A 72,089-nucleotide genomic window follows, 5' to 3' on the forward strand; every position below is an offset into this window, starting at 1 on the left:
CTAGTCAGATGCCTGTGGGTGATCGTAAGTTAAGGCAATGAACTAGTCCTGCGATTTCCCCAACCCAGCTCAGAGAGACTCCTATCACTCCCTATCACAGCAAACTCAGGTGGTGAGTGCCACTGGTATTAGATCCAAAAGGTCGCTGTGGGAGGAGGGGGGGTATCCAAATGTAACTTCAGGGTTAGTAGATGCCAATAGGCAGGTTGTCTGCACGTATTATGGAGCTGTTTGGTAGTTCAGACATACTGGTCTACTATTCGAAACATTAATCTAGAAATGATTGGATATTTATGATTCAAAGATATGAGTATGAAATTACTTACAAGGGATATTTCCAAGGCTAGATTTTGGAATTGGTTTCGAATTTACTGATAGCTGCAAAAAATAGCAATTGCTAAAGAACTGAAGAGAGGTCCAGTACCATCAATTCTGGATTGGCTTGAAAGGGTCTGAAATAAAATAAGGTTAAATGAAACTTGCATATTCTATCAGCGAGAGAAAGGTTCTTGGTTTTTAGAATAGTGGTCAATTTCTATTATGTTTTGGAATGATAAGGTACAGGATGATGAATAGCCATATGATTTATTTAGATTGTTGCAATATTGCAATAGGAGTTTGTTTCTCGTTACTTCTGTATATTTATTGATTGATTGGTTGGTTTACTTACTTTATGTATTATTTATTATCTTTATGTTTTATCTGTTGTTGCTATTGTTATAGTTATAAATTAAAATATAAAAGGGGGGAAGCATTGGGGTGTCAAAATATTGTACCATCCAAACCAACTCCCAAAAATTCTAGTGCCATAAGGACTGAGTATGCTCAGTGGCCACATAACGTCGAGTGTCTGTTGGAAAAGGAAATTGGTCTGGAGAGGGGAAATGGAGTGTCCTGAAGGAGGGCATGGCTGGCTCAAACCATGGACAGGAGCACTACTGTTAAGGGGCAAAGGTGTGGTTCAACATTTTGTCACAAGTCTCACCTGTCATCACGATTAAAGCTAAGATTGCCACATCAGAAGCATCCCAGACACTGAGATTTCAGGGCCCAAGTCTAGGGGCAGCATTGGTGATGCCATTAAGCATGACATGTTAAGCATAACAGGAAGGTGCTGCCCTCCACAGCTGCCATTCCATCACTAACCCCACCACCACCACCACCAGCAAAACCTTGCTTACCAGGGTTATGTGGCTGTGGCTTCTGGGTTCCAGTGAGAGCTTGTGAGAGGTCTGTGAGATCTCGCAAGAAGCCAGAAGCAGTCAGTCTTCTCCTCACTTGGATGGCAGCAGCAGGAGCAGGCAGAGTGCCTGTGGGGGTGCCACCCCTTGGGATTGTGCTGCTCGAGGCGGCTGCCTCAGTCTACCTAATGGGCAGGCAGGGGTTAAGGATTACTCATAGGGCAACCAGAGTTTTCTCTACTGAGGCTACCCACAGAAGAACTAGATTCCCAGAAGGCACACTGGACTGGCTTGTAATATCAGATTATTATTATTTTTTTAAAAAAGCAGCACAGATATTCACTGGGCGAAACAACAATAAGGTTATGAATATGTTTTTCTAAATATAGTCACAAACATGAACATTCAGGGTTGTATTCAACTAATGAAACATTCACACCATGCATTGAAAGCACTATGATACCCCTTTGAACAGACACGGCTTCCCCCAAAGAATTGTGGGAAGTGTAGTTTGTTAAAAAGTACTGAGAGTCATTAGGAGCCTCCCTATTCCCTACCAAAGCTACAGATGTTAAGAGTTCACAATTCAAGAGGAATTGATTGTGAAACCACTCAGAGAATTATAGCTCAAGGGGAATTGAGGGGGAGACTGAAAACTCACAGCATCCTTAACAAACTACAGCTCCCAGAATTCTTTAGGTGAAGCCATGGCTGTTTAAAGGGGCAAGAGTCCCTATTTCCCAGAGACGCCCCTGATTTAGAGAAGCCATCCCAGTTTCTTATTTGATCCCGGAATGTCTCGCTTTCCCTTTGAATGTCCCTATTTTCAGTGGAGACATGTTGGACGGTATGGAGGTTTCCAACCCCTGAGCTGTCTGAAGACAATCCTGTATAGGGAAGTGTTTTTTTAAAAAATGTTTAATGTTTTATTATTTTTTTATATATGTTAGCCAAAAGTGGCTGGGGCAACCCAGTAAGATGTGTGGGGTATAAATAGTAAAATTATCGTTATGGAATGGGACGTCCCTATTTTCATCGGAGAAATGTTGGAGGGTATGTGGCCATTGATTTCTTTTTTTTATAATCATATTTATTAAAATTTTCAATAATAACAGAATAGAAAAAATAGAAAAGATAAAGAAAAGAAAGAAAAAGAAAGACCAATTTTAAACCCTTGTTTTCGTAACCTTCTTTCTGGGACTCCCTCCTTCCCCTCCCGACTGTATTCCCCTTTCCCTACGTTGGTTCCACAAGTTCTCGTTCCCAATTTAAACCTAATATGTTGTACCTATTAGCCAGTTTAAATTACAATCTTAACATCACTCCTCATCTTTAACAAAATAGAACAAAGATTTTTCCCCCAAGATCTACCCCGTTTCCTTCCACGAATTCCCCCTTTTTTTCCAAAACATGTCAAATCAAAATACCAAAGTTATATAGAAAGATAAAAGATAGAAGATAGAAGAAGATTCCAAAAGTTGGTTACATAGCCTTTGGATTCTAGAATTCCCCCTCCCTTCCCCGGTTTGGATTCCCCATGTCCATCAGTCTGTATGTTGTCGGCCTGGAGGTCTCAAGTCCACAGCCAAATTTTTCTCAATCCATCTTGCCGGTTTTCTTTAAATTTGCTTGTTTTGATAATGTTTAATTTCAAAAATCCAGTCTAATAGAGGCCTTTAATTTCCCTTGGTCATTTTTGCTCCTCCCATTGTTCTTTCCGTGGCGTAGTTGGTCCTTTGTTCTTTTGTTTCTCACTTTCTCAGGTTTCTATCTTGTTCAGCTGCAAAACCATTCTTATTCTGAAATCTAGTATCTCTACAGAGGTTTGTTATTCAGGAACAGAAACTTACGTCCAGTTCCTACCTTGCTTCAATAGAAAGATTCTATTGTGTTGTCACCTCTGTAGACAAAATAATATTTCAGTTTTGCTACTTTCCCAGAAGCTAAGACCAGTACACATCCCAGAGTAGTTTTCCACATACGCCACTTGTAATGTCCCAAAGCCCCTCTAGGGGGGTTGCAGTAACTTTGTGTCCTCTAATCCAAAAGTCAAGTTGTTGTTTCTTTTTCCCCCCGACATTTTGTATCCATATTTATGTCCAATTGTATCAAAATTAACCAGCAAAATACTTGTAACAAAGTCCTCTTTGTATTCTCAAGATTTGACAGCTACTTTGACAGCTGTCAAACTCTCCATCTCTCTCCGCCAGGTTCTCCGAATCGCCCCGGTTCCCAGGGGGGGGGTTGCCTTTTCCCTCTCACCCTCGACTTTTCTCCTCCAGCACAATTCTTGTAGTATCCCATCGTGGAGTTGATATTTTTATCAGCAATAAACTTCTGAATCGATCTTGGTTTCTCAGTCCTTGTTTTAGCATGTTTACAATCAGGGAGGGGACTGACTTCCTTTTTAGATCCCCCCCGCTCGTGCCGAATCCGAAAAAAAATTCCTTTTTTTCCTCCTTTTATACCCGGTTACCCAATTACTCACGGGTTGTTGTTAAATGTCCGAATTTCAAATGGAAGAAGCCAGCGCTCTCCGACGAATGGCATGCGGCTGCGCTCGGCAGGGGAAGCGATAGACTCACAGTACCACGCCGCTCCCCGGCACCCGATCCGTAGCCTTTAAAAAGGCTCCTTCACGAGTCGGGAGGGCGCTGACGGTACCAGCCGAGTCCCCATGTCCACGGGCTCCGTGCCCGTGGTTTTTAAGGGTCCCCGCGTCGCCGGCGCGGTAGGACCCAGCCCCTGCCGAGCAGACTCCCTCCGGAGCTCGGAGGGAGTCCGCCATTCGGCGATGGCGCCAACCCGGAAGTCTGTGGCCATTGATTTCAATGGGTCTGCTCTGAGTAAGAATAGCATTGGCTACAGAAACCTATTGGCTAGGATTCCTTGCTACTGAGATGTCATGCAAAAATAGGAACGGACATTTAAGTGGGTTAGGCAAACAACAACAACAACATTACATTAAAGCTCTCTTACACACCCTCTGCTTTTCAATAGCTTTATTTATTTCTTTTTCTGTTTGTTTGTTTGTTTGTTTGTTTCCCCCCTCTCCCAGGACAGCTGTTATCTCCCCCCACCAAACTCTTGTCAATGCCATTCAGCCAACATGTAAGTGATATGATTAAAGAGCATGCCATCTTGCATAATTGGCCATAATCATTATCTAAGGAGCCAGGGTGGGGAGGAGGTTACACTAACCCAAGACACAGGGAGACACAAACACCGCAAGAGCAGCATCTGCTTTGGGCCGATGCATCCAAGGATGGGACTGTGCTGGGAGTGGGGCTGAAGGTGGGGTGAGGATGAGGAGGATGGATTTGTAAACTCCTCTTGGCTAATGCCTCTATCCTGATGTGAACTCTGTGTCCCTGTGCTGCTTTAAAGGCCAAAAGATTAAAAGTGCCTTGTAAAGTTCACTCTGTCCTCCTGTGGCTCTAATATGAGATCTGCCAGCCTTAACAGACCATTGCCACTTTCACTGACCCCTTGGGAAACAGGTTTAAAATATCCCCTAAGCCAACCCAAAGAAAGGATAATCAACTTAGCTCTTATGCGAACCGGCCCTTCCAAAAACTGAACTGTGATTATTTTTTCCTGTAAGGATGTGGAGGCATGAGATGTTCCGAGAGGAGCTGTGAGCCCATGGGGATCAGTGGGATGGTAGGGCAGAAGGCAGGAAGGCCAACAGTAGGGGGATCCAGAGCCAACGAAAGCAGGGCCACCTCCTGATGGACTGTAAGGAAAAAGGCAGGCAGGTTAGGGTTGGCTGAGGGTAGACTGAGATTGGTGAGGCAATGCCCCATTTGCTCTGACAGACAAGTCTTGCACTGGGTGTGAGGTGTTCACTCAAGCCTTATCCTTTATCAGCTTCGGTTTTGAGTGGCACTTGCATACCCTCCAACATTTCTCCGATGAAAATGGAGCTGTGGGTTAAACCACAGAGCCTAGGACTTGCCGATCAGAAGGTTGGCAGTTCTAATCGTTTCCGTGCACTGCTCTGGTTCACCAGAAGTGGCTTAGTCATGCTGGCCACATGACCCGGAAGCTGTACGCCGGCTCCCTCAGCCAATAAAGCAAGATGAGTGCCGCAACCCCAGAGTCGGCCATGACTGGACCTAATGGTCAGGGGTCCCTTTACCTTTTAAGGAAAAGCGGAACATTCCAGGATCAAATCAGAAACCAGAACAGCTTCTGTAAATCTGGGACTGTTCCTGGAAAATTGGGACACTTGGAGGGTCTGTGATTGGAGCCAAGTGGCATGATATATATTATATCAGGGTTTCCCAAACTCCCCCCCCCAAAAAAAAATAAAAAATTCTGGGAACTGTAGCTTTTACCACCACCCCCTAGTGTGACAGTTCCCAGCACCATTCACCACCTATAGTTCCCCGGATTCTTTGGAGGAATCCAAGTGCTTTAAAAGTGTGGTGTGAATGTGACCTGAGACTAGGGTTTCCAGACCCCCAGGGCTGACCTGAAGTCTCCATGTTTGCTTGGCCCCCTCCAGGTGGCAGGGAAAAGGCATGAATTTCCAGGTGTGTGCCTTTAAAAGTGCCTTTTTAAAAAATGTGAAGAAGAAGAAGAAGAAGAAGAAGAAGAAGAAGAAGAAGAAGAAGACGACGAAGAAGAAGTTGTCTATGCATGCAGCTTGTAAATTTCATCCCAACAGGAGACAGCTGTAAATTATTGCATCATCTCAAGGGGACGGTCTGCCCTCCTCTGATCCCTCCTCCACCCTCCCAATTAACCTCCATCTCCAGGCTCAGTGGTGTGCGGGAGTGCAGAAGAAGAATCAGCAGGGAATGCCCCAGTGTCATCACTTGGCCCTGAAACCTCCAAGTCTGGGATGTTCCTGAGCTGGGATGCTCCTAAGTCTGAACAAAAGTGATAGGAATGAGAATTTGGGGTAGCCTGGGAAGGAAAGGCAGGCAATAAGATCAGGAAGCTGGCTGGCAGGTTAAAGCAGGGAATGGGAACCTTAGGCCTAGGGGTCAGGTGCAACCCTCTAGGCCTCACTATCTGACCCTCTGGACTCTCCTCAGGCCACTATCCTTCACCAGCCACACTCCTCTCCCCAGGCCACACCTCTCACTGGTCTTGCTTTCCACCTTCCTTGGATATAGTTGCCTGGCTGGAATGCGCCGTCGAACTCTGAGGATGTGTTTTGCTTGCCTAGATGGAGCATACAGGCTGTGTTGTGTGTGAGTAGAAAATAGGCTACTGTACAAAATCTAACATTCGTTGAGCTGTCTGCTTTTCCTCTGGCCCCTGGCTTCCATGTTGCACCAAGAAAGCTGTGCAGAAGAGAAAGCAGCTCTCTGTGTGAAAATGATTCCCCATCCCTGGGCTAGAGGATGTACAGGCAAAAGACCCTGGCAAAACACAGGTAACGACACAGACTTGCCTGGGAAATATTTCTAGCCTGACCAGGTCAGGTGGATGAACCAGTTTGTGAGGCAGAGATGGGCTTGGGCTTGGGATGGCCATATAGCCTTCCCCTCTCCTTCCATGCTGCAGCCTTGATTTGCTACAGGGGGCATCATTGCACAAACTAGGGCTCTCCCACTTTGAGTCCTGGCACACCCTGGCATTTGGTACACTAGCAGTGCCCATTAAAAAAAAAAAAACTATTTGAGCCAGCTAAAATGAACAAAGCAAAGGAAGTCTCAGCATCCTACTTGAAAAATCAACGTATTGCATCAAGCCAAGTTATGCTGAAAGCCCCCTCTTTCTCCTTAGGCAGCCTGCCCTGTCCTTTGCTCGGGAGCCTCGAATTAGCTACCTGCTCCTGGTCCCTCCCAGAAGGAGATTAGCAGGTGATATTTTCATTGGATTCTGCAATAACAAGAAGCCTCCTCTAATCTCATTTGGCACATTACCCCATTGGATTTATGGAAATCCCTGAAGAACTTTGACCTCAAGGTGTAGTCATCACATCAACCATGCATGCCCAGAGTGTGTCAGGGTGGTCACGAGGAATGCCCTCTGCTTCAGACCCTCTGCTAAATCTTCAGCCAGGTCTGCAAGTAACTGTTAAATCCAAAGGAAGGTGGAAGGAGAAAGAGAGGCAGAGAGGACAAAACAAGCAAAAAATATTCACGCTCTCAAATCTCTGGCTGATTAGGAAGGAGGGGATGAAAAAAGAATTAATAATGAGCAAGGGGGAAACAAAAAAAAATAGCCAGAAACTAGAAACACCAGGGAGCCTATTTTGAAACTCAAGTAACAATGGGAAGACTAGCCATCTCATTAAATAATAATTTTGTTATTTTCCCTTTTTAATGGCTGAGGTTTCTTAAACCAGCCTGACAATAATTCCGGTGTGTGTAGCCAAAGGTAAGTTGTAAAACTTTTAATGAGTCCTTGAACTGACCACCTGTGAGCATGAAATACCCAGCAAGCTTTGCTTCTTTAAAAGGCAGCAAGGAGGGAACCTGAGAAACAGAAGGAGGCTGTTTTGAATTTTAAAAGTGTGTGTGCTGGAGCAGCTGAAGGGACGTTGTGCTGTTCCTGACAGCTAGGGGGCTTCAGACATCCTGTAGTGTTTTGTCTCCCGCATTCTCTGGACAATATAATGTACATAATTAACTCCCTTTGTTTCCACACAAATCCAATGAACTAACTAGGACAGGGCTAGCCACCTTTTTCAGTCACAGAGCAACATGCCAGTGGTGGGCAGGGTCAGAGACAAAAATAGGTGGAGCAATGAATGCAAATTTTACTTTTGTACAGTAGACTAGTTTCCACACACACACACACATCCAGGCAAGCAACAGGCATTATCATAGTTCAATGCAAGATCCAGTCAGGCAAAGCACTCTAAAAGGTAAAGGTAAAGGACCCCTGACAGTTAAGCCCAGTCGCGAACGACTCTGGGGTTGCAGTGCTCATCTCGCTGTACTGGCTGAGGGAGCCGGTGTTTGTCTGCAGACAGTTTTTCTGGGTCATGTGGCCAGCATGACTAAGTCGTTTATGGTGAAACCAGAGCAGCACACGGAAACGCCATTTACCTTCCTGTCGGAGCGGTACCTATTTATCTACTTGCACTTTGACGTGCTTTCGAACTGTTAGGTTGGCAGGAGCTGGGACCGAACAATGGGAGCTCACCCCGTCATGGGGATTTGAACCGCTGACCTTCCAATTGGCAAGCCCTAGGCTAAATAGTGAAGCGTGGAGGGCTGCATTTGTGTCCGAGGCCTGAAATTCTCCACCTCTAAAGTGGACTCATACTAGGCTGATTTTTGCACTTCTTTGACCATTGATAGATAAGCTAGCCTTAAATTCAGCATAGGTTCAAAGACTGTAAGCTTCAGGCTGCAATCCTAAAAGGGGAAATAACTGAAGGTGGTTGAACCACCCCATCCACCTGGGTCCAGCCCTTCCATTGGGCAAATTGAGGTGACTGCCTCAGGTGGCAGTTACAGTGGTGCCTCGCAAGACGAAAAGAATTCGTTCTGCGAGTCTTTTCGTCTTGCGATGTTTTTCGTCTTGCGAAGCACGGTCCGTCGCAACTGCGCCTCTTCAAGCGGCTTTTTAAAAAAAGCGCAAGACGTTTTCGTCTTGCGAAGCAAGCCCATAGGAGAATTTGTCTAGCGAAGCAACGCAAAACCAACAAACCCTTTCATCTAGCGAGTTTTTCGTCTTGCGAGGCATTCGTCTTTCGGGGCACCACTGTACTGGGTGGCAGTGGCAGTAGCCCTTGGCTGTCCCCTTCTAATGGAGGACATAGGGCTGTGTGGTTAACAGGCCATGTCCTTCCTCACCTGTCTAACATAGCCTGCTGTGCCCCATGTGGTGAAGGACACTATCCTGTAATGAGGGTCAAAGTAACATTCAACCATTGGCCCAAACCTTGGCCTTTCTATGGGGAATGGAGAAGGGGTGCCAACTTACCATCTTTCTCATGCAGAAAAATACCTTGGGCTAGTCCTTCATCCAGTGCACTGCTGGGATTATGCGTGCAGGACAGAAATAAGGAGGGAGCACTTCTCTTGCTTCCTCAGCCCTTTGCAGGCATCCTTCTTCTTGAACTAAGCATTTTCCTCCCATTATCAGCAAGATTAACTCTCCTCATTTCCTCAGGCTAGCTCAGTTTTAGCCAGATACATGTTTCTGCAGATATAACCAATACATTAATAGGCAACATCTGATTCATCGACTAACGTTTCTTGATTCGATTAAAAGTAAATGATGCTCCATTTCCCTTTGAAATCAAAAGATCAAAATAGCTTTCTCTGGAATGTGAGTACTTGCGGTAGCAGCTACCTCTGATATGCACCAAATAGCTATTCAAAGGGACAGCAATATGCTACGGCCAGATGAGAGAGAGAGAGAGAGAGAGAGAGAGAGAGAGAGAGAGAAAGAAAGAAAGAAAGAAAGAAAGAAAGAAAGAAAGAAAGAAAGAAAGATGATATCTGAGTTAAATTTGCCCCTGAAACCAGCTGGCAATTACATGGCAGATAACTCAAAAAAACTGAGCTGCTTTTGGCAGCATTATAGAGATAACCTTTGCATAATGAGCAGGATTGGAGCAATTCATTCAGTGCTCTGGTCAGGAGTGGGTTCTCCTTGAATGCAGCACATGAATATCCTATTGTTACACTTGTTTTCATCTGGGACTTTTGAACTGGCTGTGGACAGTGGAAGGAAAATGAGGCAACTTCCTTTGAACAGTTGCCTTTCTCAAAGGATTGCTCACTGCAGGTACCAAGATTTGGGGTGTCTCTTTTTAATGTATAGTGGTTGCACCCCAAATAACATGGTGGGCACTTTCTAGATAATGGGATGCCACCTCTTAACTTTGCATTAATATTGAATGAAACTCTCATACCTAAAGAAATCCATTCCAAATCAGCATCCTTTCCAAATCACCATTCTCTTTCTCTCTCACTCTAATGCAGTCTCCTGTTTTGAAAGTGGCTTGGAGTGAATAGGAGGAAAATGGCTTTGAGCAGTATTGTGACATCACCAACTCACCTCCCTAACAGTAATATTTAAGGGGGGATGAAGTAAAGAATGAACACACACACACATACTTTATTTATTTATTTAAATAATTTATATACTGCTTAACTCTAAGTGGTTTACAAAGGTACAATGCAAAAAATAAAAACCAGTTAAAACTATAACGTAAAATAAAAAATATTAGGTGCTGGAAGTTCAGTAGAGACAGGGCCTGTCTGAAAGGAAGTTCCATAAAACTGGCCCACAATACTGGTGGATATAAGCTGTGTGTGTATCCCAACCACCAGAGGACGAAGAACAGTGACCACTGAAGTCCTCAGTGGTTGTGCTGGAGTTTAAGGGATTGGGCAGCCCTTGAAGCACTGCTTTTTTCAGGGGGTACTCACTGGCACCTCTCTCTTTTTGTTGTTGAAAAGTGTGACACTTACTGTAACAACTTCATGGTGAGTACTATACCAGAGCCTATCTTGATGGGGGGAGCACTGCCTTGCAGTATCCTGGAACCAAGTTGTGAAGGGCCTTGTAAATTAATACAAGAATTTGAACCTCACCTGGTAGCATATAGGTAGCCAATGCAGACCTTGATTACTGGGGTTATGTGCTGGCAGTAGTTTGTCCCCACCAGGAGGGCAATCAGGATGATGAAGGCTCTGGAAACTAAGCCTTACAATGAACAATTGACGGAGATAGGTATGTTTAGGCTGGAAAAGAGGAGACTGAGAGGAGATATGATAGCCATCTTCAAATATCTTAAGGGCTGTCAAATGGAAGAGGGAATAAGCTTGTTTTCTCCTGTTTTTGAGGCTAGGGCTCAAACCAATGGCTTCAAGTTACAAGAAAGGAGATTCTGACTAAACATTTGGAAAAACTTTCTGGCAGCAAGAGCTGTTCGGCAGTGGAACAGACTCCCACCAGTGGTAGTGGACTCTCCTCCCTTTGAGGATTTTAAGCAGAGTTTGGATGGCCATCTGCCATGGATGCTTTGGCTGAGATTCCTGTAATGCAGGGGGTTGGACTAGATGATCCTCATGGTTCCTTTCCAACTCTAAGATTCTATGTTCAACAGTCTAGCGGCAACATTTTGCACCAGCTGGAACCTCCAGGCCAGCCTAAGATATCCCCACATGCAGTGTGTGTGTGTGTGTGTGTGTGTATCTTTTTAAAGTATAGAAAATGTGAACAGTTCACATAGTATATAACAGGAGGTTTAAGAAAGAAGGCTGTAATGTAAGCTATTACCATGATAGATCCACAGGAAGATTGGACAACCAGCTGTGACTGATCTTTAAGCCCAACATCTGTCTTTACCTTTTTGCTCTCTTTCCTCTATATCTCTTGACTTGGAGACATTCTTCAGTGTTCAGATTCAAGGCCTCTAATAGACATGCCCTAACTTGATTGCTAATACATGACACTCAGAGGCGTTTATTTACCAAGAGGCTCACTTCATGTGTAGATCAGATGTGGCATTTTCAGCTAAACTTAATGTGATGTATCAAAAAGGGCAAATGGTGCTGCATGACTAAATAATCTCCTTGTAACAAGACAGAAGCACAGTAGCTACGTTCAGTGAATATTCTGTTATGAGCCTGACCAACCAAGAGCTTCCCTTCCCATCTTAGAAGTAACTTAATTGGTGCCACACTCAGGGAGGATTCGAATCCATAATGTTTCCACATCTGAAAAAGGCTGTTTCGTTGTGTCAGACACAAAACTCAATAGCATACTTCTTTTCTCTGAATTATGGCTGGGGAAACACTTCGCTCTTACCCTTCACGAGGCCAAGGCAGGCTCCACCTACCGTTAGGCAGAATGAGGCAGCTGCCTCAGGGAGACTACAACTCCCCAAACATCTGGAATCCAAAACATCTGGAAGGAGCCCGGTTGTAAAAGGCTCGTATAGAACAATGTAATGTTGACTTCATTTTTTTCTTTCCTCAAAGAAAAGAAACCAGAGGGGGCAGGGGGCCGTTTTTGGCAGGGGAGGGGGGAGAGACATTCATTTTAACAAGCAGACTGGTGTGACAGACAAGGGCTATGCAACAAGAATTGCTTCAAACTCAACTTGTCTGTCTTCAGGCAATGCAACTCCACAGCTTGTTTCTCTTAATCCCTTGGCATCTCTCCATGCCCTGACCTGAAGACAGTGAGCTGAGATGAAGAAGCCAATTAGGTTATAACCTGAGGTTGGTTCAAATGGAGGCTCTGTAGGTGAACTCCACTTGCCTTCTCGAGGAAGCTCAGCTGGCACACTATACATCTAGAATGTGTATGAGGTGCTACCAGCAACAACCCAAGTCATTATCTGGCTGGGACAAACTAGTTTTCCCTCTGTGGATGTGTATGAAAGGAATATTTTTAAAATAATAATAATAATATTGCATTTATATCCCTTCTGTGGAACACATGCTCCCCTCTCCATGCCTTGACCTTCACAACACCCTTGCAAGATAGATTAGGCATGGAAATACTAATTAAGAGCACAGGAAGTTGCCTTATCCTGAATCGGACCATTGGCCCATCTAGTTCATTATTGCCTACACTGACTGGCAGCAGCCCTCCAGGGTTTCAGACATGTGTCTCTCCCCATGCATGCAGAGCAGGTATTCTCCCACTGGGCAACATGTCGGATGGATTTAGATGAGTAGGAAAGGATATTTTATTTATTAATTATCCTCCCTTTCCTTACTTGTGTAAGAATACAAATACCTATTTCAGCCAGTGGCGTAGTGTGGGGGGTGCAGGGGGGCCAGCCGCACTGGGCACAACATCTGGGGGGGGCACGCTCGCACTCTCAGCTCTCTGGCCCTTCCTGGCTCACTCACTCTCTCTCACTGCAGTGCTGGCTGTGCGAATCCGAGCCGAGCCGCCGGGCCGCCACCCACTGTGGAGGGGGGGTGCCAGGCGTGCGGTGCAGAGAGAGAGCAAGGGACTATCTGGGGGAGGGACAGTGCAGCGGCCGCCCAGCGCAGCGCTGAGCGCGGGAGAGAACCACACCAGACCAGACCAGGCAGCAGCAAGAAGAAGCTGGCAGCGGCGGCAGGTTAGGGGTTAGGGGGCGCAAATTACTTGCCTTGCCCCAGGTTAGGGGGCGCAAATTACTTGCCTTGCCCCGGGTTAGGGGGCGCAAATTACTTGCCTTGCCCACGCTACGCCACTGATTTCAGCAGGGTAAATTCACCATCTGTGTGTAGCTTATCTCTAGAAGCTTTCAGAGACAACGTTGTATAACCTTCTGCTCAAACTTTTATGAAATCCAAGGATGCTCAAGGAGACTTGGACCATCTCCCTTCTACATTTCCCCCTTAACAAAGAAAACACTCTCAGACTGTTGAAGTAAACAAGAAAAAATATAAAGTTTACTCACATCAGAAGATTTGCCAGGACTGAACAGCCACAGCGATGAAAATCAGGCAGACGATAACCCTTAAAAGTTACAAAAGTCCATAGTCCAGTTCAAAATGGAGTGTGCTTTCTAAAAGAATTTACAGAATTTATCCCATTGTAGATAAAAAGAAGAGTATGCAGTGATAGGAAGAAGATTAAACCTCTATTGTTTCCCTTGCCACCACAAAAGTTTAGAGGATATGACATCGTACCCCCTGTTTGTGACTCTCTGGCAATCATACATTTGTGATTTGGCTGCAGATGAATCCTCCCACACTACGGACATTCCCTGGATAGTCTTGCCATATTATATGACATAAGCCTTGCCCAGCCTGGCACCCTCCAGATGTTTTGAAGTGCAGCCAATCAGCACAAAGGTTGAGAAGTCTTCTCAATGGCTAAAAAAAGCTTCTCTCTAGGATGGTGGAGACCATGATCCTGCTGGGACCCAACTGCAAAAACAGGAAGGGGTCTCTGATCTCCCATGACCCCAGACTACCACATCTGTGAACACTATTGAACAGGCCCAAACCGTGATAACTGCCTGCCTTGCTTTATTGTATGTAAGCTAAAATATGTTTATTTATGCCTATAAGCCACCCTGAGAACTTTGGTTAAGGAAGGGAATATAAATACCTAGAATAAAGATAAATGTTAAATAGATGAGATGATAGAGATGATGATGATGATGATGATGATGATGATGATGATGATAGATAGATAGATAGATAGATAGATGATAGATAGATAGATAGATGATAGATAGATAGATAGATAGATAGATAGATAGATAGATAGATGAGAGAGAGAGAGAGAGAGAGAGAGAGAGAGAGAGAGAGAGAGAGATGATAGATGATAGATGATAGATAGATAGATAGATAGATAGATAGATAGATAGATAGATAGATAGACAGATATAGATAGACAGATATAGACTATAAAGGCAGGGCACTGTTCCTCTTGAGTGTTTACCCATTTAACTTAGCACCTGTTGAACTTAGGTACCCAAGTCTCTACCTATGTTGTTCATTAACCTGGTCCCACCTTGATTTGGCGATTATAGCAAATCACTCCTCCTTGAGGTTTAGCAATTTTTATGGAAGTACAACCAAAAAGCTCTCATTTATAACAAGTGTAAAAAAGGAGCGAAATCTCTTCCTGCCCCCCACCCCGCTTGGAACGTCGTCTTCATTTGGAAGAACAGCATGAGATGAGAAACGGAATCGGTCCTTTGCCTTACATGGGCAGAAGGCCCTTCCAGCAAGCAAAATCAGAGCACACAAATGACATGGGACACCGTCTAAACAAAAAGTCAGGCGCTCCTAATGAGGCTTGTTAGTGATGCTAATCTATGTAAATGTTATTAATTGAGAACATCTATCTTTTATCTCCAACATTTGGTAATCAGGCAATTAAAAAACAATGACATTCCCGGCGGTTGTTCTCCTGATTTTTTTATATATTTTTTTTGCCTGTTGTTGTTATGGGGGGGGGGGAGTGATCAAAGAGTCCAGCAGAAGGGAAGGGAAAGTCCCTTATCTAAAGCTAGGCCCTTGCCTTAGGCTACCAGGCCTCATTAAAAGCAGAAAAGCTCTGTTGATCACCAATTAACCTGATTTGTAAGAACTCTGATAAAGACCTCAAACGACAGAGTTTTCTTCACTAGAATAAATGACACAGTTTATTGACAAAAATAAAAGCGTTAGATTTGGGGAAGGGGGGAGGGGGAAAAAGAGGAGGACGGACATAAAAGGACTTGTTCACATTCAGCTGCTGTGCCAAAGAGGGCAGCCTTGAAATGTTTGTGTGCTGTGAGCCATGGGTTAGCCACACTGGTGGCATCCTAGCCTGGCCAGAAAAACAGCAAACCTTTACTGAGAACCATACAGACGACTAGCAAATGTCTACATATTTAGGAGCTGTCATCTCCATGCTGTCAGGCCTAGTCATAATAGTCGACAGATTGCATTAATTATGGATGTGCTCAGCTCCCGGATGGCAACGCCATGCTCCGGGTTGGGTAGGACATCTCGGAACAAGAAGAAAGAGTCTGGGTTTCTCGATTTGTTATTTGTTCTGTTGTTGTTTTTCTTGTTTTTGTTAGCAACTCTCTCTTTTTAAAAAAAAAGAAAAAAGAAAAGCCCAGATCTTAATTGGGGGATGTTTTGTAAGACATTTTTCTAAGATCTTACCAATTGCTTCAAATTAGCTGTAGCATAAATGGCCATATGCTTCTTTAACCCATTCTCTCCTCTCTTTAGAAATATGCCTTTTTCTTCTTCTATGGTGGATAGACAGATATTAAATGAAATAGATAAGATAAATTGATTGGATAGATAAGGCATGTAAGATATGATAGGTAAATTAGATTGATATCATTGATACAATTGATAAGACAGATAATATTAGATGATAGATAGATAGATAGATGATAGATGAAAGATAGATGATAGATGATAGATAGATAGATGAGAGAGAGAGATATGATAGATGATAGATAGATAGATGATAGATAGATAGATGATAGATAGATAGATAGAGATGATAGATGATAGATGATAGATGATAGATAGATGATAGATGATAGATTAGATAGATGATAGATAGATAGATAGATAGATAGATAGATAGATAGATAGATATAGATAGATAGATAGATATAGAGATGAGAGAGAGAGAGAGAAGATAGATTAGATAGATAGATAGATAGATAGAGAGAGAGAGAGAGAGAGAGAGATAGAGAGAGATAGAAGAGAAAGAGTAGTTGCTGTTGTTGTTGCTGTTGTTGTTGCTGCTGCTGCTGCTGGCAACTGTCTGCTGTGGCTGCAGAGACTGGTAACTTTTAACTGCTACCTCCCATGTTGTTTTTGCTGCATTAGCAGCATCTAAGTAACCATCACATGGCACAAGCCATGTGGTCTAAAGGAAAGCAGAACAATATAACTGACACCTGTTTGGTTGCAGGAGTTGCTGGAAGGAAGCGTACAAGGCACCATCCAACCATCTTAGGGACTGCACTCCAGATTTACATAGGGTTAATCAGGGCTTTATTTTCAGCCAGAACTCAGTTCCAGCATCTCTCAGGTAGGCGCCATTGCCATTCTAAGAGAATCAGGGAGGCATTCCTGGTTTGTTCTGGCACCACTTTTTCTAGAAAAATAGCACTGTGTAGTGGTTTATTTCCGCAGCAAGGTCTCAGGACAATCCCTGTCTCCCGTATCCTACTGCTACACAATCAGCATGAAAGGGGAGGGTTTCAGCCACTGAAAATAAGTCTTCCCCCTCTTTGTGCTGATCAGAGTCAAAAAGAGTGAGAGGAGGTGAGTCAGGCACTGAGGATTGGTTCCTAGGGTCATTCTAGAGAAGGTATATGGGAAGAAGCCAGAAGAGGAATTGTTCTCTATGCTCCAAAGTTCAGCATTTAGGAACATTGAAAACACAGGGCCCTTCGGTTTCAAGAGAGCTTCAATGGAACTTCAAGGAAAACACAACCTAAGTTACACCAAAAAAATGTATTGAAGAAATCCAATTCATTTGCTTTTGTACATGCATGGAAAATAGTAGACCTGGCTGAATGGCAACACATTAAGATCTGCATTAATCATTGCAATGCATCTCTGGTTATGTATAATTATAGATTGCTGGATAATCTTAGATTGTATAATCTTAGAAAGGGGCATGGACTGTGACTCTCATGAAGGGACCCTGCACTTCTGAATTTGCCACTACACTACTGGTAAACACAAGTACAAACACACACTGAGCATAGTAAATCAAGCAATATCCTCTACCACTCCACTGATCTGTTGGTTATTACAGGATAATTCATCTGTTCTGAGAAAGCCAAATATAATTGCATATTCCTGTTGGCCCATCTCTATTTATGAACTATTTTAAGTGACTCAATTGACCGGGCCAGATGGGAATAGATTGGAAGTTGATGCTTACATGTATTACACAACAGAATGCAGCACAGCCAAACCATAAGAGCTGCTAGGCAGAGTCTAGAGGGGTGAAGGGTCCATTGAAAATCAGAGAGATTAGCAACTCATCACATTATTTGTGGGTTATCAAGAGACAGAGGCAACGAAAGTGAGACCTATATCCTTGATCAATAAGAGTTTGACTGCATTTTCAGTTCATTTTCCCCTGCAGAGAGAGAGACAGCAAGCCGGCTATTGATCACAGTGTTAATCCATAACTGGTCTGGGCCCAAGCCTAGTAAAACAAGCAGGGGGGGGGGATAAGATAATAAGCAGGAACTCTTGATCCTTTATTATGGTGTGCTAGATAAAGAAAACTGGGGCTTTGGGGAGGGGGGGTACAACGTGGAATGCTATGAAGTTAACCCTTGTTTGGCTGCTGAACTTGAAGAGCAGGATATGAGTGAAAGATTTTAAATGTGTTTATACACACACACACACATATGTAAACACGCACATATACGCTGTTTTCATTCCACACAATTGGCAACTACAGTGGTACCTCGGTACCTTAAGAACGTAATTTGTTACAGAGGTCCGTTCTTAACCTGAAACTGTTCTTAATCTGAAGCACCACTTTAGCTAATGGGGCCTCCCTCTGCCGCCGCACAATTTCTGTTCTCATCCTGAAGCAAAGTTCTTAACCCGAGGTACTATTTCTGGGTTAGCGGAGGCTGTAACCTGAAGCGTCTGTAACCCGAGGTACCACTGTATCGTATGATCCAGAATAAAATCAATAGTTCCTGCAACAAGATATGTAATAAATTTCTTTCTTACTAAAACAGGTTAGAAAATTACTGAGGATTAGTTTATCAATGGCTACCAGTCAACTGAGGTAAATGGAGCTTCTGGGGTTGTAGTGTAGTCTAGCCCTGAATACAAAGCTTTGAGGCCAAACTGCAAGAGGTGCATGTGAACAGCTTGTCAGCTTCCTGGGGGCGTCTTAAACATAAGAGGCAAAAAGTGGGTGGAGCAACAAGTGTGACTGTCAGGGGTTCAGGAGCAGAGGCGAGGGCAAGGGAGGAAACAGAGAGCGAGGGGGAGGAGTCCGAAGGAAAGATGAGCGATGACGACGACCCGAGATCTCCGAGTCTTTCCAGTGAATCGGAAGATTCACAGAAAGGAGCGCCAGTGACCAGAGCAAGGGGGGAGCTTAGGGGGACACCCCAGGAGGAAGGGACAAAAGGGGGTTCAGAGAGCAGCAGTTGGAAATCGGGGCCAACGTCCCCAACAGAGCGCAGTGGGGAGGAAGGGCGCCAGGCATCGGGATCCGGCAGCTCGCCGCAGGGGGGAGGACATGAGTCAGGAGTGGCCACACCTCCATTGGAGAGCGAAGCAACGGTCAAGCGGAAAGTGGAAGGTTGGGCGCGCGCGCCAAGTTCAAATGCACAGGAAGGCGGCACAGTAAGCAGCCCGGAAAGGGAGCCAGGTCCTAAAGCCCGCCGCAAGGAGACAGAAGGGTCCGGGGGGTCAGCGTCAGAAGAGTCCCGGAAGGAAGAGACCACGGGGGGCAGAGGGACCCAGAGAAGAACGGTCAGGCGGAAAAGGTGGAGTAAGGCTAGGATATTAAGTTGGTGTACAGGAGGCGGGGACTCAGACAGAGCTTCGCCGGTCTAACCCATAAGACGTAGAGCTGCACGCAGCTGCTTGAGAATGGAAACTGTAACTCAATAAAGACTTTTACAAAGTGCCCGCTGGCTAGCGTGATCCTCTGTGAGCTAGGATCTTGAAGCAGCTCTGACAGTGACTATTATCTTTGTGCAGCAAAATCAGAGGTTTCTACATGCACCCCCACACCATCCCACCTAGGCAAGCAAGTGGCATTATCACAGGTCAAGTACACATTCCAGCCAGCCAACAGCACTTAAAGAGGAAGGGAAACAAGGCCAATGAGAGGTGTGGACTGCAATGGTGGTGTGGCCTTGGGAGAGGTCCAAGGGTCAGATAGAAAAGAGCCATGTTTGGCCCCCACATCTGAGGTTCCCCACTCCTAGCTAATATGAATCGCCCATCCAGGAGCTGACCAGCTCTGAGTGACCTCTCCACCATATTGACATGTCTCCCATATGGACCTACATGTGTTTCAAGATCTCCTATGAGGCCATGCTGTGAGTCTCTCCACGGAAGCGTGGCGGGTGGTGACTTTATCTAGAAATGATTTGGGGATGATGTATGTGGGGAGCTGAAGGGAGCTGGAGCATGACCTGTTGGCTCCAAAGCTGGGAGTAGTTGAATTAAAGGGGAACTGATTGGAGTAACCTGGAATGGGGTGCAAATCAACTGGACATTTTGCATGGGGCAATTTGTATGGAGAACTAGTCAGATTGTCTTTTGTGACATTTAAATTCTAAATTCAATGCACATAAATTAGCAGAGGCAGATTTAATGCAAAGCTGTGCCTATGGGTCCATAGCCTGAATATTTTCCATAACAAGCAGCCCCCCTGAAGGCAATTCTCCTTGAGAGAGACTTTGGGACTCAATGACTGTTTGTGGGGGAAGAGTTGGTGGCTCTAAACAGCATATTAATTACTGCATTAACTTATTTTTTATATATAAAAAAAGATTGTATACCCACTAGGCCAAAAGACGTTTGATATTTTAATAGCTAAACAAATAGTCATGCTCAGAGGATACATAAACCAAACTTCCCTTTCCTTTAAAAAAAAATAAAATCCTGCCCCTACAAACTTTGCAAAGACAGAATCTGTCCACGTGGGGAGTCCCATCATGACAAATAATCAATCTAACTTGAGATGTGACAATATGATCCCCAAATAAAAGAAAGGAGCCTGAAGGAAGAAAACAGGAATCCCCAATTAGACGATGCACAGAAGCCAGGGACCTCACTTTCTGTGCCACCGTGGCAGTTTGCTGGAAAAAGGATCTGCATATATTGCATTTAGATCCTGCATGGAACTCTTTTGTATAAGGTCCTTGGTTCAATCTACAACTTCTTCCAGAACAACTACATTGCCTTTCCCCCAATAGACCTACTCACCGCTTCACTATAGCACTAGCACTATATAGCACTATAGCACTAGCACTATATAGCACTATAGCACTAGCACTATATAGCACTATAGCACTAAATGACAGCGGGGGTGGTATTGCAGCTACCATTCTATGAAGACCATGAGACAAAAAGGATGAATGGGGTCCTATAAAGGACTCAGGTGCAGACTGAGATGCTCTTGACTTGCCAGTTCCATCTTCCATGCTTGACCACCTGCTTGCCTGCCAGCTTACAGATCATAACACTGAAGACAGAAAGCCGTTGTGTAGAGATTCCAGGAACAGGAACTAAGGACAGCCAGAGCCTCTATCTTAAAAGGTGGGAAATATCATGGCTCAGTGGTAGAACATCTGCTTTGCATGCAGAAGGTTCCAAATTCAATCCCTGGAATCTCCAGGTAGGCCTGGTAATCCCCTCTATCTGAAACCTTGGAGAGTCAATGCTGAGCTAGATGGTCTGGTGATCTATGGTCTGATTTGATGTAAGGTAGCTTCCTACATTTCTAGGTGCTATTTTCAACCAATTGACAAAAGAGGCAATGTGATGTGCTGAAGAATGTGAGTCTAGAGCTCCATTGCAACCATTCTGCCAGCTGTGCATTGACTTCATTTTTCTAAATCTCATAAAAGAAATTCAATTTGCAATCAACCTTGCTTGCATTGTTATTTAAAAGAAGCAGCCAGGCAACAGTAACGAAATTAATTCATTTTTCTAATAAACTATTGCAGGATGTTGAGAAAATTCTGATAATACAGAGGAGTCTTATTAGGATCATCAGTATTAACACCAAATCCTTTTGTGCTCATTAAAGGAAATACAGTCAATTCAATTAATGCACATTAATCCCCAGTTGACATTAAAATCTGCTAAAAACCAATATTGATAGAGATTATTAAAAGGGAAGCATTGAAAGAAGGGGTGGAGGGTGGAGTTGGCCACCATATAAGAAATAAAACGAACCTTTTTGCACAGCTGAGATGTATAACACATACTGGAATCTCGACAAGATATGAAAAATGCTTGGAACTCCTATAAGAAAGGCCTCTTGGTCTGTAGACATACTCATGTATAGGAAGGGGGAATCAAGGAGAACCCATTTTGGAACCAGTCTGAGTTCAAGTCTAGTAGAATAAGCACACACACCACATGAAAGATAATAAGCAGGAACAGCTTGGGAACATGATACCTAGAGCCATCTAAGAAATCCCTCAACTGAAGCCACTGAGGACAGATGCCAGAGCATGGCTTTTTCGGTGGTGTCTCCCATCTTTTGGAGTTATCTTCCAAGGATGACCCATTGCCTGCCTTTCAGTGGTTAAGACTTTTCTGTTTTGGAAGTTCTTTGGATAAGCTGTAGGTTTCAGAAGGTTTAGCTCTGTACCGGTAGTTCTTGAAATTTATTCCTTCCGCTTATTCCACCTTTAGAGCTTCAAGTGACTCATAAGATTATCTGCATTGGTGGTTATCAATCTGCACACTAAACACCACTGTTGTGCCAAAAGAGGACTACTGATGTTTTATGACAGCTGGTGGAAAGTTATACCAGTTAACTTGCACCCTCTCCAGCATACTGAAGAGGATGTTTTGCCTAGGTAGCTGAGTGTTACAGCTGTTAGATGCCATCTGTGTATTAACTTAAAAGAGTTTTCTCTGCTTCAGGTTGATGTTAATTTGGGGGGCGGGGCGGGGAGTTGTCCACAGATTGTTCTTCAATTTCTGTGTCTAGGTCCTTTCCTAATTTTGCTTGCTAGCTGAACATTGTCCAATGGTTAAGTCACTCAGTATTTTGTATAGAGTTGATAGTAATTTTTTTTAGACTCCAGTCATGTTCAGAATTAGTTTTTCAAATGGTGTCAATGGTCCAATTGCTTGAGATTTGACTGCTGAATTTGAAATAAAATGCGATACCTGGTGGACTAATAGCCAGTTCACCTTGCATCCCTCCAGCTTTTCCATGATTTGCCCTCCTGTAAGAGGGGTGTCATTTTCACAGAAGTGAACCAATCTGTACAAGTCTTTTTTTCTTTCCATCTCGTATCAATCAGGGTTGTAAAAGGAGGGCTGCAATGAGAAGAGAATCAATGGTGATACAGGTGGTGTTAATTTTGATAACGTTCCTACTCTTACATGCGCTGCGTGAATGCTTGCCTGCAATTTCATTCATGAAAAAGAAGTGTGCTGCAGCAATCAGAAATCTGGGAAACTCTGGTTTTGATCAAGCATGCAAATTATGTTATGGAACAACAACAACAACAACAACAACAACAACAACAACAACAACAACAACAACAACAACAACAACAATTTATTTCTACCCCGCCACTCTGGGCAGCTTCCAACAAAAGATTAAAAATACATTAAAACATCAGTCATTAAAAACTTCCCTAAACAGAGCTGCGTTCAGATGTCGTCTAAAGAGTGTTTCCTCTCACCCCCCTTAAAATGTCATCATGTAACAAACATGGCATAGTCAGTTAAATGAAAAAAATAGAGTTAATTTTTAAATAAGAGGTAAGAATGATTTGTGCTAGGATGGTTTCCATTCTCCTTATGATCCGCGTAGGTGTGTTTTGGAGCCAACTCCGCTTCCCCTTTCGTATTGTCACACTTGCTTTCAAGTGTGTGAAAAATAGGGGAAAGTGTCAGGCCTTATCTTGTGTTTGACCTTGATATTTTTTCCCCTTCTTCGTTGGCAAGCTCTACTTCCCCTTATCTAGATAAATCCATTACTCTCACCATCATAATGTGGTTGAGCAAACATTACAGCCAGCCAACAAACAGCACGGGAGTTAACTTGTAATCTCTTCTTGACTTCTTAAAAAAGAGGCAAAAAAAGAAATTGCTGATTAGGTTTCAAGCTCTTTGGGTCATTATCTGATTTTGCTACTCACACGATGAAAAAGCAATCTTTTTGTATTTTATTTTATTTTTTTTAAAGGCAGCCTAACAGAAAAGCTAGTTTAAAAAAAATGTGTGCTTGCTTTGGAAAGTGTGCTTTTTGAAGAGGTGGGGAGGGCAGGTGTTTGCCACTCTCTGCTGTGTAAACTAGTTTAACTCTTTCTTGAGGAACAAAAGCTTGGGGGGAAAGAAAGAGGCATGAGAGCCTGGGGGAGTGAGAACAATCTCTGTTTCCCATAAGAGAAAGGGTTTTTTTACTATTATTATGTAAAAAATAAAAATTAAAAGGCTGCTTGATCTTTTCCCCTGTTAGGAGGACTTTGTATTGTCTGCTGGGGGTTCTGGTGCCTTGGTACCATTCTGATATAAGTATGATTATTATTACAGTGAAATACAGAACAAAGCACATTTTCCAAGAAAGATGAAACAGAGGCAAATCTAAAGAGAAGTTATCCCGTCAGGTTTTCCAAAGAGAGGGAGGAATTAGTCTCTCACTTGAAAGCTTCAGTGGGGACACAAATTCTTCTGTTGCAGGTAAACTGTGAAGACCAAAAAACTCTCGTGATTTTTTATGTCTGTGATGGTTGTGGATTTTGATTGATTGTGGGGGGCACATTATCATCTGCGCTTGCTCTTTGATCCTTTTCTGCCTATTTCCTAGTGAATATTCCCTTTAAAAAGAAAGAAAGGAACAGCAAAGATTAGCAAGAGGTAGGAAAGTTTGGTGGCCTGGAGATAAGGGAAAGAGGGTTTGATGTGGCAAGGTGAAAAGGCAGCATGTGTAAGGAAACCGCAAGGCATTGTTGGGTCCTGTTTGCACAGCTTACCTCTGCAAGTCAACTTACAAGGGCCCAGTATTCAGAAGTCGATCTGTAATGCCTGACTTGCAAACTCAGAGGGTGGTGGAAAATACAAGCTTCCTTCTAACAAGAGGCCGGAAATCATGCTTTCAAACAAGTGTCCCTTTACTGCATGAGCCAGGCAAGTGATAAATCACATTACGGTTTCTCAGATGTCAGTTTCATTTCCCCATAGGAAAATGAAACAGTGTATCTGATTAAAAGGCAAACCAGAGCAACCTCTGGTATCAGCCAGCCCATCTTCTAAGTTTCTGGTGTAAGATCCTTTGGGCAGAGATGTTTTGTTTGTGCTGTGTGTTGCTCAGTAAAGGGTGCTACTGCTGATAATAATAATAATAATAATAATAATAATAATAATAATAATAATACTGAGAACAACAGTAACACCATAACAATAATCATATTTAAAAAACACATATGTTGCAGTGTAATAATAAGCTTTTATGAGATTGCCTTTTATTTGTTACACCATCTTAGTTAAAGCTAGATGAACTATGGAACTTGTTCTCAAGGGAGGCAGTGATGGACCCCAACTTGGATGGCTTTAAAAGAGGGTTAGACAAATTCATAGAGGAGAAAGTTCTCAGTGGCTACTAGTCATGACAGCTATGTTCTACCTGCACTGTCAGAGATTGTGTCCCTCTGAATACCTGTTGCTGGGAACCACAGCACAGGCAAGTGCTGTTGTGTTCAGGTCCTGCTTGCAGGTTCCTAACAAGCATCTGGTTGGCCACCAGACAGTGTAGGCCTTTGGTTTGATCCAGCAGGGATCTTCTTACATTCTTGTTTCATCAATCATTACTCATCCAAACTAGCATTGTCTGCATCACTCTTCGCGAACTTGGCTCTCTCCATATATTTTCTCATACTCACTTAATGCATCAGTTCAAAGGATCCATTACAGATCAACTATGACAGTTGAACACCTCTATAAATTCATAGTGATAACAACAACAACAACAACAACAACAACAACAACAACAACAAGCCCAGACAGCCCCATGGTTTTCCCTGGAGTTGAGGGCAATGAAACAATCATTGAGATGGCTATAGTGCTGGTGGCAGAAAACTCATTCTGAATCAGACCGGACATGGGTTAGAGCTCAACGTCAAGCCTACCAAGTGGCGATGGTGACAGCGAAGAGGCCCTTCTTCACCTCCTCTATTGCATCTTCAGAAAACAGCATCAGGAGACACAATCTATCAGAACCACCTTTGTCATTGGGGCCTGGTAAGGACCCCAAGATCTCCTGCAATGCTTTTGCAAAGTTTTTTGTAGATAAAGTCACTCAGATTCAGAAGGAGGTAGACTCCACCATGGGAGCAGGGCCAGGGTAGGAGAGTGCTGGAGTCCTGTCTAGGCATGTTATATGGGATCAGTTCCAATCTGTTACCTCTGAGGATGTGGACAGGCTGCTTGGATGAGTGAAAACAACCACCTGTCTTCTTGATCCTTGTCCATCCTGGCTCATAAAAGTAAGCCAGGAAGGGCTGGGCAATGGGCTCTGTGGGATGGTGAATGCTTCCCTCTGTGAGGGAGCCTTCCCAGACCCACTGAAAGAGGCAGTCATTAAACTGCTTCTTTAAAAAAAAAATCTTTAGACCCCACCAATATGGCCAACAATCGCCCAGTCTCAAATCTTCCATTCTTGGGCAAGGTGATTGAGTGGGTGATTGCTGAACAACTCCAAGCACGCCTGGAGGATGCAGACTATTTGGATCAGTTCCAATCGGAATTCAGGCCTCATCATGGGACTGAAACTGCCTTGGTTGCGCTGGTCGATGATCTTCCACAGGCTAGGAGCTGCTTCCTAGTTCTGCTGGATCTCTCAGCTACCTTTGATACCATCGATCATGGCATCCTTCTGGGCCGTCTGGGGGGGGGGGCTGGGAGCTGGGGTCACTGTTATATAGTGATTCCGCTCCTTTCTCCTGGGCCATGTCCAGAAAGTGGTGTTGGTAGATGAGTGTTCAGACCCCTGGGCTCTCACTTGTGGGGTGCCTCAGGGTTCTGTCCTCTCCCCCATGCTTTTCAACATCTACATGCAGCCGCTGGAAGAGATCATCAGGGGATTGGGGCTGGGTGCTCATCAATACGTGGATGGTACCCAGCTCTACCTCTCTTTTAAATCAGAACCAGTGAGGGCAGTGAAGGTCCTGTGTGAGTGTCAGGAGGCAGTTGGAGGATGGATGGCGGCTAACAGATTGAGGTTGAATCCTGACAAGACAGAAGTACTGTTCTTGGGGGACAGGGGGTAGGTGGGTGTGGAGGATTTCCTGGTCCTGAATGGGGTAAGTGTGCCCCTGAAGGACCAGGTCACAGCCTGGGAGTCATTTTGGACTTGCTGGTGTCCATGGAGGCGCAGGTCAATTCTGTTTCCAAGGCAGCTGTTTACCAGCTTCATCTAGTATGCAGGCTGAGACCCTACCAGCAGCTCTTCAGGGTTTCAGGCAGAAGACATCCCCATTCCCAGTCCTTTCTTCTGGGGATGGAAAGTAAATGCTCTACCACTGAGCTACCTTCTCATCACAGGTCTTGTGCTCCATCTTATCTTCAGCAAAGGAAAACGTGTTGCTGGAGCATCATCTAGGACCAGGCATACTTCAAGTCCAGGAAGATGATACTCTTCCTACCAGTGAAGAGGCCTATTGTTTTAATGGCCTTGCTTCCTTTGTAAAAACACCTGAAGCTGAAGACCTGCACTTCTAGATTTACAATACCAGAGGTGGTGAAGAGTGCAAGAGAAAAGGCAACGTGACCACTAAAAGTCACAGTAAATGAATCATTGCTTGGAGCATCCCAAAGGGGAACAATTCCAGCAAAAAAGAGAAGTGAGTACGTGCAGGAGCTAGTCCACAGGATGCTCAGGAATGACAGTTAGAAAGGCTGGCTGTGTGTCCGGGTAGCAAAAACCTCTGTATGAATCTGTTGCTCATGCAAAAGCATCATAGATTCATCATTGCTTTCCGTACCTTTGCTTTAAGGCAGTGGTTTGCTAAGGCAGTTTTTTCTTTTCCCCCACACCACTTAAAAGTTACTGATGGTCTTGGACCACTTAATGATTTTTCTGTCTGTTGTTGCAATTGTAACATGCCATGCTAGATGCTTGTGATTTTTCATTGTGTTTTTATTGCTTCTTTTATTTCTTAGGTTGAATTTTGTTGCATTATACCTTGCTTTCTATGGAATCCACATTGTAATATAATACAGAACAAGAAATAAAAGAAGCAATCAAAATACAGTTAATCAATATGAATATTTAATGTGAACACACCACAGACCACCTGAAGGAAGCCAAGGACCACAGTTTGGGAATCCCTGCCTTAGGGTCTAAGGGCTGAGTGTAGATAACACTACCACTATCTATTGGACAGCTCCCTCTATCCATTCTCAACACTTGCTGCAGTCTCCTGTCAATGACCAATTTGCCAGTGTGTTTCTTCTCAGACTCCTATATTGAAACAAAAAGACCTGTTGTTAGAGGACTGACTACAGTGGGGGCCCTCACTTTCAGGCATTGCCTGGGGCCTTCCTAAAAGTACCTGGATGGTCGTTGTTGGGAACAGGAAGCTGGGATAGAGGAGCCCTAGATCTGATCCAGAGGGTCTCAAATTATGTGTGATGAAAAACTGAGGAGTAAATGCAGTCCTGTCTTTAATTGAGAAAGCACCAATCTTGGCTAGCCGCCTCAGCCAGATTTCTCCTGGTCTACTCCACCCCTCTCCCCGCCCCCACAAAAAAAGCTTGAAGGTCTAAGGAACAGGTTATACCTGGAGAACACGTCAAAGGCTGTTAAATTCTTGGAGAACTCAAAGGAACTCCAGATATAAAGGAGCAGTGGTGAAGTGTAGTGGCTGGAGTGCTGGACTTGGATATGGGAGATCAGGGTTCAAATCCCCATTCAGTCTTGAAGCTCTCTGGGTGACCTTGGACAAATCACTGCCTTTCTCAGCCTAACCTACCTCAAAGGGTTGTTGTGGGGATTAAATTAGGAGAGGAAGATACAGGTACACCACCTTGGCTTCCTTGGAGGACAAAAGGGTCCAAATAAAATAAATATCAGTATATCATTAGATCAGCCTATGGCCCATCTAGACCCTGTTCTCACAGTGGCCACACAGATGCTTGTGGGAAACCCAAAGCAAAAGGGTACTCTCCCTGCCTGGGGGTTCCAACAGTTGGTATTCAGAAGCAACTATGAAGGCAGAGTCAAAAAAACAAACCACAAAGCCACCATGCCTAGATAGAAGCCATTTATAACATTGTCCAATCCTCTTTGACAGCCAGCAGAGTTGGTGACCATAACTGCCTCCTGTGGGAACAAGTTCCCTAGTTCAACTATTGCACAGTGTGAACAAGTCCTTTCTTTTATTTGTCCTGAATCTTCCAACATCCAGCTTCATTGGAGGTCCACGAGAGAGGGAGAAAAACTTTTGTGTATACACTTTCTCCATGCCATACATAAATTTATATTATATATATATATATATATATATATGCAGGTTTTGGTGTCTTCGGGTGTCTTCCCGTGTAAGAGTCGGGGTGTCTGGGCGACGTTTCGACGAGGTCTCACTCGTCATCTTCAGGCTGGTGTTTTCGGCTTCTTGTACAAGAAGCCGAAAACACCAGCCTGAAGATGACGAGTGAGACCTGGTCGAAACGTCGCCCAGACACCCCGACTCTTACACGGGAAGACACCCGAAGACACCAAAACCTGCATTCCTGTACCCGTGAAAATCTACGAAAGCATATATATATATATATATATATATATATATATATATATATATATATTTGCTTTCGTAGATTTTCACGGGTACAGGAATGCAGGTTTTGGTGTCTTCGGGTGTCTTCCCGTGTAAGAGTCGGGGTGTCTGGGCGACGTTTCGACGAGGTCTCACTCGTCATCTTCAGGCTGGTGCTTTCGGCTTCTTGTTACTGGAACAGAGCAGAATCTGGTGTTTGAGTTCCTATAAATACTGTTGAGGGGTGTGGTGTATAGCCTTCAACGTTCTGGGCAGAGAGGAAGTTCCTAGATTAGTGTGCCTTTTCTTCTTTTGTTCCTTAATTACTTGAGTGTATTAATTAATTCTGAGTGGTATTCAGAATATCACTCATGAAATCACTCAAGATATCCCTCAAGTAATTAAGGAACAAAAGAAAAAAAGGCACACTAATCTAGGAACTTCCTCTCTGCCCAGAACGTTGGAGGCTATACACCACACCCCTCAACAGTATTTATAGGAACTCAAACACCAGATTCTGCTCTGTTCCAGTAACAAGAAGCCGAAAGCACCAGCCTGAAGATGACGAGTGAGACCTCGTCGAAACGTCGCCCAGACACCCCGACTCTTACACGGGAAGACACCCGAAGACACCAAAACCTGCATATATATATATATATATACACACACTGCATATATAATACACACAAATATATTCATATAAATGACAATATATACCTGCAACATACATTCTTTATAATACGAAGACCTGGGGAACGATCATGTCTCATGCCTCCCAGCCTGAGCCCCTCAACGTATTTCCCGATTAGCCCCCACCCTTCCCCTTGCACACACACACACACCAGCCTCCAAGGCCTGCCGCTGAGTTAAATTATGATCCAGAGACTTTGGGGTGGGAACAATCAATCAGGATACCTGGGGCAGTGTGTAATGCGTCTGCTCTTTCCAGCAGAGAGAAGCTGCCCCGGCTCATGGTCTCCCAGTAGGTTAAATAAATATGATACCAGAAGACCAAACGGAGAAGATCAGATGACAGCCTCAGTCAGCTGTTGATAAAATACAATCTTCCTTTCATACACGCTGGGAAAGTTATTTAACACTTACAACAAGAGGGGGGGGTGGAGAAACACACAATTGCTTTTCTTTCTGTCTCTCTCTCAAGTAAAATGAGAGTCGAAACCTATTATGATTAATTATTATTATTATTTTTAAAATGTCCCTCTTTAGACAAGAGAAAAAGCGATAGAGTGATATTCCGCCGCCCCGCCACCCCGCCCGGGGAAGTAGATAACACAAAACGGTTTATATGGATACACACACGCAAAACACTCAGCCTCCATAAGTTAGACACGGTGGACGGATAGAGACAGAGCAGCCCGTCAGGCTTAGGTACATATCGTTAATTATAGCATGTGTGCGTTTGTCGTTAGGTATTGACAGGCAGAGGGAGAGAAATCCCCTTTGCGAAGTGACTTGCAGTCTGGAGGGATTGATCTGTCACACAAGCCCGGGATAGATAGCTTCTAACGTTTGGATAGATGGAGAAGCACAGAAAGGAGTCAGAATTTAATAGGGTTTTGAAGCGTTGAAGGCGCTTTGCACGTATTCGTGACCCATCCTGCAACGCTGCTGGAGGATAGGTCAGTTACATTGACCCCGTCCCCGTATTACAGAGGCAAAGCCGTGGGTGTCTTGACTATGGCCACTTCTGAGATAAGTGGCAGAGAGGGGAACTTTGCGCTGGGGACTTTCGGCTCCACGTCCTAATCCTAGGCACTTGCTTACTCGAGAGTAAATCCCAGTGTGTTCAAGGGATTGCAAACAGAGGAGCCCTTGCTCAAAAGAAGCGACCTGTTCCTTTTGTGGAATGCAGCTTGCTCCCAAGCAATTGCGCACCGGATCGCAACCTTTCTCCTCTGACAATTTTACGCATCAGAGATGGGCAAGCTTCAGGCTCGTTATCTCTCTCTCTTATATATATTTGCTATCATTCCACTAAAGCCCCAAGATCTACCAAGGGAAGTCAAGGTGCAAAAGATAACAATTGGAATTAAAGGGCAGGATACTCCCAGCACATTCTGTTTTCAGTCCCACAAGCGGAGCTCCCAGTTCATTGACACAAAGTGCACTCCTGGGTAGATTTATTCACTTCAGCAGCCTAATTTAGGTGTGTGTGGAGGGGGTGTCATTGTGTTGTTGCAGTTGTTGAAGAAACGGGAGTCAGTCAGAAGCCCTTAGCGATCTGGTACAAATCCCCCAGCAGATCCCGATCTGCTCGCCCCTGCTGTGCATATCTGCTCAGAACTCATGAGTTCAATGAAACTTACGCTCTGGTAAAGGGGGTGTAGGAATTGAAGCATTATATAGTCGAAGCCTGTGGACGTTTATCCGAGAGGTAGTCCCCTTGAACTCGAAGGGATTTACTTCCGAGTAAACATGCACTGATCGAACATACTTCAGAATTTGACACCCCCGTTGTGTTGAGGTGTGTGTGTGAGTGTGTGTGAGTGTGTGTGTGTGTGTGTGTGAGAGAGAGAGAGAGAGAGAGAGAGAGAGAGAGAGATATCTCACCTTTTAATAAAGATTTTCGAAGACACCAATGCACGGATTGTAGACTCCAGGATCTACTTTGCTTTTGTTTGTCTTTTTACTAGAACCTCAAGATCCATACGCCAGAACCTGTGACAAAAAACAAACCAAAAACAAATTACGATGGTCATCTAGTCTAACCCCCTGCATTGGGTTAGACTAGATGACCCTCGTGGTGCCTTCCTTCCAGCTCTACAATTCTGCGATTCTATGATTCTACGCTTAGAATTAATTCTGAGCCCAGGGATTTGTTTTGAGTAACCAGAACCTATCGCAGATTACAATCCTTCTGCACTGAAATCCACTCCTGGATTGTTGAGCCTTTCTTCATTTCAGTAAGAAATCATTGCCGGTCTACTGCAAAGCAACTCGTAGAGATCTTGTAGTAGTGTGTCTGCTAACAGGAATCCACTAGTTGCAGTGCAGGTGGGTGTGAGAAAGAGAAAGCTAATTTCACAAGGATACTGAAAGTTCAAAGGATGTTTGGGAAATGACATTTTTAAAAAATGGTCCCAGTATTCTGAGGAATGTATATAAGAAAAATGAGAAATGGAGCGCCAATTATGAGTCTGGGAAGCGTGATCCAGCCCATATTATGCGCTGCTGTTGTACTGGGAGATTTATGTATATATCTCCCATTGGGCTTTAAACCGCACCCTAAATATTCAGGCCACTTGCCAAAAAGAAAACTTACTGCGCAGCCCTCTACGTGTCTACTCGGAAGTAAGACTCACCGAGTTCAATGGGCCTTAAGCCAGAGAAGCGCGGGTTGGGTCAGGAAGTATGTTAGCTGGCAGATCTCTGCATGATCCAGAGTAGATCAGCAAGGGATCCTGACTCCCAATTGAATAACAGCGGCAACAGAACAGCTCCCACCCCAAAAATGAAACTGCTGCAATGAAGACAGCTAAGCCGGAGGGGGCAAGGTTGTGTGTGTGGACAAACTGCGAACTGAGCTCAAGGCTGGTACTGAAAACAAATCCACAGGCTCGGAGTGTGCTCAGAGGCAGTCAACCCTTTAGCTTTAAATATCATTTATCTATTGCCCTTGGCTCTGGGCAGTAGATTTTAGGAAATATATACAGTAGGGAGAGAGATCAGGCTTCTCAGAACTATTTGGTGTATACTGTATACCAAATAAATATTGGAATATATTCTATCACACACACTACCTGTGTGTTATATTAATATATAATATATGCTGTGTATGTTTTATGTTGAAATACATATCGATATACAGATCAATCGAATACACACATATGTCAAGTATATGCTGTGATATTAATATACAAACAAACGCACATACTGCGTGTGTGTGTGACACACATACACTGAATATATGATAGAGCTAAGATAGATCTCAGAAACATACATACTACGTTTGTGTGTAATTATGTGTGTGTGCACATCTCTCTCTCTCTCTCTCTCGTGTGTGTGTGTGTGTGTGTGTGTGTGTACAGTACACTGCGCACCCCAAGGAGCTATGTGAAGCCTGATCCCTTCTCACCCCTCAGCTCTGTACGAGACCTGGCCGCCTGATCCAGCGTCGCCTCAGGTGGGCTGCGGAGTTCGCAGGCTCCTTGGGGCGCAGCTACTCACCTGAACTGAGAGGAGGCGCGCGCTTGCGCGGGGTGCGGGCGAAAGGCGCGCCGCTGACAGCCCTGCTCGCAAACATCTCTTGCATGAGGTCAGAGATGATCGCATTTTCTGCCTCGCTCCCTCTTAAGGCCCCTTTGTTCACCTAACTAGCAATAATTAATGATAACTACTGGTGGGAAACGGCTAATAATATAGCTGGCGTTTGCACAGCGCCGTCAGAGTGATCTGAGTGCTTCACACCCGCGCTTTGAATAATCCCGGCAAAGTAGACCAGGGTTAATGTTCCCATTTTACGGACAAGGAGGAGTAAGGTTGAGGTTGAGTCGATAGAGTGTTCATCAACCGAGGTTAGCCTCGGTTTGGCTCACTTTCCTTTAGCCGGGAACTGGTATTTAAAAAATTAGAATCCGTTAATCAAAGCAGTGAAGAGCTTCAGCCTGTCTGTATTCTTAAACCCGTTTATTTAAAAGCAGCGTGACATTTTGCTTAAATGCTTTCAGGCGCAAAACTACCTGGATTCAGCTAGGTAAATGTAATGGAATATTGCTAAACCACAACTGGCTGGTTGGGGAGTAAGCCCCGTTGAAGGGTTTACCTCTAAGTAGACCTCGTTAGGATTGCGCTGTAAAACCAGGAACACCTTTGTATGTAAAGTGACAATGGCTGCGATCCTAAATGCACTTTTACTAGTCAGCAAGCTGCCTTAAACTCAGTGGGACTTACTTCTGAGTAAAACATGGTTAGGCTTGCGCCATGTTAGCAGAGTAACCAAAGAAGGACCGAATACAACCTACCACTGAAATCCTATGAAATAAGCTCCACTGAGCTCAGTTGTGGGTGCAATTTCGCTCCCCTTCGAGCTGACTCCGGACTTCAAACTTTTTTTAGGCTAGCAGAAGAAATATTCTCCCCTTTCAAAAAACAAACAAACAAGAAGTAGTTGAACGAACAGTTTAGAAGTAGGTTCAGCAGAAATCAAGCAAGACTTTCTTTCCAAGTGCATGAACGCGTGTGCGTATATAATAGAATTCTGCACATTTGACTTTTATTACCTTCTTCTATTCCGATTTTAAAAAGAGGAAGAAGCCCAACAATATACAAAAATAATTTCAGCATTCAAAGATACACGTCGTTAAAACTTATTGAACCGCTCACGTTGTGGTTTAAAGCGATGGCCGCATTTTGTAGGTATGTATTTAACCAAAATATAGCACCATCAGTGGGCACAGAATAGCTTTGAACCTGCCCCGAAGACCTTCCAGTCATTATCATTTTGCATGGGAGAAGCGAAGAAAGGAGGTTCTGCAAAACCTGGGGGTGGGGGGAATATTCTCCGAAATAAATCCATCCGCGTTTGAAATCAAGGCTTTTACACCTGAGTAACTTTACGTTCGACTCCTTTAATAAACGGAGATACTGTACATATCTCCAGTTTCAAAACAAATACTTTCTAGCTCCATTTAGCCTGCGAAGACAGAGTTGTCGCAGTCAGAATAATTTTTTAATAATAATAATAGTCCTAAACTCAATTTACCCCAAATGGGCAGAGTCCTTCGTATTCAAGGCTGAAACCGGTTTATAATGCGGACGGTTAGAACAATATACATTCGATTTATTTCTTCCTCTGTGTCTCATTAATAGGCACTTGGTTTTTCTCATTCAACCCGATAAGGATTACAACACAACCCAGTTATTCCGATATGACTGAGGGGTTTTTTTTGGGGGGGGAGCTGCAGTCCCGATACCCTTACATTGACATTTTTTTAAAGATAAATTAAGTGACAGCCCCTGCGCTGGCAATAACAAGTTTAGAAACAGGATTTTTTTAAATAGGCCTTTGGGCTAGAGGCTGCAATGATAGCCCCCATTTACCTGGGAGTAAGCCCCACTGACTTCAATAGGACTTGTTTCTGAGCAGACAGAGTTATGATTGCTCCCCTGTTATTTGTTCCATTTTGGCTTAGTCTCATTTTAAGTCGGTCCCGAGTGGAAATCAAAAGCGAAGCCGGGGGGAGCCGCATATTGACAGGAGGTTAGTTCTGGTGGGAGGAAAGTTAGGAAGCTGACGGAGAAGGGGGAGAGAGAATACAACGTTTCAAAGCTAAGCAGCCCGACTGACTGTGCCAGAGCGAGAAACTCACGCTGACTTGTAATCAAAGTGAACTTTCAGGTAACTGTTTGGATGCCCAACAGAACGAGCCTCTCTCAGTTGTCCATACCACGCCCTTGAATTACCCCCGAAACACTTGCTGAAAACCTCTCCCATTTGCCAAAGGGCTTCAAGCCGAAGCGAGCTGCAGTCCTGGGGCGGGGGGAGCTGTTACGTTTCCCTACCCCCAAATATGGGGTGGGTATCGTGCTGCCCCCCAAAGCTTGCTTGTTTGACTCGCAAGAGTAGATACCTGCCCGCTCGCCCCACTCCCGTTGTTTTCCGCAATTGGGGGGGGGGAGAGAAAGTTTGCATCACTTTTCTTGTATTGCTCTTCCTCTCCCGCCTGGTCAGGCTACTGATCAGAAATCACAAAGATCCGTCCTTTCTCACGCATCTGCCCCCACCTCCTCAGTAGTTACTCGGGAGTAAATCCTACTGAACCCGATAGGAATAGGAGTTAAAACAAACAAACAAGCACATAGAGGCTCGGCTCATGGGCGTGGTTAGGTTTTTTGTTAGGGGGCAGGCCTTTTTTTTGGGGGGGGAGAACCTCAATTAGCTATGTCTTTTTGTTTACCTTTATTGATTTAAGGGGCCCCGCCCTGGCTACGCCCTTGGGCTTAGGTGGCCTAAAAAGCTAGCACAATTCCCTCTTCCTCCCAAACCCCCCAAATAAGTAGTACAGTTGGTGTGTTGGTCAAGAAAAACAATTTAGAAGAAAGGAAAGGACTGTGAACTCCAGTATCACCTGTTTTAAAAGAAGAAAGGTGTTCGCTTGTCATATGTTATCAAAGGGTTTAGTGCAGAAGTGCGCGCATTTCAAGCTTGTCTGATCTACTCTGATCTATTTTATCAGAAACCCCGAGATCTACCAATCGAGCCAAGTTAGAAATAAAGTTAGAAACAGTTAGAAAGAAAGAACAGGGTGTCTCCGAGCACATTCTGAGCACATTCTGACTTTTGAGCATTCTGTGGATCTTTTCCCCACAGCGCTTTTCCCAGTTCTCCCTTTCCCTAGTTTTCTTCCTTTCCGCAGCCAATTTAGTTGGAGAAAAAAGTCGTTTTTGTTGCTGCTGGAAGCCGGATATATTTGCTGATATGTTAGAGATCCGTCAGAGATCTTCCAGTAGATTCAGATCTACCGTCAGCTCACTCCGGCTGCTTTAGAGTAGGCCATGTCTGAAACATATGCAAGACCGTCAGAAATATGTGATGCTGAGAAGGAAGAGTTGTATTATTATTATTATTATTATTATTATTATTATTATTATTATTATTATTATACCTGCATATATATCTAAACCCTCAGAATTTAAATCCATCTAAGAAGGCGAATCAGGTAGACAGCTCGAGGTAGATACGTCGCAGGGGCTTCTTGCGTCGCGAAGGTGCCAATAAACAGAACAGAGCTGCAGGCAGTTCGGAGGTCTTGAAATTGCCAGGTGTGAAGATCCGGTGTTTGTCTAATAGTTTAAAATACATTTATTATCCTTTGCCCTAAAAAGACAATGATCAACCTGTTTTCTGTTGTCAGAGCAAGATCAAAGTGTATTTACTGGGGTTCTTGTCTTGAACATGTAAATAATTTCATATATTTTTGTATTATATCTATCTATCATCAATCTATCTATCGCGGTGTCCCAAGACCGAGGGACAAAGAATGAGCTTGTGAAAGAGGGTGGCGAAGCTCATTGCGGCGCAGCCCTGCCCACAGGTTACTCAGAAAGCTCTTCCCACTTCAAGAGGATTTCAGCTGAAACGTGTTGCGCTCTTACTTGCGCGTAAAGCTGCTCTACTCTTCTGGGTTGTTGGCTTCTGCTAAACGTGCAGGCGGCCCCAACCTCCTCCTGCAGCATCGCTCGGAAGTAAGTAGTACTGATTCCTGCGACATATCCTCTAAAGTAAGTGTGTCCATAGGACGGTCTCGCCTTAGTCTCGCAGCGACCTTTCTATGGGCACACATACTTAGGAGTTTATCTCACTGGAAGCAACACGGTTTACTTCCGAGGGAGGCTGCTGGAAGTTAGGTTTAGCAGAAGCCTTAGAGACCTGCTCACTTCGAAGAGAGAGACTCGGCCACGACCCAGACAATCCCATAGAAATCATTCGGGTTTTAAAACACTTGAAATGTTGTTTGCTTGCTTGTTTTGGCCTGGATAACGCTCAGACTTTGTGAGCAGGAGGCATCGGGCAAACGCCCCACTCCCCCCCCCGCCCGCCCCATGGCAAAATGCAGCGGATCAGGCCACGTTATTCCTAATTCTAGATGTTTCCTTGGATTTAATGCCTTTTGCGCGGGGCTGGATTTGCGCGGGGCACAGATAAGGAATCCTAAGGGCAGGATTCCACCTTAATGGAAATATGATTGTTTCCCCTGGGAGGGTAATCGCTCGCTTCACCGCGGAGTGCATGAAGGAATTCATGGTTCCGTGGCATAAGAGCCAACTCTTAGGGGCCAAAATATTTGAGGGGGGCGGGCCCCACAAAGTTGATAAGCATTCCCATTCAAATAGTGTGCGTCATGTGATTGATTATGCAAAAATGTATTTTTTTCCGAGTTGGCACCCCTGTCCCGTGGTTTTTGCGTTCCCACGTGTGCCGATACGCGATTGTTCTCTCCGCATGTAATCCGCGCGATAGCTGCAACGTCAAGTGATGATGGACCACGAGGGAGGGAGAGTCCTTTCCAGAGATATCAGCTTTCCTGTGGCCCTTGATAGTGGTGCAGCCAGAGTAAGACTTTAGGGTAGAAGTCCGGGGCCCCATCCAGCAGAACAAATGGGAGGGTCCCCAAACGCTTCACGGCTGGAGAACCACATTCTTATGTCACCGAATGACTAACATTACTTCCTGAAATAAGAGGGTGGCTGGCAAGGTGTAAGGGAAAGAAACCCGGAATAAAAGGGGAACGGTAGCATTGCAGGTCTTGTTGGACTCCGGCGCCCCTGAGCAATGTCCATGGACGCTAGCTGGGGCTGATGGGAGTTGGAGTCCTGCATGGAGCGTCTGAAGGGGCCCACGTCTTTCGCTAGTCCCTGCACTAAGCGCAACCTAACTGCCCCGGTGGGCGCGGGACTTTACAACAGAGCCTGTTCACACCTTCAGCTGCCGCTTACGCAGCCGCGTGTAGAGAAATCGAAAGCTGGATGACAGGCACGTGCGAACCCAGTTTCTGTGCTCGGGTTACAAACCATCACATTCTCTTTTTCAGAATTCACAAATCTAAGCCGCGAAGGTCTCCAGGGCAAGAGAAGAATGAAGGGAGCGCAGAAGAGTAGGATGCAGAAGAAATGTGTTGTTGCTATTTTATTTTATTTTATTTTATTTTATTTTATTTTATTTTATTTTATTTTATTTTTAAACGCAACAACATAACCAGCCATTTCATAAGGCGCCTCCTTGGCTATTAATATTTCATCTTAGCCGCGCGCCTGCTTGGTGTGAACTTTGTCAGGGGGAAATTCAATCGAGCCTTGTAAATATTGATGGAATATGAAATGAAGTTCTCGCTTTGCCTGCAAGTTGCAGGGAGCTAGCGCCTGCAAAAATGCAGCCAGCCTGCAGTGTGAGGATGGCCCCGGGGCGAAGGAGGCCTCTTCCTTGTCTCCCTGGCGCTTTTATTACCACCCGGCTCAGCCTGGGAGGAGAGATCGCAGCTTTGAGTTCACAGGTCAGGCCCCGCGTCTAGCCAAACAAGCTTCCCGGCCTCCGCCCCCCACCCCCCAGTCCTGCTCTTACATCTGCTCTGCTAACCCCGGTGGGAGCGCTTGAAGATGTCTCCAGAGGTCTTTCGTTCTTCTGAGAGCATACACGAAGCCCTGCTGGATTACATTTTTTTTATATTAAAAAAATCGACCTAGCCCGACATCCTGTTTCCAACGGCGGACAGCCTAGATGTCCCTGGAAGCTCATAAGCAGAGCGTGGGAAGGCCTCCCTCGCTGTTTGCTCACTTGGTGTTCTGGGGTACACTGCCTCTGAACATGAACGCTTTATTCTAGCGATCCTGGACTCAATATAGACCAAATCCTTTGTTTATTCAGGGTTTCCCAAAGTGGTCGATATTGTTTCTCCCGGGTCCATGAATGCAGTGCAGTGGATGGATATAGACCTGGTTTATGAAGTTTATGAGGTATCGTGTGTATATATATATATATATATATATATAAGTTTATGAGGTATCGTGTATATATATATATATATATATATATATATAAGTTTATGAGGTATCGTGTGTGTATATATATATATATATATATATATATATATAATATGAGCCTAGAGCATGGGCATGTACAGAGTGAACCTTGCTTGCCAGTGTTCAACTTCTGTATGGTATAGTTATTTACACCATCTTTTAAAGCGTTTTATGATTCCTGGTAATGGTGATAAATGACTAATACTGTAAATGTTGATTATATATTGATATTTCTTATTTCATTTACATTCCTAACAGTTTGGGTCGGGGACCATGGTAACTTTATAAGCTTATCGAGGGGTCAATGAATTCAGAAGCTTACTGGCCCTCAATGTGATCGCGTGGCAGTGAAACCCACTTCGCTTTGTCTGTGAAGAGGGCAGCCCTACTCACCTCGCATAGCTAAATAGATTCGGAGTTTCTTCCTTCTAAATTGGGGGTGGGGGCTCATTTTCTTAATGGAATTAAATTTCATTGAAATCAATGGGAATTTTGAAAGCGATTTAGGTTTAGGATCTAGGTACCTTCACAACCACCCCCGTAACTTCCTAACAACATATTATTACCAATTACAATTCAGATTTCCACAGCAAATTTGAAAATGCGCATTATTATAATGTATCTGGCTGTGTGTTTCATGCATTCGTGTTATTTTGTTATGTTTCTGTTATGTTTTTCTTCTTGCTGTTGTTACTCTTTTGTACACCACTTTGGATCTCCCCCGCACCAATATAAAGCGGTATATAATAATTCTAAATAAGTAAATATTACCACAGTTCCTACTTACGGAACGAGCTCTCATACTCCTTCCTTAAAAAAAAAGTAAAGCAGTTAGCTACTTCGGATATTAATAGTTCCTCGTTAATTTGTTGAGTAAAAACTCTTCACTTAAATGGATTGTCAAGACTTGGGAAATTGTTCCAATCAATGTTTACTCAGAAGTGACTCCCACTATGATCCATGAAGCTTACTTTCAAGTAAATCCTACTTTCACTTACCTGGTAGCAGGATCCACTGATTTCAGTAGTACTTCTTCAGAATGACATGGTTAGGCTTGCACGCTCCCTCTCTCATTCATGGTCACATCCTTACACTACAAGCTGACTGCTTTTTCTGCGGGGCTCGATAAATTCATGGTCTGTCGATGTCTTTCATAATCGTTCGACCAAACCTCCATATTCAAGAGAAGTATATCACTGAATAACATCATGCTTAGGAGAAACCAACGGAGAAGGGCATTGTTTTCATGTTTTGCGCCTCTCCGGTGACTCGCTCTTCAAACTGAAAGGTTATTACGGGAGTTGGTCTGACCCAAAGATGCGTTACTGGTGCTCTATTTTGAAAATGTTTTAAATTTGATTTCACTATTATATTTTGTGGTAGACCGCCCTGGGGCCCTCCGAGAGGAAACAAGGGGTGTGTGTGTCAAAGTAATTAAAAACATCAACACCACCATGCGTGTGTGTTTAGGTAAGATCCCTTGCAAGTCACAGGTAGCCTGGCAAGTCTCAGTCTCACAACTCAATCCTGAGGCCACGTTTACTCGGAAGTAAGTCTCATTGAATTCAATAGGACCTACTGCCAGGTAAGTGTGCCTAGGATTGTGGCTGAACAGCCCAGCGCTTCTTCCTAAATAATTTTTTCTCGACTTGCATTTGAAACCCAGTTACTCTGTCCACGCTGGACGCTGGTATTGATTTATCCCGGGGTGTGTTTAGCTTAGATCCTAAGAAACCCTAGTCAAATGGTTGCCTCGCCCCTCGGACCCTGGTTAAGAGGCTGCCTCTACTTCTCCCGTCGCCTCGGCTTCGTTAAAAACAAGTCCATTAATTTCAGTGGTTCTCCTTGAGTGTGACGTAGTCGGATACAATCTGGATCTAAAAACGCTTCCCTGCCCTGCCCAGATAGATAACTCAGTTCATCTTAGCACCAATGGCGTCCATTGATGTTTGTGTGTGAGAGACAGATGTTCTCAAACTGAAGCTGAAGATGGTCCACATTTTAGAATTTATCCTGGGTTGAAGAGGGCTTTGCATATTAGCAAATGTGCATATAGGTTTTGGGGGACAAAGCTCGGAACATCGAGGGGTAATCTCCTAGGACGCAGATGTGGGGTCAATGCGTTACTCTGGGCAAGTAAGCTTCTCTTAATGCCAATGTGTCTTGCCGGATTGTTGTAATGGGAAATACCCGCACAACCTTCAAAAAAGCATTAGCTATAAAGCAGGCCCTGTCCAAGGTTCTCAGTAACCTGTGTCATGTCTGGCTACACCACCAAAGACTGCAACTGGAGATCACACGACTAGATGCTATCTAATTGTGCATATAGAAAACTAGATACTTGGAAGGGTATTAGTCTAGCCTTTTTCGTGAAGTGCTGATTTTCTGTGTTCAGGGCTTTCCCTGTTGACATGCTAGCTTTCTATGCGCAGGGATTGGTGTATGGGGAGCCTTCGGTCAAGTGAACTCTCACTAGCAGTCTGACTTGGCAGAACAAGTTTTTCTGCCCCAGCCTCTGGTTAAAGTTATGCCAAGATCATGCGCTTCTTCCTGTTAGTTAATCAGGAAAGCTCTCTCTCTATGAATGCGCGCTGTACACTCTTCGATCCTCCCATTTTCACAAATACTAATGGATCAAAACACATAGGCAGGTATTGTCAGGGCAGCAGGGGCAAAAGCCACCTTTATTTCCACTCTAATGGTGCTCTTATGGATAACAGCTAAACAGGATAACATCTAGTCGTCGGACTAGGAAGATTCCCTAGGTTGGGAATCTTCTTCCTCGGATTATATAAAGCGACCGGGATTAGGGTTAGGAGACTCGCAGTCACTCTTAGTTTATCCTACCTCTCAGGGTTGCTGAGAGGATAAAGCGGGACGGGGAGGGGGGAACCACCTTGAGCTGCTGGGGAGTTGGGAGGGGAGGGAAAAGGTGGGAAGTAAATGTCCCAAAAGAAATATATGCCTCTGAAAACCACTCGCTTGGAATCGCAGGTGGCCAAAGTGCCGTTGCGCTCGCCTCCACCTCGCAGGCTTTCCACAGGCATTTGGCCGGCCCCTGTAAGAACAGGATGCTAGGCTAGATAGGATAGGCCTGATCTAGCAGGGCCCTCCTCTTACGTCCTTAAATAACGACATTCCGCTCCTCTGCATTGTGCCTGGCTGTTGCTAAGCCAACCCAGCCTGTAACGGCGTATTAAGCGTTCTAGAACCAAGAATGCGAGTTTATTATGATAGCCTCTTGATGTGAATGAAGGCAATCGAAGGACCTTTCCGGGAAAGGCGATGGGCGGGCGGGGTGGGGGCGCGCGGAGAGGGAATGCCTAGTTTTCGAAGCCAAGGAGCGAGTGGAAAAAAAGAGAAAGCGCTGACATTGAAATCTAGTTTTCTCCTCCTCCCAACTCTGATTTGTTTCCCTCTCTCCTTCTCTCCTCCAGTGTGTCATGCGTTGTCACCTCTTTCTCTGTGAGTGTGTTTTAGAGGACATTTGAATAAAAGGCTGAGTGCCAGGTATGGGTGACATGGTGGGTGGAAATTTCACCTCCCTACAAAGAGCTGGCAGCCCCCCATTTGCATAAGGTCAGGGTAGAGCTTCTGATAGAACTTCGTCAGCATCCCTGTCTCTTAGCAACCCTCCGGCTCCCTCGGTCCCAGCTTCTATTGGACTGGTCCTCTCCTTTTCTTCTTTTCAAAGGGAGGCTTACAATCAAATGTCACCCTCCCCAACCTGTGTCTGTCACCCCAACAGGTCAGCTGTTTCTCTTACACCTCCCCATCCACCTCCCCCTCCTCATCCCCAATTAGAGAGACAATCAGAGGATTCATTGAGGAGTAGGGATTCCAATTCCTCTTCTTCTTCCATTTTTTACTTTACAGTTTTCATTTTAAAAAAAAATATCACACATGCACTTTGTTCAGCATTTATTGATGTATTTATCCTCAATGGACGCAAAGCACGTTTTCTTCTTCTTCTTTCGGGATTAATAGGACTTAAAGGACTGAATGAGGAGCAGAAGAATCGGAATGTAGAACTACAGAGAAGCCATTGGCTAAGAGTGTGTGTGTGGGGGGTGCAAATTGGAAACACCTGCGGAACAATAGCTCTCTAGAGGGAGGGTAATAAGGCAAATTGAGCTGGGGAGGGGGCAAGGTTTTTAGGTCATCATCCACTCCATCCATTTAGTCGAGGCAAAGAGGAAAGGGAGAGGGCGAGGGGGTCCAGCTCATCATCATCATCGTCACCATCATCATCAACACACGGGTGCCTTTCGAATCTGGAGACGGGATGGGAACCGGGGACAGCCCACAGAAGCTGATAGAGAGTGTTAATGGAGGGTCAGGGCTGGACAATGGTATCTATCGCTGCCCTCCTGCCTCGCCTGTCAACGGAGGCGAGGCTGAGTGGTCCAGCCCCATGATTAGGAGGAGGGGGGAGGCTAGTGGGAGGGGTAAGTGCAAGGACTCCGGCGTCAAGCTGTCCAAGTCGTAAGGCAGATTTTGATTTTCACGCGATTGCGCCTAATGGGTTTCCCCCGATGCTAATTAGATTCATTATTAAAACACACACATCGGCGCTACCTTAATTTCAATATATATACCTCCCCCTTTTCGGCGCTTGATATGTGTGAGGGGGGGAGGGAGAGATTTGGAGACGTTCCTTTATTTTGGAACCGAAATCATATATATTAGATCGGGGAAATGCGAAAGGCTTGGGTAGCGGATTTTATCAGGTCCCTTGCCGGTGGGTTTTAATGTGTCCCCAAATTTTAACATGTCCCTTTGCGGTTTGATTATTCTACTAGCAAGTGCGCGCGCGCGCTAAGGTGAACTACGTGCTGCTTATTGGGCAACGATGAGGAGCCACACACGGGGCCGCTCATATTGTTTCCTTTGGGTCTTCAGAAAGGATGATAGGTCTGATCAATGCAAGATGGAAGTGGTGGATTTTCATAAAATCTTCACTATGGACCCCGGTTCATCTGTATGGAAGCTCCCTTCTCCTGCAATTAAAACATGTTGTTGTTGTTGAAATGACAGTATAGATTGAAACTCAGTATAGATTCAGGCTACGATCCTACACACAACTATCTGGGGGTTAAACCCTTCTGAACATAGTGACCCTGACTTCCGAGGATCCCCACATAGCACTGCCAGTAGATGAATTATTTCCTCCCGTGCTGACAATAAAATAAAATAATTGAATTTGAGGGGGCGCGGGGAGCCTTCGGAGTCCCATTTAGACAGCCCTGGGAATGAAAGTTCGAACAGATTTTTAAAGCGAGGAGTTTGGGTCCCATCCTGTGGAAGTTAAGGGGTTGGGAGCCACCTTCATTTCCAGAGGGAGAGCTGAGTAAGTGCCCAGTTCTCTCCTATGGAAACCAGCGGGACCTCGAAGCGCTGCCGCTTGGTTGGACCGGAACCCCTTTCCTTTAAGGTGGCAGGCGGCCGCACGCACCTCACTCCAACTCCCACTGTCTAGATATATTCCATTCGGAAGACCTGGGTTCAAGGGCAAGGATGACATCTAGGGACATTCCAATGAAGGAGCTGAGGAGAAGAAGGCGACTTTGGGTCCCAATCCTATGCATGTTTACTTGGAAGCAAGCTCCCACGATTCCACCGAGCTTGCTCTCTAATGAACATGCTTAGGATTGAGACGTCCTTCTGGCATGTTTGTTGGTGTTGGGGGGTTTGTAACTAACATTCCCAGCTTAATTGTAAAATATAGACGCAAACCTATATGAACTCCAAAGTACCCCTTGCTCACAGGAGGTCCATCATGCAAAGCCTTTTTGTAATATAAATCTTTCAGATTCAGCACGTGGCCATATGGAATGCCTGCAATGCATATGGCGTCCCAGTTGCTCTACCATGTCACTTTTCCAGACCGTGGTTTGTCCAGACCCTTGGAATTCTGATGATGCGGATGCTGGCTGGAGTTGAGTCTTGGTGTTGTAGGAGAACCTAACAAAAGCCTGGCTGTTAGGTTCAGTATCCAATTCTCACAGTGGCCAGCCAGATGCCCATGGGAAGCCCACAAGCAAAAGCTAAACCCAACAACACTCTTCCCACCTGCGATTCCCAGCAACTAGTATTCAGAAGCATATAGGTAAAGGTAAAGGTAAAGGGACCCCTGACCATTAGGTCCAGTCGTGACCGACTCTGGGGTTGCGGCGCTCATCTCGCTTCATTGGCCGAGGGTAATGTACAGCTTCCGGGTCATGTGGCCAGCATGACTAAGCTGCTTCTGGCGAACCAGAGCAGCACACGGAAACGCCGTTTACCTCCCCGCCGGAGCGGCATCTATTTCTCTACTTGCACTTTGAAGTGCTTTCCAACTGCTAGGTTGGCAGGAGCAGGGATCGAGCAACGGGAGCTCACCCCATCGCGGGGATTTGAACCGCCGACCTTCTAATCAGCAAGTCCTAGGCTCTGTGGTTTAACCCACAGCGCCATCCGCGTCCCTATTCAGAAGCATAGTGCAAAGGGAAAACATAGCCATTAGCCACTGATAGACTTCTCCTCTATGAATTTGTCTGCTCCAGGCAGGTGGCCGTCACTGCCTCTTGCGGGAGCGAGTTCCATAGTTTAACTATGGCAGTTGCTGTATTTTTCAGTCTATAATGGATGTATGGATTTATTGTTTTGTTTTCTATTTTAGATTGCTGTCTGCATTGCATCTTGTGTTATAAGCCGCCCTGCGCCCTGATCTGGGGAAAGGGGGGGGGTACAAAACCCCTTGGAGGGGAAAGGAAATAACATGCTTGGGAATTAAGATTTTAGATCAGTTGAGGGATTATTTTAAATGAATATGAAGTCTTCTCAGCAAAACCACCTGCGTTCCACACAGACACCCTCTGTAACCTGCCCCTTCTTTTTAAGTCGGTTGAGTCTAGCATGGAACTTTCTCACGGATCCAGAGTCTTTTGGGACTTCCTTCCTCTGGTCTCCGCGAGGAGAGGCGTTGTGCCGCGTGCCCCGTGCGCCGTCTGTTCAGGCAGGTGAGGGGGCGGCAGTGCCCTCCTGGGGTTTCCAGAGCGTCTCTGTCCGGTCCCAGTCTTTGCCTCGCTCGGCCCTCCATCCCTCCTCGTGTACTCCCCGCTTTTTCTAGCCTTTCACAGAAAACGCTCAGGTGATGGATTCCGAGAGAGAAAGCGAAGGAGAGGGTGAGAAGTCAACTGCCTTCCTCTTCAATAATTCAGGTGCCGCGTTTTTTCCAGGCCGTCAAGCCGTCGAAAGCAGACGGGAGGGTTCAGGGACCCGCCGCAGACGCTGGAGCTGATTAGCCAGCCAAGGGGACCTCGACAAAGAGCGACGCTGCCTCTCTCTCCGCCGCCCCCCCCCTTCGCCGGAGCCCCCCTATCTGCTTTTGAGATTACCATCTGCCCGACTGTCGCTTCCGCAACTTTGTAGAAAAGGGGGACGATTGTATACAGTCAGACAGGCTTATCGGCTTTCCCCCATAGATTTCCCTCCCCCCCAAAAAAAACCCCTTTTTGGTTGCCCAGACTCTTCTGGCCCGTTGAATCCATGCCTCCCCTCGCCCCTGTTCCAGGGTCGTCTTTGGAACCGGGAGGTGTCTCTTAATAACTTTGCAATGTGACTTTATTCTGGGAGGAGGTGTCTTCTTTTGTTGAGATGGCATTGACGTGTGTGTGGTGAGAAGGGGGCTCAGGATTTGTTGGGCGCGGGGGCAAATGCTGTGACCAGTGCCTACAGACTAGGGGGGTCTACCAGTGCAGTCCTGATCATTGCCTACACTCACACGGAGTTCAGTGTGACTTGCTTACCTATTGAACTGTGCCTCTTTATATGTGGCAATCAGTGGCTGCTAGCCTCGACAGCTATGCTCACCCTCCAACATCTGTTGGGCTCAGGTTCAGTTTGAGGGTATCTTACAGCAACCATCTGGTTGGCCATTGTGACAACAGGAATGCTGGCTGGACTAGATGGGCCACTGGCCTGATCCTACAAGTTTCCTCTTCTTCTGGACTACAGCAACGCGCATGTGGAAGGCTGATTTAGAACACAACCAGCCGCTTTACGCTAAACCAGCCCATCAGCCGCCTTATAGGGAATCGATTCATGTAGCTCAGAACTGCCGCTGTATCCAGGGGCGTAGCGTGGGTTGTCAGCACCCGGGGCAAGGCAAGTAATTTGCACCCCCTAACCCGTGGGTGAGTCAGGTAGGGGCAGAGAGCTGCGAGTGCTAGCGTGCGCCCCCCAGATGTTGGTGCCCGGTGCGGCTGGCTCCCCCTGCACCCCCCACGCTACGCCACTGGCTGTATCCCAGTTGCCGCAGTTCATTAGTGGAGAGAGTTGCTGCCATGCTCACGTCCTGTTTGCGGGCTTCCCAGATGCACCTGGTGGCCACTGTGAGAAGAGAATGCTGGACCGATCCAGTTGTGTTTTACCAGGGCAGCAACCAATTTTGTAGTATCCTCTGAACACAATGCAATATTATTCTGGGACCTCAGAATTTGCCCTCTCCTTCTCCTTCTCCTTCTCTCTCTCTCTCTCTCTCCCCCCCCCACCTTTTGGCAACATAGTATATCTTAACATAAAGCGTACCCCCAACAACATATTTCAACCGCTAATGCTACAGAGCCCACATCTAAACACATCTACTTAGAAGCACGTCTCGCTGTCTTCAAGGGCACTTACTCCCAAGTAAGTGAGCACAGGATTGCAACCTGTGAGTAAGTATTGATATGGTTACTTAAACACACATAGGGCACAAAAACTCAATAAACAGAAAAGCCGTTGTATTGGCTCCGATCGCATCACAGCAGATAACCCTTTCTTAAAAGGAATCAGGCAAACATGACCAGTTAATTGCTCCTCATTTATTACTTAAAATTGAAATCCTCCACTCGGAAATATGTTCAGGGCGAACTACCTTTCTTGGGTTGTCTGTTGATCAGCTGCCTGGCTTGCATAAAAACTCATCTGAGGGGCGAGCAGGTGAAACAGAACTTATAGCAGAGGGCAACTTTTAGTTAACAGGTAACAGAACCTCCCTCGGCCCGCTCCTCTCCTCTTGGCTAACTTGAGATTGGTGTGCGCACATCACATTTCTTCGATGCGTTGCCATTTTCCCATTTAGTCCAGGTTTGCACAACTCATCCTTTACCTGAAGGAAGCACACATTCACCATCTTTTATTGTCTACGTGTTTTGTCCTTCGGGGCCGATTTTTAAAAACACAAATATATGATCCGTATTGTTTTATTGGTACTGGTTGCTGCGGGTTTGCCTTGACATTTGGCTAGAACAAATAAATTTAAGGAAAGGGGTGGGGTGGGGAGAGAACACACACACACACAAAAATAAATGTAAGTGTACTACCCCAGAAGGATTGATTTTATTTGGCGAGGGGGACGTATTCATTCAAATAACAACAGAGGATGAACTTTAAAAAAATCATAAATAATAGCTCAAGTTCTTATTCACTGGTAAGATGTGATTTAAAAGATCCGTTATTTGGATTGCTACTGTCATACGTTAAATAAATAAATAAATTCTTATTGAGAGTTGACTCCAACTAGGCCATAGTCAGAGCACACCCACTGAAATAAATGGCGCAAGCCTAACCCTGTCTAATCAGAAGTACCATATTTTTTGCACCATAACACTCACTTTTTTCCTCCTAGAAAGTAAGGGAAAATGTCTGTGTGTGTTATGGAGGAAATGCCTACAGGTGGCATGCCTACGGATTTTCCTCCTCTAAAAACTACGTGCGTGTTATGGTCGGGTGCGTGTTATAGAGCGAAAAATATGGTAAGTCCTATTGAATTCACGGGTGCTTCCTTCCCACTTAAGTAGGCTTAGGACTGCAGCCTAATATCAGCCTATTTATTTCAACTGGTCTACTCTGAGTAAGCTGAATACAACCTAATAATACAAATAATGCCTCGTCAACATCAGGCTAAGCACTTGAATCCACTCATTTAAGATGAAATACAGAAAAGTTCATGACTCGAAGAAAGCATCCCAAGCTGCTAGAAAGAATGCCTTTAGTCTCCATTAAAGAATGTGCATGATGCCATTCTATCTTTGCTGAGATAAAGGCTCGATTGTTTGGAGCTGGTATCGCCAGCCAAAGCCACTGTCTTCCTACAGTCTTCCTAGGGACACAACATGTGTGTTCCCTCAAAATTCCTCCCACACTATCCTGTGGGGCTCGATCTCAGAATCAAACATGCCCCATCATTGCCCTGACCCATGTCTTTCAAAAGCAGTGGAAGGCTCACAGCAGGACCTTGGGCAAGTCCACTCAGAAATAACCCCACTGAGTCCACTGGGACTTACTCCCAGGTGTCTATAAAACTGCGGCTTTAGAATAATAAGACCCACTTCCTGAAATGTACCACTCACAGAGGCAGGGAATGGGGAATCATAGAATGAAAGAAGCACAGAGTTAGAAAGGACCACACTGGTCATCTTTCTAGTCCAACCCTCTGCAATGCAGGAATCTTTTACCCCAATATGGGGCTCAAACCCATAACCGAGATTAAAAGTCCCACTGTCTACCAACTGGGCTATCCCAGCAAGGAGAAAGTGTAGCGTGAACTCAGTCCGGACTAACAAACCCTGAACATAGAAAACTAATACATTAATGAGAATACTAGAGAATTCACACACCCTCCCCACAAACATTCTAGCTTTCTAGGTACAAGGTGTATTTTGGGTCACATTCCTACCATACATTTAATGCACTATGTCATGAGTCAGCAAACTTTTTCAGCAGGGGGCCGGTCCACTGTCCCTCAGACCTTGTGGGGGGCCAGACTATATTTTGAAGGGGGGGGGAATGAACGAATTCCTATGCCCCACAAATAATCCAGAGATGCATTTTAAATAAAAGGACACATTCTACTCATGTAAAAAAAAAGCTGATTCCCGGACCATCCGTAGGCCAAATTTAGAAGGCGATTGGGCCAGATCCGGGCCCCGGGCCTTAGTTTGCCTACCCATGCACCATGTGATATCAAAGTCCTGGCATCTACCAAAGAATTATGGGAGCTGCTGTTTGTTAAGAGTGCTGAGAGTTGTTAGGGGACCCCTATTCCCCTCCCAGAGCTTTAAAGGGGAAAATATAACACACCAGAGCTCCATTGGTAAAGGGGTGGGGGGAGGACAGCTTCAGATTCTACTGGAGCCACATTGACAGTATCCTTATGCAAGAAAGGAGAAAGAGAGGAGAAAGAAGGAGGAAACGGGGTGGAGCTTAGGCATTTAGTGGCAAAACCACAAAGTGTACATTCCCTGGCTGTCTGATAATCTCAAGCCTGCCCTCTACTGACTGGAGGCATGCATCACTGCCCCTACTACTGGAGACACAAGAAGTGGCCGCAGCACCATCCAAGTTCACGTAAGATGCTGAGGAGGCGCCTGGATGCCTCACATGACCTTCCAGAGACAGAGGCAGAGCACCTTGTTTACCAGGGTTTTGAGAAGGTCACGAGAGGGCTTCACACGATCACACAGGGCTCTTGCTGGAAGCCTCAGCCACACGACCCTGGTAAGCATGGTGCACAGTGTGTTCAGAGGGCGGCACCTTGTAGTTTCGCCTCAGGTAGCTAAACGAGACAGCCCCTCATCTGGGGCTGTATCCAAAATTCTGTCCGCTAGCATGAGGACAGACTGACCATGAGTTAGGAGATGGATGAATTTTAATTTTGCACAACAGAGGAATCCAGTGCCATAGTTGAACCAGCGGAAACGCCTTGTGGAACAGTTTACACATTCCCTTGTGCAACAACATTCCATGGATGTAAAAGATTTTGCCAGCAGAAAAAGTATAGCACTAAGTGACTTCAGTTTAGTGCTACAACCAGTGGATTTTTTTCCTGGGGGTACTCAAGGGTGCTCAGTACCGGCACTCCCCCCACAAAATGTTTAAATTGTGGCACTTACTGTAACAACTTCATAGTGAGTAGTGGCACCTTTTTTCTTTTTGAAAAAAGCTCTGGCTACAATGCATGTAACTCAGTGTCTTTAGCCTGGTGGGACACAAGTTGTGTAGGTTTGCCTTATGAAAATATTTGCTGTGCATAGTTGAAAATAACCTTATGGATCCCTGGGGACAAAAGGACCATCTTAGTGCCTACATATGGTACTTGTTGCTTCATGAATTCTGTGTGTGTGTGTGTGTGTGTGTGTGTGTGTGTGTGTGTGACAGAGAGGGGGGTACTGAGGGAGGGAGGGAGGGAGATCCTCTGTTGTGGTTATGATTTGAAAGCTGAGATGCTAAGAAAATCCCAAACATCCCCGTCATTTCCTAAGGCACTTTCAAGAAGAGAGAGGCACCCATAGTTGTAGGGCTCTTCTGTAATCATGCAACTCACTCCTTTATGAAGAGGAGATGGCACATTAGTACTGAAGCATGCTCAGGCACTTGCTGGTGGCGGGGAGGAGAAGAAGCATCCACTCTATCCAACTGGTGAGCAGCACTCCATCTCTCGTTCCTGGAACACTTTCCTGAAGATGCCATGTTTGAAATCCCCCCGTTGATTATATCAAGGTTTCTGCTAACACCTATCATTTGAAGTCATCTTCAGTCTGCCTTCAAAACCATCAAGAGCATTCCTTTTTTTTTATTCCACTTGCTGATGCTCCTTATTGAGTTCTCTACCCGTCTCTCTGCAGCTTGTCATAACTTGTAATAAAATGACCCCTTTTCTGGCCAGGAGTTAGTCCAGAGAGTATCAGATCTATTTTCCAACCAAGGGAGATGATGGGAAGACAAGGCTTTGAGATTCTCTGTGTCTCTCTCACTTAAATCAGTCTTCAGTGTTGTTGTCATTGTTAACTGTGTGTGTGTGTGTGTGTGTGTGTGTGTGTGTGTGTAAATAACAGGCAAAAGGACTGGCAAAGAATTGCCAATTTTGCTTAAAGAGAAATTGCAATAGAAATTTGTGTCTGCATGGCAAAGTTCCAGCACATCCAATACTCCAACCATGGAAAAGCATTTGCATGAGTTGTTTATCGAACTATGCTGTGGACGCCATCCTCTGCACCACACCAACATTTGTATGTTGGATTTATTTAGGACATTTATAAAACTGCTTTATATTTGAAAATCTCCAAGCACTGTGCACACTGAATCATGTATAAGACTTAAAACATACATACACATTAAGGCAGCTTAAGATTCTGCTGTGCGCACCCCAGTCTCTGAGCAGTGAGAGACTTCAGGGATGCCTGAAACGATCAAGAGCTTCATTTCCTTGGAATGAAGGTCAATGGAGACTGTGGTGTCTTTAGGTTATCTAGTTTTATTTACACATATATACAACCTGAGAATAGGATGGAGGGACTTGCAGCATTAACACGCCACAGATCTTACTTCCCCGTTAAGTTCCCATCATAGGACCCAACTCTTAGGGGCTGAGGGGGCTTTGCCCCACCCAATAAAATATTTGAGGGGGTTGGCCCCCTAGTTGATGGCCATTGCCATACAAATGGTGTGTGTGCACTGCATCTTGTGATCGATTGTGTGGGGCGGGGCTTACCTGCCCCCCTCCCAATATTGTATTCAAGTTGGCACCCCTGGCCCAGGGACATTCCTGAAATGTAGTTATAAATCCAGCAGATAGCAAGAAAAGCCTCTGTGTCTTCAGCTTCCAACATCAACCAACCCCCCCCCCCCCTGTGTCTCTCATACACAGCACTTCTTGGTCTATTGTTCTCCATTCCATCCTAGGATAAGCTGGCATCCAGCCATTTGAGGTAGGAAAAGAGCCACCTATTTGTCTCCATGACAACAGGGAAACCTCTTTGGACATGTGAATGTTGGTGCTTAACAAACCAGCCAAGGCCACTATCTTATAAAGAAATTGATCTGACTGGTACAGTGTCATCTTCCACTAGATTCTAAACCTTTGTGGTACAGACTCACAAGCCTGGAAGCGATCCCTGGACATCATCCAGACTGGAAACCACCACCACCACCCCAAGAAAAATGCTATAATGATACTATGTCAATAGCACACGGGCTGCGGGAGACAGAGGAGTTCTAGTCTGAAACAACCCCAAAAGCACCAGGTTGGGGAATGTTGACATAAGTTCTCAGAAACTGAATGTCACTGCATGCTAGCTAGTAGCTGCCAAGTCCTGCCAAATGTGCAGCAGCTATCAGATTTTGACACCAAATGTCTTCTGCTGTTTAAATGAAAGTATTCCATTTTTTTCCATGGAGTAGTCAGCCAGCACTAGAAAATGCAGAGAAGTATCTGGAGAATAGCTATGTGTAGACATTTGTGATAGCATAGAGAAAATCTCTCAATCTGCACCTGGGCCCCTGCACACAAATGAAGACCCTTGCAACCTAGGCTAGTTCAGAGTGCCAGCCCCCCAGTAACCATATTATGCAGACTGGCATATCATGCATAAAAGCACAGCACAGCAAGAGAATTTTGCTAAAGAATTCCTGGAGGCTAAGCAGAATTTTTAAGGAAAAAAAATCATGCTGTTGACGATGCTGCCAATTCTGCCACAAGCCAACACCTTATCCCATCCAACCCTGGTGTTCTATCCTTAGAACTGGGGGTGCCAGTGTGGCCCCCGATGACATAATCACGCCTTTCAATTCTTGTCCTGGTGCCCACAAAGACTCAGAGACACCAGCACCCTCACTGTTCTCTTGCTATGCAGAACAGGAGGAAGTTAGAAGAGGGCCACTCTTTCCCACTTCCTCTTTCAGCTCTATGACAGATTAATTCCACTGGATCCGGCTTTTACCAATATCCTGTGGAAATGTGGGGTAGAGTGAGCACGCATCCTCCTTTCTGTGTGTCGGGGGTGAGGGGACAGATCCACAGGGGAGAGATGTGACTTGAGCAGGGCAGGGGGGCACCCAAAGCATTCATCCAAATATCCAGATGTGCCCACAGGCTTAAGAAGATTGTTGATCTTTGCCTTAGAAAGCAGGGGAAGATTCTGTTACGAACATGAGTCAGAGGGCAAAATGTTGGGCCTCTCTATGCCCCACTCCTGTGTTATTTTCTATCTGCTAAAAGGGCAACTCCCCAAAGACTCCACTTCTGATTAAGTATTTATTGAGCCCCCCCCCCCAGCTTTGCATAACATTTACTTGGCATTCCTTACTCTTTTGCTCCCTGCCCCCGCCCCCTCCCTCTGCCATCACCATCCCCTTGCAAACAGCTTCGATTCAGTCCCAGCCACTGCAATGATATCAGGGAAAACTTTGCTCTCGCTCTCACTCTCTCTCCCTCCTATGGTCAAAGCAAAGGGAGGTCATTCTAATAATACACAAGGTCAGTGGTGGGAGCCGCTGAGTCTCCCAGTCATTTTTCATTTGCTCGCAGCACTTAATGACAGTTACAGGGGACAGGAACTTGGAGCTGATGGCCGGGTGATGTCACTAGCACATGCTTGGGGATTATAAGGGCAGCTGGGGGGCAGAGGGGTGGATTAATAACCGTGGAAGAAATAATTATTCAATGCTTTGCCATTATGTGTGTGTATATGCTTCTACCCAGGGTTGTTGCTGCCATTATTATTATTATTATTATTATTATTATTATTATTATTACTACTACTACTGCAAAATATGATATATCATCACCATCATCATATCTCCCACAAGGAATTTTATCTCCTGGCTTTTGCTTCACCAGGGTTTCCCAAACTTGGGTCTCCATCTGTTTTTGGACTACAACTCCCATCGTCCCTAGCTAGTAGGACCAGTGATCAGGGATGATGGGAACTGTAGTCCAAAACAGCTGGAGACTCAAGTTTGAGAAACCCTGCTCTACACAGAAGCTGCCTCATTGCACATGTTTCATAGAATCATAAAACTGTAGAGTTGGAAGGGACCATGGCGGTCATCTTGTCCAACCCCTGCAATGCAGGAATCTTTTGCCCAATGTGGGGCTCAAACCCACAACCCTAAGATTAAGAGTCTCATGCTCTACCCCAACTGAACTATCCATTTGCCTCACATTGACAAGCTTTGTGGCTGTCCGTATAAGCGGTTCCTTCAGTTTCTGGCAAACAAGCCACATAATGGGACACTCTTGTTTCAGAGTCTAGATCAGAGGTGAGCACAAGGTAGGTTTGGATCTCTGGCTATATCTCTGGCTGGTTTGCACCATGGTGATTGGTGCCATTTGGGACTGGCAGAGCAGAAGGCAGGGAGGCCAACTGCAGGGGGCGTCAGAGTCAGTGACTGCCAGAACCAACCAATTCTAGTTTCCCCTTCACCCTCCTCCCTACTGAGTTCTACAAGGACAACGCTGAGACTGAGGAGGAGGAAGATGACAGACAGTGCCACTTCCAGAACCAGATACAAGTAAGAGTACAGACAAGTAGGAGCTGGCTGAGGGCTGGCTGAAGTTGGTGGAGCAGTAACCCATTTGCCCTGACGGACTAGCCTCAACTGCTTTGCAGCAGATCAACAAGGATCCACTGCTGCAGTGAGCCAGGCCCCTTGAATAAGTCCCCTTTCACCTTTGGCTTCATTCCAGGGACTGACCTCACAGTGGGATTCCAACCAAAACACCACCAGTTAAGATGTCAAGAGCCATATTCATGACGAAAGTGGCCAAGTGTCCTACTCACAGAAGTGTCCTCTACTTGAAGAGGTGTATAGTATCACTCTTAGAGCCCGAGTGGAGTGGTGGCTTCAAGATGCCCATCTATAGTTGACAGCAACAGGACCGCAGCCTGAGCAAGCACACAGCTCATCTGGTTGCAGCCTTCCTTGCTACAGTGAGATGTATCACACTCTGGGGAATGAGGATAACCCTAGCCTTGGGGTGGACCCCCTCCCCATTTCTTCTTTTTTTTTACATTGGCTTAGCTGCTGGTGGGGCAGGCAATAAATAACACTGCTGGAGAAGAGATGCATCTCAGTGGCAGAGAGTGTGCTTTGCATGCAGAAGGTTCAATCCCTGGCATCTTCTGGTAGCACTGGGAGAGACTTCATCCTAAAACCCTGGAGAGCAGCTGGCAGTCAGTGTAGACAATGGTGAGCTAGATAGGCCAAGGGTTCGACTTGGTATAAGGCAATTTCCTATGTTCCTATGCAGTTTTCACAACTAAAGTGGTCAGGTGTCCTACTTACAGAGGATAGTCCTTGGCATCACATTAAGGCATTGTGGGGCATGTAAATGTGGAGGGCCACCATCTCAATTTCCAAATATCCCCCTGAGTAATGCTGTATCAGTGTAATTGTGACTTATTAAAATGCCAGCACAGAGCGCACAGAGTCAGCATCAAGAGTGGATCATGCCAGGGCACTGACAGCTTCCTGAGAATATTAGGTGTTGAGGGACATCAGGGGCAACCTCTAGTCTAGTCTGATTCATGCATTACTAGTTGCAGTTTGCTATAGATCATCCCCACAGTGCTCCAGCAACAGTGTTTGAAGAATCATTGCCACAACTTCCTGGTGAGTGGTTTTTTAAAAACATGTATACATAACACTTCCCCTTTCTCTACATGTGTGGGGGTGTATAATTGCTGTTTACCCACCCTTCATCCAAAGACTCCAAGGTGGGTTACAGCATTGAAACATAATAATAAAAGCAGCTGGAAACAACTTACCCTCACAGAAATAAGGTGAGTCCTAAAATTACATCTCAAGGGTCAAAAGCCAGGGTATAGAAGCTACAGAGTGATGCACCTCTGTGGGGAAGGAGTTCCACAACTAAGGGAATGTCCTCTCCCAGGTCAGCATCCAATCCTGAACTTATGAATACGGTGGAATAGTAGGCCTGTTCCAGCTGGCCCGAATTTTATTCCTCTCCGAATTAGTAAACCTATCTCAGAGAGAAATAAAATACTGAGTGTCGGTTGCAAAAGTAAAATGGAATTCATGAAGTAGGGGAGAGGGGAAAGGACTGGCATATCCTGGGACAGGGGAAGGCTGGCTCAAACTCACAAAAGGAGAGTAGCTCTTAGGAGGTGAGGATACAATGCAAACTTTTGTCGCAGGGACAACCAATCAGTCAATGGATATTAGTCATGATGAGCCACAAACGGTGCCTACATTGTTATTTTATTTATTTATTTCACAGCATATTGTTAGAGTGAGTGTATCCCTAAAAGCAGGATGCTTAGGGGAAAACAGTGTAGCAACACTACTGCATCATCCTCAAGTCTGTGAGCTTCCAGGGGCATCCAGCTGGCTACCATTGGAAGTTCTGGATTAGAAGAGCCTTGGCCAGTATCCCATGTAGCACCGAGTTAGTCACTTAGCTGCATGTTTGTTCCACTGGTGACATGTTTCCACCAGCGGAATCAAGTTCAAGAGCATGTATAAGCAAGGTGCTGGCAACTTTGTGGCATAACTGATTGTTCAATCCGTTACGCAACATGTTTCTGCTAGTGCGATGCTTGCTTTGGATCTCTCTGTTGCACAACATTAAAACTCACCTATCCAGGGGGTAGGGGGCAGCTGGCCTCCTAAATCAAGTAAATAAATAAAGATGCTTAACTATCAGTAGAAATAATCAGAATATTTGAAATGGAAATGACAGCTTTTTCTGAGCGCTTGGGGTCAAAAGATAGTAATTTAAAGCAACTGTTGTTGAGACTTTTCATTCTGAATCTAGACAGAGCCAGACAAGAGGATGATGACAGGTGGGGGTCATGCCCCCCCCAATATAAATCCTTGCTTCACCCTGCACATATCCACTATCACTAGAGCCCTTGCGCTGGCAGAAAGCAAATGTTGGGTAGACTCTCTTGAGGCTCACTCAAACAGGCAATTCTTTTTCACAATCAGCATATCTCTAGATGCTGCTGGACTACGTAAGAATAGCCTGCTGGATCAGGCCAATGGTCCATCAAGTCCAGCATCATGCTCTCACAGTGACCAACCACATGCCTGTGCAAAGTCCTCAAGTAGAAGCCAAGCACAGAAGCACTCTCTTCTCCTGCTGTTTCCGGTAACAGGTATTGAATAGCATTACTGCCTCTGAGCATGGAAGCAGAAGACAGTCATCATGGTTAGAAGCCATTGACAGCTTTTTCCTCCTTGGATAATATTCATGGGTATGGCATTAATGAATGAATACCATCCCATGACTACCATTCCCATCCTCCCTGGCCATTGGTCATGCTGGCTGGCATTATTAACTGCAGGAGTCCAACCACATCTGCAGAGTCAACAGTTCCCTGTCCTGGCATTATATTCTGAAGGAGACAACCCTTTGGACTAGTGGGAACAGGAAGCTTGTCTTAGGAGTGGCAGAGAAAACCACAGAAAGCAACCTTTACTAAAGCTCAAAGCCCAAACCTACTCACTATAAGATAATTGTGTCACTACCTAACCAAGGTTCTCTTCATGTTTCATTTGTCTTTTGACTGTTATTGAATTGTTGGAAAGGGAGGGTGGGGGGTGGAAGAAGACAAATTCCAGTCGTATTGAGATCTGTTTCATTCCTTGCTACCGTGGCCCATCATTAGATAGTTTTCCTGTCTGAGCAGAAGGTCAGAGAGTATAAATATAAATTGCATTTTGCATTACTTCTAGATGACTGAAGCTGTCAAAGCAATAATATAAGCTTTCAGTCCCGCATTCTACCACTTCTCTCCCGATTTTTGGCCAGGAGGTCATGTGCAAATTGAACGTGACAGCCCAGACGGAATGTCCAACAGACTTATATTGTTCAGCTGCTGGGCTGCGGCGCTCATCACAATGCACGGCCTGCATTGGACAGAGGTGTGCTGACAGAGGCCCAGACCTCTTGGGATGCTTCGCCCCCCCCTCCAAAAATAATAAAAAAAAGTTCACTGTATCCTAGATGGCCAGAACAAAAGAGCTTCCCAAAGCAAGCATACTATGTCAGAAGAGTAGAGGGAAATAGATTAGTGCAAAAGCTGATAGGGTATTAGCTGCCCACTAATGCTTGTTAAAAACACTTCTGATAATGTAGCTGAAGATAGCCCCATATAGGCCCCATCTGCACTGTGTATTAATAACAATGTATCACTTTAAACAATCATGGCTTCCGCCCAAAAAAGAATACTGGGAACTGTAGTTTAAGTGTTGCGAGCTGTTAGGAGGGCCCTATTTCCATACACACAGAGCTACAGTTGCCAAAGTAGTTTAATAGTCAATCTGTCTTTCCAGTGAACTCTGGGAACTGTAACTGTACGGGGAATAGGGGTTTCCTAATAGCTCTCAGCACCCTTAACAAACTACAGTTCCCAGGATTCTTTGGGAGACAGTGTGACTATATGAAGTGGTATGTTTATTTGATGGAATCAAAGGGGTTTGGGCTGGTAGCATACTGGCTCCATCTGCACTATACATTTAAAATAGTATCACACCACTCTGAGCAGTTATGGGTTCTCCTAAAGAATCCTGGGAACTGTGTAAGGGTATTGCACCATTCTCGGTTTATTTGACAGCTCTTAACAATTCTCAGCAACCTTCACAAACTACAGTCTTTGCATATGCTCCATTTCTTGGCTGTATTTATATCCCACCTTTCTTCAAATGAACTTGAGGTGGCACATGCAGTTCTCACCTCTGTCTTATTGTCATAACCACCCTTTGATGTAGAATAGGCTGGAAGAAAGTGATCTGCCAGGTGTCACCTAATGAGCATCATTGCTGAGTGCTGAAGATAGATTTCTGCAGTCCTAGACCGGCACCAGAGTCCCTCTCCATTGCTTGGCGGCTGGTCCTGAGGCTCTGACAAGTGCTTATTCTTGCCCCTTTCTGGATCTGGTCCAACTTACAGTATGCTTGTGTGCTAGGCTGAAGTACAAATGTTAATGAGTCAAGTACTGTTGTTGTTGCTGTTGTTATTATTATTTTATTTAGCCTTTCCTCCTCCTTTTTCTTCAAACCTTCATCTCATGATAGTCATGGACAACTTGCAGGAAGGTGATCACTATTTCTGGCTGAACTAGAAATAAAGTGAGATCAAAAACATAGCTGCCCACTTTAAACACATTTTGTCATGGAAATGACTTGGTAGCCTGGCTTTGGAGTAGCTCTCTGGTGGATCAGAGAGAGAGGTATGGTCCACAGCCATCCCCCTCCATCCATATCTCCTTCATGGCTCACATACTTTACCCTATGCATTACTACCTAGAGAGGAGCTTCATGCCTTCTCTCTGCACCCTTACTCTTGCACATCTTAATCTGGGTTTTGAGACTGGCTCTGCTTGCTTGGAAGGGTTTAGGACATGGGTAGGCAAACTAAGGCCCGGGGGCTGGATCTGGCCCACGAACAGTCCGGGAATCAGTGTGTTTTTATATGAGTAGAATGTGTCCTTTTGTTTAAAATGCATCTCTGGGTTATTTGTGGGGCATAGGAATTTGTTCATTTTTATTTTTTTCCCAAAAGATAGTCCGCCCCCCCCCCCACAAGGTCTGAGAGACAGTGGACTGGCCCCCTGTTGGAAAAGTTTGCTGACTCCTGGTTTAGGATAAAGATGTAGCAACAGCCTTGAACCAAGGCCAGCATCATCCCCTGGCATCCTCAGGCTGCTGCAGAAGCCCCAGAACCACCTTCACCATCCCTCTTCTTAGCTGATTTACATAATTAACCCTTAAATCACACACTGATTTACCCCTGCTGTTACACCTACATTTTAATCATTAACACACCCACCCACACCAATTGTGGCATAGGTGTTCCTGGGTTATCAGCCTTATTAGTGTGAAAAAGCAAATCTAACCCATTCCGCAAAAGGAAAGGGGGGAAAGTGTCACTTATCCCTTGATGACATGGATTTGATGTGTAGGTTTATCTGCAATGGCTATTTTCCAAAGATTACTATCCCTGAGATCTGTAGTAGGAGTCCTATTGCACTTCCATAGCTGAGTAATTGCAAGTCTGACTGTGACTAACATGAGTTTAATCAAGTCCTTAAATATTATGTCTCCCCCCCCCAGCCAAACAATGAAAGTAGCCTGCATTTTGGTGTTTTGACAATTATTTGGCCAGTTATGATCTCCTCACAATCTGAAATCTTGTAGAGAAAGGGGCCTGATTTCTTAGCGAGGAAGGCTAGGTTCCTTTCCCTTTTCAGAAGGTTTGTTAAGAAGGTTTATTTTGCCTTTTGGGCAAATTAAAAAGGCCACCCCAGCTTGAAAAGGAATGTGATGGTTTACACTTGACAGATCTTTGGCGGCTTGTATAAAATTAGCTGCTGGTGGCATTTGCTCATCTCTTCAAAGGATAGACAGCCTTGATAACAAAGGACTCTAATTGGTTATGATTTGTTGGGCTTCTCAGAATGAAAGGAAGAGGTGGACATGAAAAGGATGTTTTCTCCATTCCCTAAGGGGATGGTCCAGCCAGGTAGACATATAGGTGAGCACCTTACACCTGCGTTCTGAACTCATTTACTTGGAAATTAAAATGAACCATTAATGTGAAGCAGTGCTTTCAAATTCTCTTCAAGAAACACCTTTCATATCAATTTGTCTTCTGAGAAATCCCTGCACATCGTCGTAGATTTCATACATAGTGTGTAGACAGTCCTCAGCCATTCCAGTTGCAAGATGTGAGATACAGAGCTAGGAAAGAGTTTCCTCCTGGGCCCTTGGAGAACAACTGCTCAGCAGAGCAGACCAGGAGTAGACAATGTGGTGCTCTCCAAATTTATCGGGACTCCAACACCCATCAACCCCCATCTAGTTCAGCCAGTGGATGATGTGAGCTGTAGTCCAACAACATTGGTAGGGGCACCATGTTGGCTACCCCTGAGACATAACTGAGACCCCAACATAAATCCTGACTATATCCATGCCAGCTGGATGGCTCTACTCCTCAACACACAGCATGTTAGAAGAAGGCGTGGTTTTGTATGTAGCTAGCTGCTCAATAAAGCCCACAAGCATTGGAGATTTAGTCAGATGCAGTAATGCTTCTGAGTACCAGTTGCTGGAAACCACAGGAGGGGAGCGTACTCTTGTGCTTGATTCCTGCTTGAGGGTTCCTCATAGGCATCTGGGTGGCCACTGTGAGAGAGAAAAACTAGATGGACCATTGGCCTGTTCAGGCAGACTCTCCTTACGTACAGAGGAAACTATAATTGCATCTTATTTGCCTTTCCTCTGTCCTTAGTTGTTGACCTGCACTACTGATAGCTATTTGTAGTTGGTGGACTACTGGTGGATCCATGAAAGTGTGAAGACCAGAGCTCAAGGACACTCCAGCCCTGCACCTCTTTTTTTCATTGATGATTTGGTTAAGTGCCCTTATCAGGTTCTTCCACTTCCTGCAAACGGTGTGTTGTGAACATTAATCAGTATTTATACAGAGCCTCTTTGAAGAGGAAATATGCCGATATACATGTGAAGTGTTATTAAACTGAGCTGAATTGGAACGGCTTATGTAAAAAAAACAACCAAAAAACCCCCCAGGCAAGATCAAGGGTGCATATTCAAGGAGTCCTTTGAACGGGTAAAAAAGCAAGAGTTAAACAGGAAGTACTAAAGATGATTTGAATACCAGGTGTTGTGGCAGGTAATAAACTCTGAGCAGAACCAGTGGGACCTTTGGGAGGTGGGGAATTTTGTGTCCCAGGGTGACTCTTCAGCCATCCCCAGGATTAAAGATGCCACTCCCAACATGAAAACCATCACTTTAATGGAGAACAGTGCACAACCCCAGCTTTCTGCAGGTGTACGCACTAGGGTTGCCATAATTCAAAAAGTGAAAATCTGGATGCAAATATTGTTGAGCTTTCTTTAGTCTTGCCCAAAGTTGTTGAGCTGGTTTTGAACTATTTTGGGGGGAATCAGCAAAAACAACACTGCTGAAGTGGCTTTCCATATATCCGGATTTTCCCGGACATTGCCAATTTCCGCCCAGACACTGCTTCCGACTACAGTGGTACCTTGGGTTACATACGCTTCAGGTTACAGACGCTTCAGGTTACAGACTCCACTAACCCAGAAATAGTACCTCGGGTTAAGAACTTTGCTTCAGGATAAGAACAGAAATCGTGCTCCGGCGGCGCAGCAGCAGCAAGAGGCCCCCATTAGCTAAAGTGGTGCTTCAGGTTAAGAACAGTTTCAGCTTAAGAACAGACCTCCGGAACGAATTAAGTTCTTAACCCGAGATACCACTGTACAGTGTTCTGGGTATATGCATACAGTTATCAAATAAAGAGTATTTATAGACTAGTATATGTTCAGTTCAGGTAAATGTTTGATAAATTCCTAGTGCCTTGATTTGGAATATGTGAACTCCTACCCAAAACTGTCACATCTAACTAAAATTCATTTCACTTTCATTATCAGATTTTTCTTCTGTGAAGAAACCTCCATATTCACTTCACACTTCTCGTATTTGGGAGCAGGTGAGGGGGGGGGCTCCAGTACCATAGTTCAATCTGCTTTGCATGCAGAAGGTCCCATGATGTATCTGTTCCAAGAAGCAATTTTAAGAGATACTCCTCCAATTCACTTCTTTATTGCTGTGGTTTGTGACAGGGGTTTAGTGGGGGGGGGGAGCAGTAAGGCTTTACTCCAGGTGCACAATTTGTGAGGGTGCCTGGTTTGTGCCCCCATGCAAGCACCCCTAGCATGGCATGACCCAGTGATTCTCTGTGGGTGTTGGGGGGATTCACCCACCAAGGGCCACCTTGGCTCCACCCTGCGTGGGAGGGCAGGCAGCACAGTGCAGCCCCGCTTGGCTCTGGAGGTAGGATCAGTGAGGGTTGGACTGGTGAGGCAAACACACCCGGCACACCCATAGCCCCCCTCAGCACACATGTGCCTGCCCCAGGCACCAGCCACCCACGCTATGCCACTGGTTTGTGATAATTATACTGACTCTTCTCTGTTTCAAATGTTTCTTATCTGTGACTTCTGCCATTTAAAACATTTTAAATAAGGTCATGTTGTCTCAGTTTTGTGGTTTACATGGTTGTATTATGCTTTAAGAGTCTTTTATCCCAAAAGCTGGACTCAGAGGCTTGAGACTACAATGCTATACCCTCTTTCTTGGAAATAAGCCCCATAGAACTCAATAGGACTTACTTCTGAGTAGGAAGGTAGAGGGTTCTGTTGAAAGGCCGCTGCTCAGAGCAGCCTTCCCCAACCTAGTGCTCTCCACATGTTTGCGGACAAATCTATGTCATACATTTAAAGTACATTCAACACACACATTTAAAGTGGATGGCTTCCCCCAAGGAATTCTGAAAATTGTAGTTTGTTTAGGGTGATGAGCAAAACTACAATTCCCATGATTCTATGGTGGTGTGATGGTCTAGAGTCACAGAGTGAGGAGGAGTTTTGGAGACCCATTACTATTTTCACAGGAGGGTCCCAGTCTCCAGTATCCCAGAGCTGCTCAATCAGCATGAAAGCTGAGCTTTTTAGCCATTTAAAGTGAGTATTTTCACCCTTTGTATTGATTGGAGCCAATCAGATTGAAAGGAGTTGAGTCAGGGATTGAGGATTGACTCCTAGGCTCACTCTGGAAAAGGAGTAGGAGAACACCAAGGAGTTGTTGTACTGCAAGCTCCAAAACAAATCATTCAGGGACACTGAAAACACAAGGCACTTCCGTTTCAAGAGAAGAGTCTGACAGTTCTGTTACACGCAATGGAACGTCCCAGAAAGCACAACTTAAGTCACACCAAGAGAAGATACTGGAGCACTCAAAATCATGTGCTTTTGTATGTGCATAGAAAATAGTAGAGCTAGCTAGACTGAGATCTGCACTGATTGCTGTTGTATAATTGTTGTATAATTGTAAGGTGGTTGTATAATCTTAGAAGGGGTGTGGCTGCGAGGGGGCATGGGTGTGACCAGGGGCAGAGGAAGGAGGGTGCGGTGGGGATGGACCACCCCAGGTGTCTTCGCTGAGGGGGGTGACATTGGCAGTTGCAGGGTGGCAGCACGCCAAATGTCCACCATCGGCGGCTCACTCTGCTCCCAGCTGTAGGGCGCGCACTCTGCTCCATGCACCCGAGCAGCTATCCCACGCCTGGGAGGGCACCCTCCACACCCTGCCACCCTCAGGAGCACACCCACCCTGGGCAGCGCGGGCATATGTTCTGCTACTGGGTGTGACTATCACGAAGAGCCCCTGCATTTCTGAATTTGCTGCTACACTACTGGCTGAGAAGCGACCCTGACAGTCCCAGCTGCCATGGCTATGCTGGCTGGGGCTGATGGGAGCTATAGTCCCAGGTTGGGGAAGGCTGGCTTCTTAGATGTCATCAGAATGCCTCATGTCAATCCAATTAGAGATCCTTCTGATTCTGTGGAGTTCCTCCCAGTTGCCTATCAAGCAAATCTTTGTTTAGCCTCACCAAAGTCACAGGGCACTCTCTCCCCATCTGTTCCTTCCATAATAAGAACTGTTTGATTTACTTTTTTTAAAAAAAAAAATAATTGACTAGAAGAGTATTACTAACCTGAGAGGGAGAGAGATCCCATACGTCAATCAAAAACTTCTTTCAACCTCCTGACCTACTTTCCCCGTTCTGAATCTCTTGGTAATATTGCAAAGATGTTCTTAGACAAATACATGCTTCTGTAAATGAATTCTTGCATTTGCTGAGAAATGACAGCTCCTTTCTTGCCATATGATGAATCAGCCATCTTTATAAAAACCAAATAAAACTCAAAGTGCACCGTGTTTATTTGATTGAATCCTTAGGGCTGGTAACATAATTGCCCCATTTCCCCTATACATTTAAAGCAGTACCATGCCACTTTAAATGGTCATTGTTCCCCCCTCAAAGAATCCTGGGAACTGTTGTATGTTAAGGGTGCTGAGAGTTGTTAGCAGAGCTTTAATTCCAAATTCCAATATCTCTTCCCTGTGAAGAGAGATTGACCATAAAACCACTCTGTAGGGCAGGCATAGGCAAACTCTGGCCCTCCAGATGTTTGGGACTACAATTCCTATCATCCCTGACCACTGGTCCTGTTAGCTAGGGATGATGGGAATTGTAGTCCCAAACATCTGGAGGGCAGGAGTTTGCCTATGCCTGCTGTAGGGTGACTAGGGATATCCTAACAAGTCTCAGTACCCTTAACTACCTGCAGCTCCCAGGATTCTTTGGGGAAAACCATTACTGCATAAAATGATTTGATGCTGCTTTATATGTAGGGGACACACCTGGCACTGTGGTCTATACCACTAAGCCTCTTGGGTTTTCTGATCAGAAGGTTGGCAGTTCGAATCCCCGCAATGGGGTGAGCTCCCGTTGCTCAGTCCCAGCTCCTGTCAACCTAGCAGTTCGAAAAAACGCCAATGCAAGTAGATAAAATAGGTATCGCTCTGGCGGGAAGGTAAACGGTGTTTCCATGCACTGCTCTGGTTTTAGTTTCCGTTGCGCTAGAAGCGGCTTAATCATGCTGACCACATGACCCAGAAAAACTATCTGTGGACAAATGCCAGCTCCCTCAGCCTCTAAAGTGAGATGAGCGCCGCAACCCCAGAGTTGTCTGCGACTGGACTTAACCATCAGGGGTCCTTTACCTTTTACCTTTTATATGTATAGTGTAGATAGGCCTATGAGTGTGTGTGTAGAAAGCAGGCTACTGTGCAAAGGTAAAATTTAGCAATGTAATAATGTAACAAGTACATGTGAGAAAGTTAGGATTGCACAGTTGAAGTGCTCTGTCTCCCTAGCACAACAAAACTACTTTTTAATTTTATTTTTTAAATTGCGTTTCTCCAGTTTGGCAAGGGATGAGGAAATGCACTGAAAAGTGTGGGAAGGAGAACTGATTAATGGGAAGATATGCAAATGCCCCACAAACAAATCCAGATGAATGTTCATTATCATATAACCTACCCACAAACAAATCAGAACGGATGTTCAATGTTTGTTTGTTTTGTTTGTTTGTTTGACCAAAAATTGTATACTGCTTGATGGTTAAAAACAATTTTTAAAAACCCTCTGGGCAGTTTACAGAAATATAAAATAAAACATTACAATTATATAAGCTACTAAAGTACAAAATGTACCTAAGTAAGATTGTGTTTGAGCTGCAGAGCTCAGACATGCTGACATGTGGTCAGCTTAGAAGCATGGTGAAGAAAAGGGAGGCTGCCCAGGAAGGCAGGAAGTGTGTAGTGTTTCAGTTTCCAGCTAAGGCAGACAAAGGAAGTGATCTCATAGCGTTATCTCTAGAAAATTTTACAAGAAAGCTCCGTGAGCCTCAGACAGGGCCAGATTCAGGTTTGATGAGGCCCTAAACTACTGAAGGTAATGGGGCCCTTTATATGTCCAGCTGTCCTTTGTCAACAACAAATTGTCACTTTTTTGTGTGTTGAATATATGCTATAAGGTAATTTATGGACCTAATAGGTATCTAAAGCCATTTGCACATGAGAAAATATGAATTTTATCAAAGTGATTGTTGAACTGAAATACAATTAAGAAGTATATTAATAGGGAAATAATTATTAAGCTACATCATAGGAGCCTACACAACACAAAACACTGTTGCTGTGTGTAGGTTTTATTTTATTTGTTTTTTATCTTATATTTTGAAAATGTACATCCAGTTTTTTTCCTTTGAATTTTTTGCAGGCCCCCCAAGAGAGTGGAGCCCTAAGCTATAGCTTGTTTAGCTTATACGTAAATCCGGCACTGGCCTCAGCCCCTTCATGTGCCCTATCTGGCAAAGCATGAATTGTTGGCTTTGAATGCAATAATGGCCCAGAGTAAAGAGATATAGCTGGGCAGAGAGAAAGCTTGGTGCTGTTGCTCCTTATTCCACATAAGGCCTGGAGGCACCCCATCCATACAGAAGAGTTCAGAGAACTGATGGTTAGATGAGAAGAGGTAGAAATGAACCTTCCCATTCACTAGGATGCTGCAGAGTTTGGCTTTGGAAATGGGCACTGGTGCCATTTAAAATGTTCTCATGAAATGTCATCATAATCCCTTTACACCTGTTATTTATTTTACTTGTGGTTGGAATTTTAAAAAAATGGGTCATCCCGATTGTTTCAGTGGCAGGGTGGTGGGGCTGGCAAGTAGCTCACTTATTTACCTGCATATAAACAAAGCATTAGTGACTTACACTGCCTGCTTACCTCTGTCACTCCTTACCTTTCTCTCACTGTCAATTGACTCAATTTTTTTCTGGCTATCACTGATATATCAAAACTGTTTTGCACTCCCAAGAAATGAGTATTTTGTCTTTCATTTTCATACACTGAATATGTATGTTGCCACATGTCCTTTTTTAAAAAAAAGAAAGTGCTGTCGCTAAGCAGAATGCTATACAGAGAAATATAAACAAAAAGAAAAGACTGATCTCTGCCCCAGGTAGCTTACAGTCTATGTTCAGCTTGTGAGGGAAATGGTGAAGGAGAGCAGAGATGAAATGAACAGGCTAGGACATGCCAGTATGGTGTAGAAGAGGTTACAATATTGGCCTTGGAACTGGGAGACCAGGGTTCAAATTGCCACACAGCTATGAAGCTCACGGAGTGAAATAAATAAAGAAATGAAGAAATGTCGTGTTTTTTTAATGGACAAGTTGGAGTTGTAACAAAACGCCAGCCCCAAATTCACCACCCTGTTCACAGGTTGCAAAATTGGTGGGGATCGTATCATCAGTGGGATGAGAAACTGAGAAAATTTATTAAATGCTTTAAGGAGAGGCCTGTCATTGGCAGCAAATTTTCAGTTTCCCCCTTTTAAGCCTCATCCACTATTTTGTTTAAAAGAAAGAACACACACAGCTGTTTTAGTATTTTAATAATCTTTCGCTCCTCATTGCCCTCAACAGAGTTTCTGTTGGGTGATTCCCAAATGCACCAACTATTTCTCTCTCCCAAATGCACCTGGAATGCTGTTGTTGTGCCAGGCTGTGTTACCATTCCAGGGACATTGGGTGTGAAGGGGGATAATTAGTGGACTGTCACAGGGGGGGCGCGCGCAAAATGTTGGGTTGTTGTTGTTGTTTTTAAAAAGCAACAGCAGGCTGGATAGCTCAGTCAGTAGAGCATGAGACTCTTAATCCCAGGGTCATGGGTTTGAGCCTACCGTTATATGAAAGATTTCTGCATTGCAGGGGATTGGATTAGATGGCCCTCCTGGTCCCTTCCAGCTCTTCAGTTCTATGATTCCATTATTCTAACTCTTTGCCAAAAATTAGGAAGGCTTCTCAAACCTGTCAACTCGTCCAGACATTCTTCCACTGAAGGTCTGCTCAGAATTCCTTTGCCAGGTGGTGCCTCTTCCCATTCCAGGTTCAAAAGCCACTCAGACTAGCAGATGAACCTTAGGCTATGTACACATTTCCAGTTACTTTGCATCTAGTGTGCTTCTACCACTGAGGTTCTGTCTCCCCTAACCAAAGGTCTCCCCTCCCAACAAAAATCCTGGCCACACCCATGGGCAAAGTCTACTCTCCAGCCAAATTCACCAGCCACACTCTGCAAACCAAAGTTCAATAGGTGTGGCCTTGAGAAAGGGAGTGTGGCCAGGAAGGGGTGTGTGCCCATGGGCCAAATAAAGAGGGCTGGGGGCAGGATTCAACCACTAGGCCTCAGGTTCCTCACCTCTGATCTCAAGTCACAGAAGAGGAAAGTGGCCCTCCAGATATTTCAAGGACCAGATCTCCCATCTTCCCAAACCATTGGCCATGCTGGCTAGGACTTATGGAAGCTGAAGTTCAACAACATTTCAGGGTGGGCAATTACCCAACCCTTGCCTTTTGGAAGACTGAACCCAATTACCTATTGGAGCCCTTTGGGATGCAAAATGTGCGACATAAGGCTTGTGGCTCTAGTTAGAAAGTCAGATTGCTGCAGTCACACACAATGAGATGCTGTCAGGTTAAGAGAATGGATAAAGTAGTTAATTATGATTGGGTAGAGGAGTTTCCAGTTTTAATCCATCTAATCTAGAGAAGACTAAGGCAGCCATGCTCTCTCCTTCGTTGTCTCAGAGGATGGTTCGAAAGTGACCTTTTATCTTGAGGTCCAAGAAAGAGAATTGGAGCGGAGAGGAAATTTTAAACAGGATGCAACCAAAGAATATCAGTCTAAACAACAAAGAGACAGGGAGGTCCGCTGAGAGGTTAAACGTACAGGAACAGTCTGGGAATCTGGAGATTCCCTCACTTTATTTGTCTTAACTCCATATAAACCCACTCTTCTGCAAGCTGACTTGCACCCAAGCCCCCAACACTGCCAAAGGTTAAAGCTTCAAGGAGGAGTTTGTCAGCACCCTCTTCTGGGAGCCATCTTCTTGGAATAGCCGAACTCCTGGAACTCTATAAAGTCCTTGGCTCCAGCTACCTACCTTTTTTTCTTTCTCCTCTTTTGTGTGGCAAATGTATCCACTGTCCTCTCGAAAGGTGTTACAACAGCAATTCAATTAGGGTAAATATTGTACATCATATTCACAGCTGGAAAATCCGGTGACTAACTGTGACCAAACGCTGAAAGGGAGTGTAGCTTATAACCAGTATTACCCCTTCCCTTTTTTTGTTGCTGACCACAGGTTAATGAATTTCAAGGAGCTTAGGATATCTAAACAGAAACATACTGAGATGCTGGCGAGAAATTATACAAAGCCAAAATGGGAGGAATTACAAAGATCATATGAAATTGACGCAGCTGTGCCTTCCACCTGGGAATCACACTTAAAGGGGTTTCTTTACCTCCTCCTTTCTCCTGCCCCCCTGTACATTCAAAAGGCAAGCAGGATATATTGCCTTTTGAATATATACGGATAAAATTTGAGTGAGTGTATGTCTACTGTATGTGTGAAAGAGAGGGAGGAGGGAGGGGAAAGATCTTCTTGTGGCTTCCCCATAAGCATCTGATGGGCTACTGTGAGAACAGGATGCTGGACTGCTGGCCATTGGCCTGATCCAGCAAATTAATGCACACACAAAGCAATAACATTTATGTGCTTGTGTGGGTAAGAGAGAGAGAGAGACTGTATGTGAGAGAGGGGTGGGGAATGGGCATTTGTAATCTGAACAAGCATTGCTGACCTTCCCAAGTGCCCCTGTTTTCCAGGGACAGTCCCCGATTTACAGAAGCTGTCCCAGTTTCTGATTTGATCACAGAGTGTCCTGTTTTTCCTTAGGACGTCCCTATTTTCATTGGAGAATTTTGGAGGGAATGGCAGTTATCTGGCTCTGGAGCCAAGGAGATAAGTAACTATTCAACCTTTAGAAGACATCGGAAGGTAGCCCTGTATAGGGAAGTTTTTTTTTAATGTGTAATGTTTTGTTATGTTTTTATGTCTGTTGGACACCACCCAGAGTAGCTGGGGCAACCCAGTCAGATGGGTAGGGTATAAACAGTAAATTATTATTCTTTTTATTGATGTCCCTATATCCATCAGAGAAATGTTGGAGGGTATGGAAGTGACAGACGCCAAACAAGATTTTGGGGTTGTAGTAGATAGCTCGATGAAGATGTTGACCCAGTGTGTGGCAGCTGTAAAAAGGGTGGATTCCATGCTAGGGATCTTTAGGAAAGGAATCGAAAACAAAACTTCCTGTATCATAAAGCTGCTGTACAAAGCTAAGATGCAACCATGTTTGGAATACTGTGTGCAATTCTGGTCACC

General features: G+C 44.9%; 2 long non-coding RNA genes across 2 annotated transcripts; both read right to left on the reverse strand.

Moving 5' to 3' along the window:
• Positions 1–21,446: 21,446 nt before the first annotated feature.
• On the reverse strand, positions 21,447–31,709 carry LOC309518607. The gene is made up of 3 exons (XR_014213550.1): positions 31,609–31,709; positions 23,927–24,102; positions 21,447–22,594 (listed from the first exon to the last, which is right to left on the reverse strand). It is a non-coding gene; the product is annotated as an uncharacterized lncRNA (long non-coding RNA).
• A 12,736-nt stretch (positions 31,710–44,445) lies between these two features.
• Positions 44,446–47,444, reverse strand: LOC309518614. Its single transcript, XR_014213557.1, has 2 exons — positions 47,364–47,444; positions 44,446–44,573 (listed from the first exon to the last, which is right to left on the reverse strand). It is a non-coding gene; the product is annotated as an uncharacterized lncRNA (long non-coding RNA).
• Positions 47,445–72,089: the final 24,645 nt, after the last annotated feature.

Source organism: Podarcis vaucheri (genome assembly GCF_965113315.1).
Source record: "Podarcis vaucheri genome assembly, chromosome: 14".
In the NCBI taxonomy this organism is placed as follows: domain Eukaryota; kingdom Metazoa; phylum Chordata; class Lepidosauria; order Squamata; family Lacertidae; genus Podarcis; species Podarcis vaucheri.